The 72,089-nt window shown below is 40.9% G+C and overlaps 1 protein-coding gene across 1 annotated transcript; it reads right to left on the bottom strand.

Moving 5' to 3' along the window:
• Positions 1–17,776: 17,776 nt before the first annotated feature.
• On the bottom strand, positions 17,777–40,851 carry LOC126150304 (nucleolar protein 16-like). Its single transcript, XM_049915871.1, has 3 exons — positions 40,661–40,851; positions 18,819–19,119; positions 17,777–18,078 (listed from the first exon to the last, which is right to left on the bottom strand). The coding sequence occupies exons 1-3, from the start codon at positions 40,759–40,761 to the stop codon at positions 17,947–17,949; spliced, it is 534 nt and encodes a 177-aa protein (XP_049771828.1). The 5' UTR covers positions 40,762–40,851; the 3' UTR covers positions 17,777–17,946.
• Between the last annotated feature and the right edge of the window lie 31,238 nt (positions 40,852–72,089).

Genomic DNA, 72,089 nt, shown 5'->3' with positions numbered 1-72,089 from the left:
ACAATAACAACCCTGTAATGGACTGGCCTGCACAGAGTCCTGGCCTGAACCCTATAGAACATCTTTGGGATGTTTTGGATCCCCGACTTCGTGCCAGGCCTCACTGACGTCGATACCTCTCCCCAGTACAGCACTCTGTGAAGAATGGGCTACCATTCCACAAGAAACCTTCCAGCACCTGATTGAATGAATGCCTGTGAGAGTGGAAGCTGTCATTAAGCAAAGGGTGGGCCAACACCATATTGAATTCCAGCATTACCGATGGAGGGCGCCACGAACTCTTAAGTCATTTTCAGACTGGTGTCAGGATACTTTTGATCACGTGGTGTATCATTCCTGCAAAACACAACTGACTCTTTATTCACATGAAGTAATGAATCCTATTGATAAGGGATCTCGAGTTCATTCTGTATTTTTAGATTTCCAGAAGGCATTTGACACCATTCCTTACAAGTAGATTCTAATCTAACCAAACCAGTGAACCCCAATTCTTTAAAGAATGAATACTCATGAATAAAAATCTTCATACGACTGAATACTTCACAAATGCATTAAATATTTGCCTTTAAGCACGTAATAAAAAAAAAAAGCTTAGGAAATGTTCGAAATTATGCTTAACGGTTGGTTTTATTACGAAACACTGAATGAATATAAACTGAATAACTTGCACTCCATTTTTGGCAAAAGCTAGTTTTTCATACATTTCAAAGTTTATGGCACCGTACCTCCCAAACTACATGTTGTACAAAGGTATAATTTTGCAGGTACATTAAGTGATATATGTACATACTATATGCAGGATTCAGAAGCATGTATCACTATGGTAAAGACAGATACAGCCCACACGAAAATTAAGGAGGCCTGTACGATTTTCAAGAGCACAGAAAGGTGGAAGGAGTACATTGAGAGACTATACAAGGGAGATGTACTTGAGGGCAGTATTATAGAAATGGAAGAGGACATAGATGAAGAAGAGGTGGGAGATATGATACTGTTAGAAAATTTGACAGAGCATTGAAAGACGTAAGTCGAAACAACATTCTGTTAACTGATAGCCTTGGGAGAGCCAACCATAACAAAACTCTTCTATCTGGTGAGCAGATACATGAAACAGGCGTAATACCCTCAGACTTAAAAAATAATATAATAATTCCAATACCAAAGACAGCAGGTGCTGACTGGTGTAAATATTACCAAACTGTTAGTTAATAAGTTACGGATGCAATGTGCTAATATGAATTCTTTACAGAAGAATGCAAAAACTGGTAGAAGCCAACCTCAGGGAAGATTACATTGGATTCTGGACAAACATAGGAAGACACAGGCCAATACTTCACCCTAGACATCCCATAGAAGGTGTGTTAAGAAAAAGCAAACTTACATTTATAGCATTTGTAGACCAAGAGAAAACTTTCAACAATATTTACTAGAATATACTTTTAATTCTGAAGGCAGCAGAGGTACAGAGAGCAAACGGTTATTTACAACTTATATAGAAACCAGACTGCAATTGTCAGAGTTGAGTGAGACAGGGTCATAGCCTATCACCAATATTATTCAATCTTTACACTGAGCAAGCAGTAAAGGAATCCAAAGAAAAATTTGGAGAAAGAATGCAAGTTCTGGGAGAAGAAGTAAAAACTTTAGGTTTGCAGATGACATTATAATTCTATCTGGGACACCAAAAGAGTAGCTGAAGCAAATGGACAGTGTCTTGAAAGGATTATATAAGGTGAACTTCAGCACAAATAAAGCAAGGGTTATGGTATGTAGGCAAATGAATGGGGTGATGCTGAGGGAATTAGATTAGGAAAGAAGACACTGAAAGTAGTAGATGAATTCTGCTATTCTGGCAGCAAATTAACTCATGGTGGCCGAAGTAGAGAAATAAAATGTATTCTGGCAATTGTAAGAAAAGCATTTCTGAAGAAGGGAAATTTGTTAACATCAAGTATAGATTTAAGTGTGGAGAAGTCTTTTCTGAAACTATTTGTATGGAGTGTAACCACATACAGAAGTGAAACATGGATGATAAACAGTTCTGACAAGAAGAGAATAGAAGCTTTTGAAATGTGGTGCTACAGAAGAATGCTGAAGATTAGATGAGTGGATCATGTAACTAGTGAAGAAGTACTGAACTGAATTGGGGAGCACAGAAATTTATGTCACAGCCTGAGTAGAATAAGGGATCCATGTGAAGGACCTATTGTGAGACATCAAGGCATCACCAATCGTATAGAGAGACCAAGAGATTTATACAGTAAGGAGATTCAGAAGGATGTAGGTTGCAGTAATTACTCAGAGATGAAGCAGCTTGCCAGAATAGAGCAGCTTGGAGAGCTACATCAACCAGTCTTCAGACTAAAGAACACAACAACAACAACAACAACAACAAAAACAAATGCAAAATGTTTAGTGAATAAAGTTGGTAGTAAAGAATTAAAATGTCATGCCTAATGCTGAAGTTTAACTGTGTGAACAGCAAAAATGTAATAACCGATAAACCTTTTTCCTTTCATCATTTTGTGGTGGCTGTCAGCAAGAACAAGTTTCGTAAAGAGTGAATTTTAAAATTTTCCCGGCGAATTGACTGTTCAAACAAATTTTGGGCTTGCAGCTGGCTGTCGTTCAATACTTCGCACGATATTTCAACTGGGCACCTGCCAGTCATCTTCAGGTGAGCCGCGCACACTGAAAAGTTTCGCAAAGCTTTGAAATTATGCGTAAAGTTTGTTGAAACTTGCTAAGTGCTCTCATTCTCAAGTACATGATGAACGAAGTCCATATATTTGTCTGCTTTGAGTTACACTGTCTCAAGACAAATACAGAATTTCTAACTGTAATACCTGCCTTATAGTGTTCTAATATACCATCATACCATCAATGAGTAGATTATGAGAGCATTTTAATTTTTTAAATTCATGCAGTAATTACATGAAATATTGAATTTTTTTTTTTTTTGGTCCCTCTACTGCAACTGGTACCGGGCTCTGCATTAATGTATTAATAATGTGGATTGTATGCCTGTGTAGTATTGTCTCAGTTGTGTGTCTGGATTCATTGTCAGAAAAGTCACAGTTCATGCTAATTGATGAGAAGTTGTTGAGTGAAACTGAAGTGATATCTGGGATTCCCAAAGGGCGTGTTATTGGGCCTCCGCTATTCCTAATCTGAATAAATAATTCAGATCATCTGAGGAACCCTCTTGGACAGTTTGCAGATGATGCTGTTTATTGTCTAGTAAACTAATCAGAAGATCATAACGAACTGAAGAATAATTTATTGATTGGTGACTCCATGTTGTCCTGTGCACTACGACCAGATAACAGGTATACTTGAAAAAAGAGACAGCATTGGTCGTATATTTTTTACTATCGCAAAATCAATTTTCTGTCACTGAGTGACCATCTTCAGTGCTATATTGTATAACTTAAATTAGGATGCACTGTTGTCAATAAGCTTATGGCAATCACATAGACTCTATGTGATTGCCGTAAGCTTATTGACAACAGTGCATCCTAATTTAAGTTATACAATATAGCACTGAAGATGGTCACTCAGTGACAGAAAATCGATTTTGCGATAGTAAAAAATATACGACCAATGCTGTCTCTTTTTTCAAGAATAATTTATACTTGGGGCCATATCTTTTTGGTGTGAAAAGTACAATTAAACCTAAGGAATAAAAAATGTGATGTCCTTCATGTGAGTGCTAAAAAAAGTCCATTAAATTTTTGTTACATGATAAAGTACCCAAATTTAAATGTTCAACTCATCTAAATACCTAAGTGTCTAGGGATTACAGTTACAGACAACTTATACTGGGACCATCACACATCCAATGTTTTGGCGAAGGTTAACCGAAGACTGCATTTTCTTGGCAGAACACTGCAAGATGGAACAAAACCACTAAAGGCAGTGCATTCACAATGCTTGTCCATCCTCTTTAGAGTATTGCTGTGGAGTATGTAAACCTTACCAGACAGGATTGACAGACATCACAACAGTTCAAAGAAGTACAACTGATGTGGTATTATTACTGAAACACAGGAGACAATGTCACAGACATGATATGCGAGTTGGGACGTTTTTTTGTTGTGGTGAGATCTTTTCCGAAATTTCAGTCATCTAATTCTTCCTTTGAATGTGAAAAAATTTTCTTATTGTTGGAATCAAAAGTTGCTCAAAATTTTTTAAGGACATCATGGTCGCCTTTAACTGTAGTACACCTTACTACTTGCACATTATGTTGTCCTAATGGGCTTCTAAGAATGTACGAAGTTTGAAGAAAATGCATCATCCAAATGTTGTGACCTCTCCTTTGTCAGCTGATCTCCTGGTATCGCTGTGAGTGAGACATCAGCTGGTGATATCATGGAACAGGCTGTGGTGCCCAATGAAGTCACTCTGATGATGGGGTCAGTGATATTCGATGGCAAACGGCCTGGATAGGTCCTGTTGCACGCTAGGTTGAGGACGCGACAATTCATGCTCTAGACGTGATGGTACAGCTGTTCACCTCCATCAGAAGTATCACTGAGGCTTCCACAGGAAGACAGACGACACTGAGCCAGTGTCAATCACACATGCTGTAGGGGAGTGGGTGTCACAGATGAACAGGTGCTGGAAGGCTGAGAAGCAGCTGGGCGTGCTTAATCCTGGTGGCTATTGGCATTTGGGGCCCAAGAACAAGACTCCCTGCAGTTAGCAGCATCTGGGTCAAAGCCTTGTGGTACTAGGAGACACTGGCCACGTTGTGAGAGGCATTGGTGGGGTATCTGGAGCTGTGACAGCAGTAGTCATCATTGCGCCGCCTGTGGGCTTGATGGCAGTCCCAAGCCAGTGGGCAACGGTAGCCCACAGCATAGCCATTTCGGTGCTGAGGTGGGAGATAATGTCATACATTCCCAGATGCTGGGCAATGTGCTGCAGGCTGGGGGGATGGAAGCAGCCAGTGATGCAGCGTCATGTAAAATGGTGAGTGGAAGCTCGCTGTGGGGCAGCTGTCAGTGTAATGGCTGGCTGCCAGCACCGAGTGGACGTATCATTGACCCATGGCTGCGGCAGCCACAGGCAACCCAGCATGTCATGTACACTATCCACATGGCAGGTTGTATCAGTGACGGAGAGTTTGGTAAGCAATGCCACTGCTGACTGTATTGGGACCGGAAGGCAAAACAGCCCCATGTTGTACAGGAAGCCACTGGAGTCCATGCATGGCGCTGTACGGCTTCAGAGGTGGGGCAGGAATTGTGTGGATTTCTGATCCCCGTACTGCTCGAGGGAAAGGAGGATATAGATGCGCTGCATCTTAGAGGATGTGAATTGGGTCACAAGGTGATACCAACCTGTCTAGTAGTGATTGGTGGCTGATAAGATGGCGCTGTGGGCTTGAGCTAGCTGATCACCGTCACAAACTTGGTGGCATCTTGGGAGATGTTGCAGCCAGTGAAAGATGAGAACCACTGAGGAAAACTACGGTGTGAGTTCTGGGGACTGAACGAGCGGCAGGTGAGCCACACTACAGCCAGGTGGTGTGGCAGCGGCAGGTGGAGGGCCCTTGGGCGTCAACGTGTTGAAGCCGCGTGGGACAGCAGCAGATGCAAGGGCCAGTGTGGGTGTCAGAACAGAGGCTGGCACAGAGGCTAGGCCACTGGTTGCTGCGTCACCTGGAGTTGTGCACACAACTCAGTACTGCAGTTCTGCGAGACAAGTGGTTATGTCAGCGATGACGTCGGGGGTGCTGGAGCAGCAACGATGGGCAGCGAGGTGTCAGTCAGATAGGTGGCGTGGTCTTTGGTTGCTTGTATTCAAAACAGTGTATACATTTCATAATGGCTGTAGTTGCTACATGCATGCATGTCCGAAGGAACATTGCATCATTCTTCTGAAAAACACTGCCATGCAATATGGTATTTATCTGCTGATACTGGGCAGTGACTTTCAATTAAAATGTCCTCCCCAGTAACGGAATTACATAATGTGTGTACGAGTACAGATTGTGATGCAGGAATGATGACATATGGAAGTATGAATCTTGCTGCAAGTCATGCATGGATAACCAATGCAGTTAAGGCAATTGCTCGCATGAAGTGGGAAATCATGCATGCATGTCCAAAGGAAGATTGCATCATGTTTCTTAGCAAACAGGCCCAGCAATATCGCGTAATCCTTTCATCGTGAACATAAAAAGTAATTCCTCACGCTAAATTACTACTGAATTACAAATAATATTTTTCAGTCCATAAATTAGCAAAAAGTAATTTTTCATTCTCTTACCAAGAACAACACACAGTACCAGTATAGATACACCGTTATGAAAGGAGTCCACCATGTACTCCTATTAGGATTACAATAGGAATGCATTCGTCCATTTTAATATCACTGTAACTTTACGTTTATTTCTTATCTGTTCTTGACAGTAACATCAATAACTGTCTTACCTCTAAATATATATTGGCACATGTTATATTAATACTACTTGCTTCATGCCTACTAGTCGGTCTCTCAAATGCTGTTTCCTCAATCCATCTCTCACAGTCTCCTTGAGCAGGTCGATATCGATCATTTCTCTCAGGATACGGATTAACTGTTGTATTATTAACACATATCTTTCCACAGCAATCATCAGTGATGGTTTTAAATAATACCAGAAAACACTCTTCACAACATTTTCACAAAACCACTAGTACTGCTAAACTCAACCCTAATGTAACTCCAAATGAGGAAACTACTTATTCAAAAATCATTAGAAGCAAGTCTTTGCCAATATAAAATTTCAGTTTCTAATTCTCCAAGCTTAGGTCCTGCTGTAATTAAATCATCTAACCACCTCCCAAAATTTTCAACAGATAAACTCTGTCTTACCTACTGGTGAATCTTCTGGGCTGTTTAGTAATGTTCCATGAAAATGTTTTGTTCTTGACATTTTGTCAAGAGTTGCACTGACAGCTTCATAGGTGCTCCTGGTTTTGACAAGTCTTACCAACTGACAGACTGGATGTCGGAGGGTGATGTAAATGCCATGAAAAAGAGTGTGTGGTAGAAATTTATATTTGGTTGGCAGAGATAATCCTTGTCATAGATAAAAATTATCAACTGAGTACAAAGAGTCAAGTTTCATTGCTGCTTCCTTTCTGTTACGATTGCCCCCATGATTATGTATTTTGATGACTTTACTATCAGATTCCTTGTGACATGCAAACTTATGACTGATAGTACCTCCCCTTAATGCAACAGTATTAGCAATTCTCCACATCCTAATACCTTTGGCTGGGTCACAAATTCCAGACTTTTACAAACTTATCTTTTAAATTAAACTTATTTGGGTTCCACTATCAAAAACCATATTGCATTCCTTTTTCAATTTCCATATATTTGTCCTTATTTATGCATTTAACAGTAAATAATTTGCATGATAAGGTGCAAGGTGACTGCCTCATTACACGTCCTTTTAGTTTTCTGGCTTCTTAAATTTTCTTTTGCAAAGTACACACATTTGGTACTCTGCTATGCAGAGCAGTATCTCTGGTTGCATTTAAAACAAACTACATCTCTTGACTCTGTGCATAGGGTCCAGACAAATTACACTGCACACACTTTACTGATTTTAGCCATTCTGTTTCTCAGATGTTTCCTTTAAATCCTTTGTCTATGTTCTAGACCCTTTTGCTAGCTCTTTAACCTTTCTTTCAGGCACTGTCTCAACAACCCCCCTCCCCGCCCCTCCCTCCCCAAATGTGTGCAGCAGCCATTTAACAACATCCTGGTTTTTGACAATTATGGCATGTTAACTCCTTACATCTGTCAGTCCTCAGAAATATAATAGTTACATTCCACGTTCATCTGGCATATTACATCTTAATGAAACACAAAGTGAATGATTTTAACTTTGGTGTAATTCAATGTTAAAAGTGCTCATGGGCATTCGGCTGCCTCAGCATTTAGTGTTTCTTTTACATAAAATTCCAAAAAGTTGTGCCAGTGGTAACCTGTGTGCAATTTGAGTATTTCTAGTAAGTGTAATTACACACCTTCTGGGTGCCATCCTGCATTAAGCTGTTCTGATACTTCATCATCTGAGGTGGTGCTGGGTTAAATGTGGGCGACTTACTCAAAGTGGCTGTGTAATAAGTGACGATTCATTTGTGTTCTTATACGGTAAAAGGAAAAGGGGGCAGAACTGGTACCTTATCTTAAATCATATATATTTAAGATGCTGTGGTATATATATATGTTAACATTATTGTTGTTCTGTTTTACAGATCTAATTGTACTCTACCCATGTAAAATTAGTACGATAGTCTATTACTTTCAATGCTGAATGTAAATACCGGCTGCTGAACAATGTTTTCTGAACAACTTCTTGGCGTTCTTCGTTGGTAAATCCTGGGTTGTAATTTGAACTATTCTGGGACTGGTAACTTAAAATTAATTTTAATAAGTGGTCTACATTGATTTTGGGCACATTTACATAGGTGTTGATACTGTTTCTTGTTGGCATCTCTGAACTATCTTTCATTACTGGTGTTTTTAAAATAATTTTTGATGATTGGTCTAATCTGCTTTTGGACACATTTAAATAATTCCTTGATGTTGTTCTTCATTGGCACCTTTGTAATATTTTGTTTTTGGGCGTGCTGCAGTTTAGGTGTACTACTTTATTAAAGGTGTGCAGGTTACCAGTACCAGTATGTTATTGATGTAAACTTATTGTAGTGAAATAAAATTGTTTAATTTTTCTGCTGAGTTTGCGCTCAGAGATGTACCACTCCCTGATCCCCCTTCCCTATACCATTTTAATGGCAGCAGATTGCATGGCCATTGGGCAGGTTGGTTGAAAATGCTGCTAGTGAGCAAGAGGTCATTTCTCTATTACTTTACTTGTTTTTACAGAATGTAGGGTCATGAGAGCAAGAAATGTTCTTGGATTAACGCACTAATGAAAAACCTGTTTTCAGTATGAATTAAAGATCTGTAACGAACTGAAGGAGGTCATTGAATTATGTCAGTGGTTGCAAATGGCACTAAGTCATCCAGTAACCATCACCATGAGGGCATTTCACAAGTTAAGTGCCCCATGCTCCACTTGCCACAGGTTGTTCTCTGATGCGCAGTACAGTGTTATGATATTAGTTGATGCCTCTCCATCTCTAATGCAGATTTTTTGCTTACAAATGCTCACAGACCATGTCGCTAACAAGGTTCGTGATATGCGTCTGGTTAATACAGATCCCTAGATTTTGCCAGACATTCAGGCATTGCAATAGGAATTTCTGTTATTGCAACAACGAATTACAATTCCTAATTGGCATGCAAACAATGATGCAATTAACACCAATCATGAGCAAAACATAAACAGGATTGAGGGACCAAGTAAGAATGTAGCTGCGTGGAAAGAATTTAGTAAATTACTGGACCCTGATGGTGATTATTCACAATATTCAGTGGTTATCTATTGAAAATACTAATCAAATTTTGGAATTACTGCAGTTAACTATTAGACTGCAAAGACAGGTCAGTGTGTTATAAATTCAGCATGGCATTGAGTTCCAATTTATTTACCCATTAGCGGTTGGCTGATTAAGTGGACTAATAGCCAAAGTTGTGCAGAGCGGTGGCTTGGTAGGTGAGGTGTGGAGGAAGGTTCTTTTAGGTAAACTGAGGACCCTGAATGAAAGGAACTCACTGACCAACATTTTTTCAAGGTACAAGGAGTGAACGAATCCTTAGTAATTATATTGAGCTTGCACGTATGGCAATGATGGCACACTGTGTAGACATTTTTGGAGATGAGACTGTAATTCATGTATTAGAAGGGATGAAACCAGAAGACCGGTCAAGCTTTTGTTTACTGATAAGACACGCACATTTGCTGATTTCTGATAAGATGGTTGCAGGCATTGAGAATATCCAAATTCACTGATGAAAAGCTGGGTGTCAGATGAGGGAGACGGGGAAGGGGGGGGGGGGCAGAAACCTCAGAAATAGCTACGCATTGCAGCTGTTTCTGCTTTTCTGCTGGCCCAGAGAGCAGTGAATATGTTTCTGCTGTGGCAAGGTTGGTCATTTTGTTAAGGATTATGTGCAGCCACAGAACCAGCATCCGAGGAAATGATGCTGCTGAATGGTGGCGAGACACTTTAGTTGCACCTTGCCACCAAGCAGTTGCTTTAAGGCAAATGCTATTAATAGTGTGTATGCGTCTCCTTTCCCCTTGCACTGCATTTGGTTGAGAACTAGTTTATGCTTTACTCAGTTCCATAAGTAATGTTTCCTTAATTGATCACCGTTGGTATTGTAGAAATCTCCACGTAAGAAAATATCATAACTTGCAAGCTGTTCGTGGCAACTGCCATTCCATTTCATGTGATCATTAAACATTTTGAATTAAGAATTGGAGACATCACGTGGCCTCCTAAGTGTATGTGACCAAAGGACTCACTACCAAGGAACTGTTGACCTGTAATTTTTTTGCTTGCTACTCAGTTTGTGTTAGATTACATGGGGAAATGTTTTTATTCTTAAGTTCCTGGCTCAGAGGAGATATAGATGCACGTGTGCTGTTCTCTGTGAGATTCCTTTGCACTTTGTTACTTTCAAGGAGAGAGAACAAGATGGTGAACTGGGCAGTGAAGGCTGGTGGTGTGTGAATTGTTTCATGGCTTTTGTTGGGGAATGGGGTGTTATGTTACCATAAACACACAGTATGATAGGAATTGCGAGATCTGCCAACCTGAGATCTAAGTTCCTGCCATCTCTAGTTATTTTGATCATTCATTGTGCCGGGAGGAGGGGGTGTGTGTCACCTGCGGCTTTATAAGACCAGGGTGAAAATTAAAAAACACGTAACGTGAAACAACATGGACTCTTATATTACAGAAATTAGTGGGTCAATGTCATGAATGTGAGATTACTATGCTTAATAGTACCAGCATAAGGGGTTTCTAGTGTACACTCGGAAACATCAGCCTATGGGTAAACTTTTTATTATCTGGGACGCCTCCCGTGTACCAAAAGTGGAAATAGGTATATCCTAGAGATGACTGATGCCTTTACCACCTTTGTGTTGTTGGTGTCTAGTAAAAGACTGACAACAGATATTAGTATCCAGCACTTAAATGTTATATTTGCTAGTTTCGTGCTCCTGACAGCCTAAGTAAGTGGGAACGCTTCCAAATCTACATTGTGCAAATTCGAAAGATTATATTTTAATAATGGCATTTTTTATAAGGCAACTATCTTGTATTACCCTCAGTTGTCTTATGTGGAGCACGTAACAGGAATCTGAAACTGGCCTTAATAATTTATCCTACTCGTTCCCAGAGATGTCGAGACAGTTCTGTGAATTAGCTTAGCCATGCCTTTAATACCACCTGCCAAGAGGCACACAAGACAACACCTAACAAACTAATGTCTGCATTTTCCTTTAACTCACCACAAAATAATTTTTGGTCATTAAATGATCTGTTACCTGAACATATTGACCCTGAGGATACCCAGGCTAAGTGGGCTGTGGCTCTCTTGTGCATCAAAAAGATACTCATAGGTATAACTGGGGGAGTCACACAGCTTCAGTGACAGTGGGAGATATTTTCTATGTGAGAAATTTTGAGGGGTAAAGCAAAGGAGCATAGGGCATCAAAGGGAAAAACATTCCCCAATTTCTCAAGCTGTGTAAGTTCATTAAAAGTTTGAACCCTGTCAGTTTCTTTCTCAAGAGCCTAAAAAGAAAATCAGGGCTCATCATAGTCACCTGAAGTTACATAGTGCCAATGAACAAATCGGAATGTGGGCTTCCCACCCAAGTTTCTAATTTCAGGAGTGGGCAGTAGGGGAGAGATTAATAAGTTCATATCAGTGTACTCTGAGCAGGATACCAGCATTGTGCTGACCGAGTTCCTTTCAAATACTGCGAGAGTACTGACTTTCTGCATGTGCCGGCAGAGGGAAAAATGCAAGGACACAAGAGGAGATGAGGGCTAGAGAGGTACACTTGTGACACTCTGCTAGCAGCCATAAGTACGTGAGACGCACCCAGGACAGTGATGTGTGGCACTTTGCAAAGGCGGCTAGCTTCCCTATTTGAAGATTGTCATGAGATGGGTAGCCACATATGAACATGTGTGGAGCACTTCCAACAGGAAGACTGCTTCTAATTCCATCATGAAAGTACTTCAGTGGGGTGTACTTGCTGTGAGACCACTGTGGCATTTATCATCATAAAAGAGAAGTTTATGCTGAGCTCCCACCTGGTATATCACATCTTAGTGGGGCACAAAGTGAATGAACTTAATTTTGGAGACATTCAATGTTGACAGCAGGTGTTTTGCTGCCTCAGCATTTAAGTATTTCTTTTACTTAAAATTTTGAAATGGTGCGTCCAATGGTCACTTGTGGGTAGCCCGGTTGTGTCTAGTAACTGTAATTATGCAATGTCTGAGCACCATATAATATAAGGCTGTTCTGATATTTCGTCTGAGGTGGCACTGGGTTAAATGTGGGTGACTTGCCCAAAGGGGCCATGCAATAACTGATGATTCATTAAGTAAATTCATTTGTGTTCTTAAATGGAAAAAGGGACAGAACTGCTATCTTATCTTAAATTATTTGTATTTATTTTAAGATGCTATTGTATGCATGCCTATATCAATGTTGATTTCTGAAATGTAATCATATTCTATCCATGTAAAATTTCTGAGACAGTCTGCATTTAAATTATTCCCAGCATTGTCCCTTATTGGTGTCACTGTAACATTTTGACTCTGGGTGCATTACATTGCAGTAACTGTATTACTTTCATAGAGATGCTGTGGTTATAAGAATGTGCTTGGTGTAAATTTATTGTACAGAAATGATATTATTCAATGTTTCTGCTGAGTCTGGGTTATTGTTTACCACTCCCAGACCCGTTTCACCTAGAGTGGTGAGCACTTGCCCTTGACTTGCCTTCCACATAGATGAACTTTCACTGTTGGGCAACCTTTATGGTCTGTCAGAAGACCTTGTGCCCCTCCTTTCTGGAGTAGCGCTCTGTCGTCCCATCTCCCCACACCTGACACCAATTGATTTTTATTATGTCATATCCAGAGCATCATGCACGTGGATCAGGATTAGAGCTAACACTAATTCCCAATGTGAAATGGGCTTGTCGAACTAGTGCCTGAAATTACAACCTGGAATATTTCTAGACTGGGACGTTTACCCACCATGAACCATGGACCTTGCCGTTGGTGGGGAGGCTTGCGTGCCTCAGCGATACAGATGGCCGTACCGTAGGTGCAACCACAACGGAGGGGTATCTGTTGAGAGGCCAGACAAACATGTGGTTCCTGAAGAGGGGCAGCAGCCTTTTCAGTAGTTGCAGGGGCAACAGTCTGGATGATTGACTGATCTGGCCTTGTAACATTAACCAAAACGGCCTTGCTGTGCTGGTACTGCGAACGGCTGAAAACAAGGGGAAACTACAGACGTAATTTTTCCCGAGGACATGCAGCTCTACTGTATGATTAAATGATGATGGCGTCCTCTTGGGTAAAATATTCCGGAGGTGAAATAGTCCCCCATTCGGATCTCCGGGCGGGGACTACTCAGGAGGACGTCGTTATCAGGAGAAAGAAAACTGGCGTTCTACGGATCGGAGCGTGGAATGTCAGATCCCTTAATCGGGCAGGTAGGTTAGAAAATTTAAAAAGGGAAATGGATAGGTTAAAGTTAGATATTGTGGGAATTAGTGAAGTTTGGTGGCAGGAGGAACAAGACTTTTGGTCAGGTGATTACAGGGTTATAAATACAAAATCAAATAGGAGTAATGCAGGAGTAGGTTTAATAATGAATAAAAAAATAGGAGTGCAGGTTAGCTACTACAAACAGCATAGTGAACGCATTATTGTGGCCAAGATAGACACAAAGCCCATGCCTACTACAGTAGTACAAGTTTATATGCCAACTACCTCTGCAGATGATGAAGAAATAGATGAAATGTATGACGAGATAAAAGAAATTATTCAGGTAGTGAAGGGAGACGAAAATTTAATAGTCATGGGTGACTGGAATTCGTCAGTAGGAAAAGGGAGAGAAGGAAACATAGTAGGTGAATATGGATTGGGGGGAAGGAATGAAAGAGGAAGCCGCCTTGTAGAATTTTGCACAGAGCATAACCTTAATCATAGCCAACACTTGGTTCAAGAATCATAAAAGAAGGTTGTATACCTGGAAGAATCCTGGAGATACTAAAAGGTATCAGATAGATTATATAATGGTAAGACAGAGATTTAGGAACCAGGTTTTAAATTGTAAGACATTTCCTGGGGCAGATGTGGATTCTGACCACAATCTATTGGTTATGAACTGCAGATTGAAACTGAAGAAACAGCAAAAAGGTGGGAATTTAAGGAGATGGGACCTGGATAAACTGACTAAACCAGAGGTTGTACAGAGTTTCAGGGAGAGCATAAGGGAAAAATTGACAGGAATGGGGGAAAGAAATACAGTAGAAGAAGAATGGGTAGCTCTGAGGGATGAAGTAGTGAAGGCAGCAGAGGATCAAGTAGGTAAAAAGACGAGGGCTAATAGAAATCCTTGGGTAACAGAAGAAATATTGAATTTAATTGATCAAAGGAGAAAATATAAAAATGCAGTAAATGAAGCAGGCAAAAAAGGAAAACAAACGTCTCAAAAATGATATCGACAGGAAGTGCAAAATGGCTAAGCAGGGATGGCTAGAGGACAAATGTAAGGATGTAGAGGCTTGTCTCACTAGGGGTAAGATAGATACTGCCTACAGGAAAATTAAAGAGACCTTTGGAGAGAAGAGAACCACTTGTATGAATATCAAGAGCTCAGATGGCAACCCAGTTCTAAGCAAAGAAGGGAAGGCAGAAAGGTGGAAGGAGTATATAGAGGGTTTATACAAGGGCGATGTACTTGAGGACAATATTATGGAAATGGAAGAGGATGTAGATGAAGACGAAATGGGAGATAAGTTACTGCGTGAAGAGTTTGACAGAGCACTAAAAGACCTGAGTCGAAACAAGGCCCCGGGAGTAGACAACTTTCCATTTGAACTACTGATGGCCTCGGGAGAGCCAGTCATGACAAAACTCTACCATCTGGTGAGCACGATGTATGAGACAGGCGAAATACCCTCATACTTCAAGAAGAATATAATAATTCCAATTCCAAAGAAAGCAGGTGTCGACAGATGTGAAAATTACCGAACAATCAGTTTAATAAGTCGCAGCTGCAAAATACTAACGCGTATTCTTTACAGACGAATGGAAAAACTGGTAGAAGCCGACCTCGGGGAAGATCAGTTTGGATTCCGTAGAAATGTTGGAACACGTGAGGCAATACTGACCTTACGACTTATCTTAGAAGAAAGATTAAGAAAAAGCAAACCTACGTTTCTAGCATTTGTGGACTTAGAGAAAGCTTTTGACAATGTTAACTGGAATACTCTCTTTCAAATTCTGAAGGTGGCAGGGGTAAAATACAGGGAGCGAAAGGCTATTTACAGTTTGTACAGAAACCAGATGGCAGTTATAAGAGTTGAGGGACATGAAAGGGTAGCAGTGGTTGGGAAAGGAGTAAGACAGGGTTGTAGCCTCTCCCCGATGTTATTCAATCTGTATATTGAGCAAGCAGTAAAGGAAACAAAGGAAAAATTCGGAGTAGGTATTAAAATTCATGGAGAAGAAGTAAAAACTTTGAGGTTCGCCGATGACATTGTAATTCTGTCAGAGACAGCAAAGGACTTGGAAGAGCAGTTGAACGGAATGGACAGTGTCTTGAAAGGAGGATATAAGATGAACATCAACAAAAGCAAAACGAGGATAATGGAATGTAGTCAAATTAAGTCAGGTGATGCTGAGGGAATTAGATTAGGAAATGAGACACTTAAAGTAGTAAAGGAGTTTTGCTATTTAGGGAGTAAAATAACCGATGATGGTCGAAGTAGAGAGGATATAAAATGTAGACTGGCAATGGCAAGGAAAGCGTTTCTCAAGAAGAGGAATTTGTTAACATCGAGTATAGATTTAAGTGTCAGGAAGTCGTTTCTGAAAGTATTTGTATGGAGTGTAGCCATGTATGGAAGTGAAACATGGACGATAACTAGTTTGGACAAGAAGAGAATAGAAGCTTTCGAAATGTGGTGCTACAGAAGAATGCTGAAGATAAGGTGGGTAGATCACGTAACTAATGAGGAGGTATTGAATAGGATTGGGGAGAAGAGAAGTTTGTGGCACAACTTGACTAGAAGAAGGGATCGGTTGGTAGGACATGTTTTGAGGCATCAAGGGATCACAAATTTAGCATTGGAGGGCAGTGTGGAGGGTAAAAATCGTAGAGGGAGACCAAGAGATGAATACACTAAGCACATTCAGAAGGATGTAGGTTGCAGTAGATACTGGGAGATGAAGAAGCTTGCACAGGATAGAGTAGCATGGAGAGCTGCATCAAACCAGTCTCAGGACTGAAGACCACAACATGGGACGTTTGGTGGTGGTGGTGGTAAGGGGGGGAGGGGGGGGGGGAGGAAATGGGAAACACTGACAAATAACTGAGACAGAACACAGAGGTGTGATAAGAAACTGATATCGGACCTCACAAAACAATAACACATTAACTACAGAACATTGTGCTATCCTATATGTACACTGTGCAGCTAAGCGCCACAAGAAACAAAGTTCCATTTCAGAGGCACTGTAATGCAGGTTCAATGCCTAAAGCAAGCTACTGTCAGAATCTCCTTACAGCGTTGGTCATGATGCTTATATTAGTTAACATGAATGCCATCCAGGCATCTCGGATTTTTCCTGTTTAGTTTGTTTGATGCAACAGCTATTTGATTTTGCTGAGTTTTTACACTGTATTTGTACAGCATTGTGCCATGTATGCTACTAACTGCTTGCCACGCATAAAAGCTTTGAAGCATGGAGTAGAACCAAGTTCCTTTTTAGACAAAGGACTGTCACTTTGGTTCTGGAGACCATTTAAATGGGACACTTTTGCACCACAGCTAATGTAATGTGTGTGTCGTCTGGGGTAAATTTACCATTGAGGTATATCTTTGTCATTAAAATGTATAACTTCGAATTCTTAGGTGTTTGGAGAGTGTGTATGGCTTCTACATGTAAGTGAGTTGATAATATTCCTTTTCGACTAATCCATACTCAATTTTTCTTGTTAATACTGCATTTGTTTATGTTACATTTTTAGGCATTCCTCATTTAGTGAGGCAAAAATAATGCACCAATTATTTCAAAAACATTTCTGGCCTACGTCAATGTCATTTGGATAGTATGCTTATGGTAATGGAAGGTTCGTGGTAGAATGTAAACAACAGAAACAAGAGGGTGAGAAGAGGACTTATTGTTTAGGTGGATCAGTGTCCATAAGATGCATAAAAATTTTTCAGTGAGGAAGGGATTTGGCTAGAAAATAAAGGATGCTGTTGAAAGAGAGAAGACAGGTGCAGAAGGTGAGATGGATACACATGGCATCCCTGACTTTTTATTATATTCTCTACCACATTGCACTGTTGCTGATAATCGTTTGTTCTCACTGTAGGTGTTGTGGGACTGGCTGAATTCTCTAGTTTTGTAATGCTACGAAACACTGTCACCAGACAACACACTAAAGGCTAAGAAGTTTAAGGTAGTGATAGTAATTTCGTCGTCTCATGTATATTCAACCAAACAATGTTCTTCAGTTTCTATGATGTACAGTATTCTATTTTACACTTGCAAACTTACAATAATAACAAGAGATGATGTAAAAATACAAAACATATATTATCAATTCAATATATACAACTGAGTTATAAAACAATGTTTTCAACAATGCTTCTTGAAACAGAATTGTCTGCACATTTTCTGGCTAACACAACAAATATGAAATAAGGTTCTACACAATCCAATTAACTTCTTAGTGATGTATTAAAACTTAAGTTGTAAGCTTATCTTCAGAGCTGATGTAACTGCTGTACTGTTCTGGGATACCTTTGAAGACTTTTACTTTGGCCCTTATCTGTTTCCAAGTATACTGATTAGTGTTTTTTGCATCTCTCACCATTGCCTGCAATGAAGATAGTTCACAATGTATTTGCAGAGCTTCCATTAAGAAAAATTTGGGAGTATGAAGAACAACACACACACACACAAACACACACACACACACACACACACACACACACACACACACACACACAGCTACACTGTGTCAACTGAACAAACAATCCGGTACTGCAATTTGGCAAATAGACTGGGGTGATCTACCATTTATTAAGTTTGAGACATCAAACACCACTGACCATCTAAAAATAATAACTGTCGGGTACGTGTAAATTAAAATGTAAGAGTTACTCCAGTTACTAAATAAGTCAAACAAATCTTTCAGTCTGCTCTGGAGTGTAAACAGCTATGAAACATCATTACAAATGGATTAAATGTGTCTAGTGGGAACAGAATTGGTGATTAAATATAATCGTCTTAAGAGGGAGATACTTTCATTTTTCTTTGTTTAATAAAAACTTACCTGCAAGACAAATTTAAAGAAGATAACAGCCATCAACTTACATTTTCATTTTACATCTGAACACACACTTTCCATTTAGTAATGAATTGAAATTATTACTCAACAAAGGAAAAACTCAGTGTTACAATCACTTGGACAATATATCTTCACTTTCCGAAATGCATACAGAAACATATGTTTTCATCATGTATACTACTAAATTTCATGGCTATTAATGCAAGTAGATTGAACACAACTCGAGCAATTTCTTGGTATTTAGTGAAACAGAAAAGTTTACTCACTTTGTAATCTTCACCATACTTTTTAATCATGTACGTAAGCCATTCACACTGACTCTTGGGGAGGGCAAATTTTTTGACTCGTGGTGCTTTTGCTGCAGCTTCTAAGTTTTCTGCAACATACAGTTTTCGTGGGCCTTCTGTCTCCATGGGTTCTGGCTTTTCTTCTATTTCTTCCCTTGGTACAATTCTCTCTCTGACAGTGGGTATTGGAAGGACTTTATTAGGATCATAAGCTAAGCCCATATCCGCCATATTTTCTTGCACAGATTTTCCTGACTCCCAAGCATTCTTAATTTCCTTGCTGTGAATAAACAAACACTTTCATTTACAAAATGATGGTTCAATAAAATAAAACTTCAGAATGTGCATAATACTCGAACAATAACACAAGTTAGGATAGAATAAATATTTATGTAGGTAATACAACCATTCGCTCAACAGCGCAGCAGTAAGAAGCCGACAGAAGTGATTACTAACTGATCCTTCAGTAAAAACACACATACAACCACCCCACCGAGCAAGGTGGCACAGTAGTTGGCACACTGGACTCACATTCAGGAGAACGATGGTGCAAACCTGCATCTGGCCGTCCTGATTTAGATTTACCGGGGAGCAAAATAACTGATGATGGTCGAAGTAGAGAGGATATAAAAGGTAGACTGGCAATGGCAAGAAAAGCGTTTCTGAGGAAGAGAAATTTGTTAACATCGAGTATAGATTTAAGTGTCAGGAAGTCGTATCTGAAAGTATTTGTGTGGAGTGTAGCCATGTATGGAAGTGAAACATGGACGATAAATAGTTTAGACAAGAAGAGAATAGAAGCTTTCGAAATGTGGTGCTACAGAAGAATGCTGAAGATTAGATGAGTAGATCACATAACTAATGAGGAGGTATTGAATAGAATTGGGGAGAAGAGGAGTTTATGGCACAACTTGACAAGAAGAAGGGACCGGTTGGTAGGACATGTTCTGAGGCATCAAGGGATCACAAATTTAGCATTGGAGGGCAGTGTGGAGGGTAAAAATCATAGAGGGCGACCAAGAGATGAATACACTAAGCAAATTCAGAAGGACGTAGGTTGCAGCAAGTATTGGGAGATGAAGAAGCTTGCACAGGATAGAGTAGCTTGGAGAGCTGCATCAAACCAGTCTCAGGACTGGAGACCACAACAACAACAACCCTAAATTGGTTAAGACAAATGCTGGGACGGTTTCTTTGAAAGGGCACAGCCAACTTCCTACCCCAACCTTCCTTATCCAATGGGACCCATGACATTGCTATTTGGTCCCCTCCCTCAAATAAATCAACCACCCAACCAACAACCACCCACTCACTAGTCTGGCACTACTGACTGCACTAAATCATTGCGACTGTGTATGTGAGCTTTGTATCTGCTCATCTGTTAGGTCCACCAATGAGAATTTTGTCTAAAGGTCAGCTGGTAATTATCATTTTTAGATGCTCATCTACTTCAGAATAAACGTGCTTCACATTAATGATACATTTTATGCAATGCATTTTTACCACAAATAATAGAGTGTTACTTACTTCACTGATAAGATATTAAATACTAGAACAAGTACAGCAGTCCAAAAAGAAATCGAAGATCAAGGTATAACATCTTGCCAATGAGGAGATAAGAGAAACAGTGAACAAACCCATATTGGGGAACGAAGTTCCTAAGAACTATCCCAGCATTTACCTTATGTGATTTAGACACATTATGGGAAACCAAAATCTCAATTGCTAAATGGAGACTTGAACTACTGTTGCACTGAATGTGGAACTAGTGTCTTACAACTGGCCACCTCATTCAGCAAATAATCCAGAGACTGGATTCATATACATGCTTGGCCAATGTCATTTGAAATCTCACAGTGGATGTTGCTCTCATTACACAGACATTTGTGAAAATTTTGTGTAAGAAAGTACATAATGAATGAGGATTAAAATAATTTTTCCAGAATTTTTTGATCAATACTAAAGTTGTAACGCCATTCTGAAATGTGGGCCATTTTCACAAACTGATGCCGAAATACAGGATGGCTTGTAAATTTGTAACCTCTAAGACTTTGTTATTTATGAATCAATTTTATTTAGTTTCATGTCACTGTAAAGATAAACAAATCAACTATAATATAAAATTATTAAAATGCTGGGATTCTGTTGCTTCTAAAGATTTTATTTGCAAACTTCAAGAACTTTTTTCACCAACACCATGTTTCATCACTTAACTTTCATTTCACATTATGTCTATTACCGTGTACTTTCAATGTAAAAAAAATATCAGAAGGCTATTCTTCTGTTATAGATACATCTCATACTTCTTCCATAAAGCAGTAATAACTCACATTGAAAACACGAGGCATGTTTGTGAACGTTTTCTTCACAGATATTGTGCTTTCTACATACCTCTCAGCTTCTCTCAGTCGAAGTCGTCCCCAACAGTGCAGTTGATTTTTTGAAACTGTCTATACAGTGATGTAGGTTAAGATGCCATCCCTTTGCGAGTAATTGATGGAAAAAAAATTCTGGATTTTGTGAAACACTCAGTAGTGTTAAAAATGATTAAATGTAGTCTGATTGTGTGGTGTAATAGACAGGATAACAGCTTCACATTCAGGAGGCTGTGGGTTCGAATCTCACCAGGTTCACTGATTTTTTTTTAAATTTTTAAATCTTTAGCAAAATGACTTCCATAAGTCAATTAATTGGTTCAAATGTAATTCTTTAATTTCGTTCATTTATCACATAATTATTAATCACAATATCAACTTCTTCATTTGGTCTCATTTTTCTTCCTATCATTCTTTCTCTACTTGAAATCATTGTTCATTTGTTTTTAATTAATTTTATGTATTAATTCTGATTTAATTTCTTTTGTTTTATTACTCTGTTTTTTCATCCACATTATTGCATTCATTATAACTATTTCTCACTTTGCTTGGATTTTCATTTTACTTATAAGCCCATCTGTCATTTAAATTTTCATCTGTGTTATTTTGGCCCTAGTGCAGTAGGTATTTAAGGTTATGTTTTAAATGTCTGTATGATGATTATCATGCAAAACAAATGTGCATCTGGTAACAAAAATATATTTTTCACATCACAGCACAAATATAAATAGATTATTTTGTGTTTTTTTTTTTTTTTTTTTTAACTGGTAGATCGGAATTTTCAAATACTTGAATATTGTAACAGATAAATATACTTAAATTTGTATTCACAAAAATTCCGACTGGAAAAAGAATAATACAAAGAAAAAATGAAACAAATGAAAAACTTCATACGGTGATTAAAATTATTTGTCTAGGGAAGAGAAATAAAAAATTACATTTAAACCAATTAATTGGCTAAAAATAATGATGCAAGCTATTTCAATAAAGATTTAAAAATAAAAATAAATAAATAAATAAATTGAGTAAAGTTGCCGAGATTCGAACTTAGTACCTCCTGTATGTCAAGCTGTTGTCCTACCCATTACACCATACAACCACACTACATATTGTAACTTTTTTCGCTCCTGAGGGCAACACAAAATTCCATTTTTTTTTTTTTTTTTTTTTTTTTTTTTTTTTTTTTTTTTTTTTTTTTTGCCAATTACTCTCAAGTGAGGACTCACAAGGGTAAATGGCTGCAGTGCGTGATACCTGGGATCTTAACCTCCATTACCGTTTAAACAGTTTCAGAAAGTTGATCGCAACCCTGAGGACCTCTCCTCGTCAGTGAGGGACCGATGACCTCACAGTTTGGTCCCCCCCCCCCCCCCCCCCTTTAAACCAACCTTGTCAGTGCCTCTTCTATCAGATAAGTTACTTGAGAGTAATACATGAGTTTTAATAGTAACAGAAGCGTGACTGTTGAAAACTGGCAGCAGCCTTATTACTGTTCTTACTCTGAGCGAGGCATGTCATATTTAACTCTTACTTGTTCTGTAAAGTAAGTGTTAAAGATTGCATAAAGTAGTCACCAACTCTTTCTTGTTTGCCCACACAGATTCTTCGTCATATAACTGTGACATCTATTTCTTATTTTGCCATGGCAAGGAAATGTAAGTCTCGGACCCATCCCACACATTAAGCTGAAGATGCAGAATGTACACCAGATCTATCTATTGTCCTTGAAAGTAATGACAGTTCTGAATTACTTGAAATTTCACTACTTAACGTTACAAAAAGAACGCTTCACAGGTGCCCAGAGAAAACATGACAGGTGCTCAGAATACATTTTATCTGAGTCTTGTTGCTTTATATTAAAATTACAAAAAACAGAATTAGAAGCACTATGTGTTCTGGTGGAAAATAAGCTGTAGTGATACATCCCATACCCTAAATGAGAAGTATCATGCCCGTAAATACATATGTCAGAGAAAAGATGTTCATGACAGAGTAGTCAATAACTGGTGAGCACCTGAATGTTGGGAGGTGTTTTAAATTTTAGATGTTAATACCAGAGCTAATGATCCAGTGGCTGTATGGAAGTGGATAGCGGTCAGACAACCCTCCCTGCTGTGTTGAAGACAGGAGTTCCATGGAGCGGGTGGTATGGAGGAAAGAGCTGAATGCAAAATTTCAAAGATAGTAAATGTACTGTAAATGTTAATTATCAAGTTGAATATCAGATCTATTATGTACAGTGCAGAGAGGCAGAATACGAGTTGGTAGCTGTCCTCGTTTATCATGTACTCAGTTGTAATTTTGAAGATAATATAAGAAGGTGAGTTGCATCTCACTTCTTATTTATTTGGTGGAGTGAATGAGAATGAGAAGTTAATTTTCTACAGCCTGTAAGGAGGTAAAGTCTGAGCCTATAGGGAGGAAGAAGGCACAGAGATTCAGGGCATAGACTAGCAGGACCCTGATCAAACAGCAAATGAATATTCAGTAAGCAACATTCATTCTATATAAAAGGAGTTTTCAGGTGGCAAGCAATTTATTTTGGTATATGAGCTGAAGTGTAACAAACCACTATGCATCCCACGCCAACCTGAAACACTTCAATGCCTCAAGAACACTGCTGTGCTGAATGCACAGACAGTTTAGTGCTAAAACTTGAAGGGAAACTGAGCAGAAGTTGTGTAAAAGAAAAACTGCAAATACTTACTTAGCATCAACTTCACAAGGCAAATAAAAATCCAAACACTTTTTTGACATTACTTAAAACAGGGCAATGAAATCAAGGGTATTGCGAAACGAGGATGGTATTTTGTCAAACGGAAGCTATAGAATTGGAAACATTATATATAAGGATGCAGAAACACAAGTCCATACGTTTTTCTATGATGAAGATTTAAATTAAATAAATTTCTGCTAAAAAAAAAAAAAAAAAAAAAAAAAAAAAAAAAAAAAAAAAAAAAAGTGGATGCTTATCTGTCCCTTTAGAAAATGGCAAAAGAGTTAATCAGACAAAATGAGGAATTTTGTACAGTCTGAAAGATGTGTGCATAGCATTCAAAGAAAATATCCTTCTGATGAAAAAGTTCTGTGAATTTCGCCCAAAACAATGCATTACTGTAAACAGTTGTGGAATGCATAGCATTTGTATATGCACTTATCACCAAAAAGCAGAATTGCTGAGGCGTGCTGCACATGTAAAAGAGCCATACACTGAACTTCTACAGAAAGTTGTTTGCAATCTGGAAAATGTGGGATCTATGGTGCACTGTTCTCAGTGCGCTGATATCACGTTGTATATATACAGTCCTGGAAATTGAAATAAGAACACCGTGAATTCATTGTACCAGGAAGGGGAAACTTTATTGGCACATTCCTGGGGTCAGATACATCACATGATCACACTGACAGAACCACAGGCACATAGACACAGGCAACAGAGCATGCACAATGTCGGCACTAGTATAGTGTATATCCACCTTTCGCAGCAATGCAGGCTGCTATTCTCCCATGGAGACGATCATAGAGATGCTGGATGTAGTCCTGTGGAACGGCTTGCCATGCCATTTCCACCTGGCGCCTCAGTTGGACCAGCGTTCGTGCTGGACGTGCAGACCGCGTGAGACGACGCTTCATCCAGTCCCAAACATGCTCAATGAGGGACAGATCCGGAGATCTTGCTGGCCAGGGTAGTTGACTTACACCTTCTAGAGCACGTTGGGTGGCACGGGATACATGCGGACGTGCATTGTCCTGTTGGAACAGCAAGTTCCCTTGCCGGTCTAGGAATGGTAGAACGATGGGTTCGATGACGGTTTGGATGTACCGTGCACTATTCAGTGTCCCCTCGACGATCGCCAGTGGTGTACGGCCAGTGTAGGAGATCGCTCCCCACACCATGATGCCGGGTGTTGGCCCTGTGTGCCTCGGTCGTATGCAGTCCTGATTGTGGCGCTCACCTGTGCGGCGCCAAACACGCATACGACCATCATTGGCACCAAGGCAGAAGCGACTCTCATCGCTCAAGACGACACGTCTCCATTCGTCCCTCCATTCACGCCTGTCGCGACACCACTGGAGGCGGGCTGCACGATGTTGGGGCGTGAGCGGAAGACGGCCTAACGGTGTGCGGGACCGTAGCCCAGCTTCATGGAGACGATTGCGAATGGTCCTCGCCGATACCCCAGGAGCAACAGTGTCCCTAATTTGCTGGGAAGTGGCGGTGCGGTCCCCTACGGCACTGCGTAGGATCCTACGGTCTTGGCGTGCATCCGTGCGTCGCTGCGGTCCGGTCCCAGGTCGACAGGCACGTGCACCTTCCGCCGACCACTGGCGACAACATCGATGTACTGTGGAGACCTCACGCACCACGTGTTGAGCAATTCCGCAGTACGTCCACCCGGCCTCCTGCATGCCCACTATACGCCCTCGTTCAAAGTCCGTCAACTGCACATACGGTTCACGTCCACGCTGTCGCGGCATGCTACCAGTGTTAAAGACTGCGATGGAGCTCCGTATGCCACGGCAAACTGGCTGACACTGACGGCGGCGGTGCACAAATGCTGCGCAGCTAGCGCCATTCGACGGCCAACACCGCGGTTCCTGGTGTGTCCGCTGCTCCGTGCGTGTGATCATTGCTTGTACAGCCCTCTCGCAGTGTCCGGAGCAAGTATGGTGGGTCTGACACACCGGTGTCAATGTGTTCTTTTTTCCATTTCCAGTAGTGTATATATATATATAATAGAGGGAAACATTCCACATGGGAAAAATATATCTAAAAACAAAGATGATGAGACTTACCAAACAAAAGCGCTGGCAGGTCGATAGACACACAAACAAACGCAAACATACACACAAAATTCAAGCTTTCGCAACAAACGGTTGCTTCATCAGGAAAGAGGGAAGGAGAGGGAAAGACGAAAGGATGTGGGTTTTAAGGGAGAGGGTAAGGAGTCATTCCAATCCCGGGAGCGAAAAGACTTACCTTAGGGGGAAAAAAGGACAGGTATACACTCGCACATACACACATATCCATCCGCACATACACAGACACAAGCAGACAGTTCTGCAGACATAGCTCTTTGCCTCTGTATATGTCTGCTTGTGTCTGTATATATGCGGGTGGATGTGTGTGTGTGTGTGTGTGTGTGTGTGTGTGTGTGTGTGTGTGTGTATGTGTGTGTGTGTGTGTGTGTGTGCGCGCGCGCGCGAGTGTATACCTGTCCTTTTTTCCCCCTAAGGTAAGTCTTTCTGCTCCCGGGATTGAGATGACTCCTTACCCTCTCCCTTAAAACCCAAATCCTTTCGTCTTTCCCTCTCCTTCCCTCTTTCCTGATGAGGCAACCGTTGGTTGCGAAAGCTTGAATTTTGTGTGTATGTTTGTGTTTGTTTGTGTGTCTATCGACCTGCCAGCGCTTTTGTTTGGTAAGTCTCATCATCTTTCTTTTTAGATATATTTTTCCCACGTGGAATGTTTCCCTCTATTATATATATATATATATATAGAGGGAAACATTCCATGTGGGAAAAATATATCTAACAACAAATGCCACACATCTAAAATCTTATTTACTTCAGTGACGGCAGTTTTGCACAACATAAAAATTTTTAAGAACCCCATAAATTGGTGCCATCACAATCAGCAGATCATGGAGTAGCTGCAGAATGAAATTTTTTTGTCACTATCCATGGATAAAATGCATATGATGGAGTTGATAGGAACATTAAATGTTCAGCCACAAGAGCAAGTTGACAGTGTCCACATGACAATCACTCTGCAGCTCCAAAAGATCTGTTTACATTTGCCAAAACCCATATTTCAGGAATACAAACATTTTATGTTATGACAATGCAGATAACAAAATTTATAAATATGTTACACAAAGTTATGAAACTGGTTCTACCATTGCTGGGACAAGAGTTAATAATTTTTTCAAACCACTGAATGAAAGCAGATTGTCGTAGAGTGCATTTCATCATCTTAATTCAGACAAGTTATCTTGGGCTTCAAAACAAGACCTCTGTTACTATTAAAGATGAAACGTCAATTGCAGCTCTCTATAATAACCAATGGTGGTGAGGAATACTTCTGGAAATATGTGAAGAACATAAAAATGCAAAGATCGAATTCATGAGACCAAGAAGACCTTCCTCAGTCTATTCGTGGCCTCTTCATCTTGATGCTTGCTGGATCCCTTATGAAAATATTGTAATGACTTTGTCTGCTCCTAGTCATAGGTCACTCATATACTTTCAAATCAAGACACAGTATGTTTGGCTCAACTTGAACACATGATAGCAAACTGTTAGCTTTGACCTGTGTTCTATAACATCCATCACAATTGTGCATTGTGGTTGGTTGGTTTAAAAGAGAGGGGGGGGGGGGGGGGGGGGTGGGGGGGGGACCAAACAGCTAGGTCATTGGTCCCTCATTTCGATTAAAATAATTCCACAAGAGTGGGAGTAAAATAATGGAGACATACAAAACAGAGCTGGAAGAAAGGAGACAACCACAAGAATGACAGAAGGGCAACAAACACTAAAATGGACAAAATCGTACAAGAAAACCACAGAGAGATGCAGAAAATATGTAGAAGAGATCAAAACAAGAGAGCAGATTACCATGGCTGGCTGACCATGAGAATAAAAAGGAGAAGCCAGCCACTCTGCAATACATTAAAACCTCCACCCTAAAAGCACTAGGGTGAAGGACACAGAGGGGACAAAGGACATGCAATAAAACTTAGATCAAATGATAAAACACACCCACATGAATAAAACGTAAAACTAAAGCTGCTGTTGAAGCATTGTCGCCCAACACTGAAGTTTGGGTGCTGGAAAAATTAAAAGTCTGCCGCAGAGCTGCTAAAAGTGGGCAGTCCAGCAAGAGGTGGATGACTGTCATTTGTGAGCCACAGCGACATCGAGGTGGGTCCTTGGGGCGGAGGAGGTAACCATGCGTTAGCCACATATGGCCAATGCGGAGCCGGTAGAGGACAACTGATTCCCTGCGAGAGAACTGCATGGAAGAGTTCCACACATTTGTAGTCTCCTTAATGACATGCAGTTTGTTGCACGTACTGTTATGCCATTCCGTCTCCCAAAGCCGAAAAACCCTGCATCGTAAGAGAGAATGCAGGTCAGTTTTGGAGATGTCCGTCCCCAGAAGCGGTTTCCGTGTAGCCTGTTTGGCCACCCTGTAGGCAAGTTTGCTGCTTGGGATTCCGAAGTGTCCTGGGGTCCATACAAATACCACTGAAGGGACCATTCGAGGGCATAGATGGTCCTGAATGGACACTACCAAAGGATGGTGAGGGTAGCACTGGTCGATAGCTTGTAGGCTGCTCAAGGAGTCATTACACAGGAGAAATGACTCACCAGGGAATGAACGGAAGTGCTCAAGAGCACAAGATGTGGTCGCGAGCTCTGCAGTGAAAACACTGCTGTTCAATATGTCCTCCATGAACATACACAAAGCCTACAAGACCATCAACCATCGAGCCGTTGGTGTAAACCACTTCATGGCCCCAGTACATGTCGAGAATCAAGAGGAAATGATAGTGGAGAGCCGCGGGTTTACCGGAGCCCTTAGGGCCATGTGAAAGGTTCAGAAGAATCTGCGGCCTAGGTGTACACCATGGAGGTGTATGTGAATGGACCTCGAGGAGAGGTGGTAACGAGAAGGACTCCAGTTCAGACAGAAGGGACCGGACGTGAACAGCAATCATAAGCCCTGACCTCGGCTGCCAATGTTGGAGATGAACCGCCTTGGTCGGGAAAAGGAGACGGTAATTCGGATGCGCAGGAGAACTATGAACATGTGTAATGTAACAGGCGAGCAGTTGTACACACCTAACCTTCAATGGAGGGACTCCGGCCTCCACCAGGACACTGGTCACCAGACTTGTTCTAAAAGGCATTGCTAGGCGAATGCCACAGTGGTGCACTGGGTCGAGTAAACGAATGATGCGGGCACCGCCGAACCGTAAACCAGACTCCCATACTCAAGGTGGGATTGAACAAGAGCTCTGTAGAACTGCAGCAGAGTAGAGCGATCCATACTCCAGTTGGTGTTGCTTAGGCAGCGGAGGGCATTGAGTTGCTGCCAGCACTTCCGCTTAAGCTGATAAGGTGACGTAGCCAAGTCAATTGGGCATCGAAAACCTGTTGTAAGAATTGATATGTCACCACTACAGTGAGTGGATTGTCATTAAGGTAAAGTTCTGGTCCTGGATGAACAGTGCAACGCCGACAGAAATGCACGACACATGACATCACGGCTAAAAAGTGGAAGCCATGGGTTAGAGCCCAAGTCTGCGCCCTGTGAATAGCTCCCTGTAGGCACCACCCAGCAACACCGGTACTGGAGGAGCAGTACGAAATGCAGAAATCATCTTCAGAAGGTGAGACTGACGGCCCTACAGCTGCTGCTAGATGGAAAGATGCCATCGCACCAGATCCGGTTGAAGATGACGAGGAGATGTCGCTTGTAGTCAGTCGAGAGATGTTTAATCACCTGACTGTGGATCCAATCCGGCCCAGGAGCTGTGTTGGAGCAATGTGCAAGGGTGCTGAGGAGCTCCCACTCTGTGAATGGGGTGTTACAGGATTCACTGTGGCATGTAATGAACGAGAGGACTTTCCTTTCCATGGGCCATTTGAGGGTGCAAAAGGCTGGGGGATAGTTCTCCAATGGGGCAGAAATCCATTCCAGTACGATTATGCCATAGGTGGTAAATCATTGGAAGCGGTAACGACCGTAAAATACTTAGGAGTTACTATCCGGAGCGATCTGAAGTGGAATGATCACATAAAACAAATAGTGGGAAAAGCAGGCGCCAGGTTGAGATTCATAGGAAGAATTCTAAGAAAATGTGACTCATCGACGAAAGAAGTAGCTTACAAAACGCTTGTTCGTCCGATTCTTGAGTATTGCTCATCAGTATGGGACCCTTACCAGGTTGGATAAATAGAAGAGAGAGACATGATCCAGCGAAAAGCAGCGCGATTCGTCATGAGGACATTTAGTCAGCGCGAGAGCGTTACGGAGATGCTGAACAAGCTCCAGTGGCGGACACTTCAAGAAAGGCGTTACGCAATACGGAGAGGTTTATTATCGAAATTACGAGAGAGCACATTCCGGGAAGAGATGGGCAACATATTACTACCGCCCACATATATCTCGCGTAATGATCACAACGAAAAGATCCGAGAAATTAGAGCAAATACGGAGACTTACAAGCAGTCGTTCTTCCCACGCACAATTCGTGAATGCAACAGGGAAGGGGGGATCAGATAGTGGTACAATAAGTACCCTCCGCCACACACCGTAAGGTGGCTCGCGGAGTGTAGATGTAGATGCAGAGGCTCGAGCATTGTGCTCAGCAATCGCATTTGCGATGAGAGGTAACATGCCATTGATGTTCATGCCAGGGACACCTGTTGGGGTCTGGTACCCAAAATGACATCTGATCTTTGTCCAGACTTGGGAAGGTGATGTGTTGCACACAATAGGCAACACGTACCTCTCCCAACAGTCCTGTTTCCATAGTTTTATAATCTGGTGAACACAGGCAAGGAGCCGCTTAAAGGCTATTATGGCCGAAGCTCTATAATTGCCTCAGCGACTTCTGGCAACTGCCAAGGGACCGTCTTTCGCCGGGGGCACTCTAAAGAACAAGAGACTGTGTTCTCCGTCGCAGGAACGATCGTTGTAGTGACCTGCTCAATGACACCATCAATGGCACCACGTGGGGTGTTTAGTGGTGACAGTAGAGGTGAAGGCTTCCCAGCCTGCCTTGTTTAAAGCCCATCTGGGTAGGCGTCCGTGGGCATGACGCCGGGGGAGTGACAGGAAGATGGGGAAGTGGTCACTACCACACAGCTAGTATGTGTTCTCCAGTGGATAGATGGGAGAAGGCCATGACTGCAAACTGAGAGATCAATGGCCAAATACATGCCATTTGCCACACTGAAATGTGTGGGAGCACCTGTATTTAAGAGGCAGAGGTTGAGTTGTGACAACAAATTTTCGACCTCCCTACCTTGGCAAGTAAGCATGGCACCACCCCACATTAAAATCTCCCAAAAGTAAGAAAGATTTAGAGAGTTGATCAATCAGAGCAGCCAATATGTTCAGGGGTACTGCACCATCTGCAGGAAGATAAACACTGCAGACAGTTATTTCCTGTGTCGTCCTTATCCTGACAGCCAAAGCTTCAGGAGGGATTGAAAGGGGCACAGGTTCACTACGTACTGAATTCAGGAAATATTCACAAACTCCATCTGACACTCTATTACAGTTGTTACGGTTCCTGTAACATCGCTTATAGCTGTGGAGGACAGGGGTCCACATTGCCGGGAACAAGGTTTCCTGGAGGGCAATGCAGAAAGCAGGTGTAAAGCTTAACAGTTGCTGTAGCTCAGCCAAGTGGTGGAAAAAACCGCCGCACTTCCACTGGAGGATTATGTGCTCTTGAGATTAGGAAGGCATGAGACCCTCAATGAGACAGACTACACCTCAGCATCACCTACTGCCACCAGATGAGTACCTGTGCGATCGACATCCATTGTGTTTGAGGGTGCAGCGAGAGCTCGGTCCTTAGTGGACGCCAGAATCTCCACCTCATCCTCAGACACAGAGCTTGTAGGTAGTGGTGGTGGGGGTGCCACCACAGTGCCACGATTCTTGGGGGACTTTTTCTTTTTAGGTTTCTCTCGCTGCTCCTTAGGTTTGTCCAGCTGGGAGGGCTTCACTGATTCAGTCTCAGTGACTGAGGAGGAACATGAAGCCCTACGACCAGCTAACTGTGGTTGCTTCAGCCACTGTTAGGAACCTGGGAAGGGAGTGACCCAAGGGATCCCTTCCTGGCGAGAGGAGCCAAAGAAGACTTACAGGAGAAACAGGGAAGGAAGTGTCCCCCACCATCAAGGGGGCAGGTGCAGCCTGACAGCTTTGAGAGCCAACTGTATGTGGCAGACGGAAGATGTGGCAGACGGAAGATGGCAGAACTGGTGTCTTAGAGGTGGCACAGGTTGTAGAACGTAGCCTCTCATATTTTCTCTTAGCCTCATTGTAGGTCAGTCAGTCCAGGGACTTATATTCTATTATTTTTCTTTCTTTCTGGAGAATCCTGCAGTCTGGCGAGCAACGCGAATGGTGCTCTCCACAGTTGACAGGCGAGGCACAGGGAATATAATCCTGACAGAGGTGTTGCTGAAAGTACAGCGGGAAGACTTATGGCTGAACTTCCAGCACTTAAAGCACCACATCAGGGGAGGGATATATGGCTTTACGTCACAGCGGTAGAGCATCACATTGACCTTCTCAGGTAATGTGTCACCCTTGAATGCCAAGATGAAGGCACTGGTGGCAACCTGATTATTCCTCAGACCCTGGTGGACACGCTGGATGAAATGGACACCTTGCCACACCAAATTGGATCGCAGCTCATCATCAGACTGCAAAAGAAGGTCCCTGCAAAATATGATACCCTGGACCATATTTAAGCTCTTATGGGACGTGATGGAAACAGAAACACACCCCAGCTTGTCACAGGTGAGTAGTGTCTGTGACTGGGCAGAGGATGCTGTTTTGATCAAGACCGACCCTAACCGCATTTTGGTCAAGCCCTCCACCTCCCCAAACTTGTCCTCTAAATGCTCCACAAAAAACTGAGGTTTCATTGACAAGAAAGATTCCCCATCAACTCTCGTGCATATGAGGTACCAGGGTGAATAAGCTTCGCTGCCATCCTTAGCCTGGCATTGCTCCCATGATGTGGCCAGGGGGCAGGGGGGAACAATTTGAGGTTGTATTTCTTAGCACTGAAGTTAGGCCTTGACCGCATAGAGACTACTGGTGTTTGACCACCAGCAAGAGATGACGTACTACACTTCGTGGTGTGCCATCTGCCCTGATACCACCCACTCTGACCAGGGGCCACGGGTGCCTCCCAGCCGCAGCAAAGGCCACCTGGCAGGATGGCCATTACCGGGAGTCCCGATGCCCCAGGGTAACAGGCATCTACTCCTTGGCATACGTGGGAGTTAATGGTGCAGGCACCAGCAGATAGATCCCTGTGTGGTCTGGGGGCTACAACCAACTGGGTACATGGCAGCCCCACCACAACGGACTGACTACCGTGCGGGATATCAGGCGCAAAAGAGCTAAGAAGTCAATTATCGTCGACAGCACAGAAAGCAATACTGCACAGAGGATGGAGGAAAATGCACCCAGGAGTGTGACCTCACCCAACAGCTGGAGAATGAGCAGAAGTGCAGATCCACGTCGACGAAGGATGAGAGAGGTCTCCGTGCATGATGGACACTACGCACCATGTAAGGAGCCCTTCCCCAATTGGCTTGCTCTTTGGGAAAATTTTGAAAAATGGAGGTCAAACCCTACAGGCGATCATCACATAAAGGCCGAACTGTGAGAGACTCCTTTTACTTGCCTCTTGCAATAGGCCCTCGGGCCTATTCTAACCCCTGGACCCGCTAAATTTTTTATGAATAATATTTGTGATACTGGACTGCTTGAATGCTGTTTTTGATAATAATATGGGAAGAGTTTGTGGTGATTTGTTAGGGAGTTATTTTGATGTTGGCAACTGCAAGCAATAGATTGGTTTGTAGGTTTGGAATTATTAGTGCAGTGTGTTGTTCATGCTTCAGAGATATAATTTTATGTTTTGTTTTTTGTTAGTGATGAATATGACAACAAAGTTCATAAGTTGGTCCTTGAATGCTCCAAATGGAGACGACATTTTGAGCACGATTAAATTCCTACATTTATTTGGCTTAATTGTTGAATATGTCAAATGTTATGTATGAGATTGACCAAGTTTACTATATCTTAGACAAAGGGCAAGATATGTTGCACTGCTGTGGAACAATGTATGGCATTCTGTCTGGGCTGGATCCTGATTTGATGATTCTAAGCTTGCGATTCAAGAATTTGTGTAGAAGACTTAAGATTTTTGCTATGCCAGATTTTTGTGTTGGCTGATTTTAGTTGACAAGTTTATTTTTAAGGTTTTATTTTTTTTATTGTAGTTGTGTATGGCATGTGTGTGTACATCTGAAATTGTGTGTCTCTTGCATGTGGGGAAATGACAATGCAATTTTGGGTTGTGTTGCTAGGTTTTGGTAGCTATGTTGGATTGCAAACGGTAAGTATCAAGGAGTTTGTTTTACCTGCACTGGTGAGCTTAGGTTTCCAATATTAGTTAGTTTTGGTTTTGTGGTACTGCAGACAGGTCAGTGACGCAGTCGATACCGCTTTTTTTTTTGTTAATTTTTGCTATGTATATCGATCTTGCTTTTTGTGCTCTGTTTTAGGATTTTATTAGTGGTATCATTATTTTAAGCTGAGCTGCTATACAGTCCAACTGATTTTGTCAATACCACCTTCCGTCAGTTTTCGTAATTCTGTGCTATGTGTATCAGTCTTGCTTTCTGGCTTTTTGTAACATGTTCTGTTTTAGTATTTTTATAGTGGTATTGGTGCAAGTTGAGCTATATAGTAACAGTTAAAGATTGTTTGCCCTTATTGTGTGCTTTTGTTTTTTGTGAAAGTATGGTATTGGTTAGTTTAGTTTATGTTGTCATTCCATTTTGTATATTTTACTATTAATCTGATTTTGCAGTTAGGTTACATTTTAATCTGCACCCATCCAAAACCAAACTTCCCGGCAGTGGTCCCATTAGCTTCAATTTTTATTATTAAAATTTGTATGATTCTATACTTGATGTTTATGATTTTGGCCAATGTAAATGTTTAACGTTATTTTAAAGGATGTTTGTGTTATATCTTGGGACTTTGTATGTCGACACTGATGAAAGCCACCAGTTGGTATTGAGTGCCTTGGTTTATACATATTCTTCACTGATAACTAGTTTGAACCTAAAAACACTTACTAAAATATTGTATTTTGTACTAACTCAAGATCATTTGCTGTACACAAGCCAAGAAACACAAAAGTAAGTGAATACATTTTTATTTGTGTTCTCTCAGTTTTAAATCATTAAACACAACAAACAACACCCTCCTGGTTTCTTTTACATTGGAAAGTATGATAATAGGCATTATGTTAAACAAAAATTATGAAATGGTGAAAGTAGTGATTTTAGCAGGAAAAATTACTAAATTTTCTGAAGGGGAAAAAGAGGTCTTTAGAAACAACTTTCATTAAAGATCTGAAACATTTGTACTAAGCACAAGTCCAGCACAATTTTATATCATAGGTGAACCTTTTATCTTTTCAATGACACCAAACTGAATGAAACTAATTCATAAATAAGAACAGTTACAGTGGTTACATAATTTTAGCCCACCTTTCCTATCAACACCAATTGTAAAAAGACCTGACTATCAAAATTACACCCCACACAGAGTTTTGATGTAAAAAATCTGGAAAAAATAATTTTAACCCTCTTTCATTATGTGCTTTTGAGTGACTTTAAATGAGAACAAAGGATGCTTCTAATATAACCTATAACACAATAAGACTCCCCTTTCCTCACTATATATGAAAAATGGTGCATCATGGCAATATCTGTGCATGTTAGTCGATGTGTGAGCGATATTGTATTATTTGTTAACCTTGTTAGGCCCTACTTGCCCTGGTGAGATAAGCACCACCCTCCTACATAGGATTCAACAGTTCATAATTTACAGTGTTCTTTCCCTAGTTGTTTTGGAGACATCACAAGATCAGAATTATTCACGAATCTAAACAGAAAGACATGTTTTCATAGGTGAATTTGTACAGCTGTTAAATAATTTGAAAAAAAAAAAATAAAATAAAAATAAATGGATACTTGTACCATCCAGCTGTACAATGGTATGCTTACTTCTATCAGTTTAGATTATTCCTCCTGTGAATACGTTTGTAATGATAGAAACTGGTAGAGAATAAACATAAAATTGTCCAGCTGATGGCATACATTCCTTTTTTCAAAGAAAGACAACTGTCACTGTCAAGGGCAATGTATAAGGAATTTAGCCACAGAATGCAGATTTTCATGATCTATACTAGTGATGTTGCCGTTATTTGTATTATGGGCATTAGGTTGCGATTCAAGGCTGAGAATCATGCCATAGATCATGGTGTAATGCTCATAATATGAATACCAGCAACATCGAAATTGACCATGTATTTTCTGATGAACCATGTAGACATTTGCTTTAAGTGATATGGAAAAAGATGAGAAATCTACATCTCAATGGCTGAACAGGGAGTTGATCCTAGATTCTTTTAAACTTAAGTACCAGGATTCAAATTCTTATCTGTCCGTCCAGAGTTGGGTTTTCCCCTAAAACACTTACGACAGATAACAGGATATTTCCTTTGAAGAGTGCACCACAAACTGTCATCTGCAATCCCATGTTTTGCTTTGTCTCCACAACAACTAAGGAAAAAGCAATAATTAGAATAAAAACTAAGGAGTGTTGAATGATTTTAACCCAATTTCTCTCAAAAAATTTTGGGCACCGAATTGTGAGTGGATATGGTTAGCAGCATAAAAGTATTCGCTGAGCTAACAATATGGACATACCCAACACCTAGTTCGGGGATTATTAAATGTGAAAATATAACGGCCTGGCACTTGCATGTTACTATTGTCAGTTTCTAATTTAAGAATCGGGTTTTGAATAAATCTATAGCGGAACTCCACCACTGCCGGTCCCAAGTCCGGGGCCTCATTTTGCAAGTGATGAGGGGAAGGAGTACCACCTCATTAAAAAACCTGGGTCCATCTGGCTCCGGATGGTAGCACCCTGTAAGGGCCCCTGCCTAGGGTTACTAGGTGAAACCTGGTCAACGGTCTCAAAGGCGGAAGAGGAAGTTCAGATTCCCAACAGCAGAGAGAGCAGTAGAACTACCTCCAGGACTCACAATGTTGGTTGTATGTTTTGTGGCCTTTGGGCCACACCCAAAATAACTTTCATCAATCATGGAAGTGGGTGATGTAAACTATTTTACCCCAGGTGGATGATCCACCGTACGCCAGTACATCAGCAGACATTCGGATTCTGGGGAGTCTGCAACATTGCACAAAGACAAGTAGGAGTGTCTTGGAATCTCATCCAAATTTCAACATAGGCAATCAACGCACCTAGCAACTTTCAATGCAAACTCATTGCTGAAAACCGGAAAACTAAAACAACTAACAGATACGCTAAAGAACCACAACGTACTCATAACAGCCATTCAAGAAACACGATACATGGATACAGATACCTCCGATTCCGAAGGTTTTAGGATATACAAAGGGAAAGTGGGACCGAGAGTAATGAAAAATGTACCACATCTTGGGACAGCCTTTATAATCAACAAACAAATCTTGAACTCAATAGTTGGCTTTGATTCCCAATCAGAAAGAATCTCAAGTCTTACACTCACAAGCACAAACAAAATCTACACAATTATCAATGCACATGGCCCTATAAATGAGGATAACAGGAAAAACAAAGAAAAAGGGGAGGCCTTTTGGAATCATCTAGATGACATTATTCAGAAAATTCCAGATAAAAACATCATCATTCTTCTTCGAGATTTTAATGCACAGATTGGTAAAGAAAAAAGATATAAGAAAATAGTTGGAAACTATCCTGCACACAAGAGAACAAACAGAAATGGTGTGAAATAGAACTTTGCCAAGCACACAATTTAATTCTTAAATCCACAGCTTTCAAGAAACTACCACGAAGACAAAAGACATGGATATCCCCAAATCCTAGCCTTGGGGAATTTCAACTTGATCATGTGGCAATCAAGAAGATTTCTAGCAAAGAAATCATGAATGTTACGGTACTCAGGGATGCAAACTTGGAGTCAGACCACTACCTTTCTAAAATTAAGTTCAAAGTCATCCCAAACAGGAAACGCAGCATGAAACAAATTAAGGGTCGGAAGTATAGCATAGAAAAGATATTAAAATCAGATGAATTCACAAAAGCAACAGAAACCATTCCAACACAAAGCTGGTGGGATATCAAGGAAAACCTCATTACTACAGCTGAACGGATAGCACCTAACAAAAAAAGTAAAAACCATGCCTGGTGGTTGCTGGAATGTGATGCCCTCATTGAAACAAGAAAACAGGCATGGCAAAATTGGCAATCACAGAAAACAGAAGAAAGTAGACTGAATTTCATTACAGTTAGAAAACTGGTAGCTAAAAATATAAAAAGGATTAAGAAGACACATGAAAACAAAACTCTCCTCCAAATTGACGAAGAATTTGCTAAAAACAACACAAGAAGCTTTTACAGAACTTTCAAACAAATGTTATCAAGATACAAAGCACCCACCCTCCAATTTCGAGATGTAAATGGGACCATCGCTCACAACAATACGGAAAACTGCAAAATACTAGCAGGCTACTTTCAGAAACTCTTGAATTGTGAACCCATCCTTGAAAAATTTGAATCCATCCCAAACAAGAGTAAGAAGCCAGATTCAGAACCACCGACGACTGAAGAACTACAGAAGGTCATTTCAGAACTTAAAAACAACAAGGCGTCCGGAGAAAATCAAATAGTGGCCGAACTATGGATAGAGGCTGACAAAAATGCAGTTACATCCCTAAAGTGTGTTTTCAATCAAATCTGGAAAGAAGAAGAGATCCCCGTAGAATGGAGAACAGCTCTCATCCACCCTATCCACAAGGAAGGTTTGAAGACAGACCCCAACAATTACAGAGGAATATCACTGCTGGATATAACATACAATATTCTTTCTAAAGTCCTTTTGAACAGGGCAGAGCTGCAATTGGATCCGCAAATCGGGGAATACCAAGGAGGTTTTTGAAAGGGCAGATCATGTTCGGAACAAATACTAAACCTCAAAAACATTATGGCATACCAAAAATCAAGGGCAAAGACATACATAATCTCCTTAATTGATTTCAAAAAAGCATATGATTCGATTGATAGAGAATCTCTGTTATCAGTCCTGGAAGAAATGGGTTTGGATAAGAAAACAACTTTCACAAAAACATTTTCGAAAGTTAAATTTATGGGCGAACTATCAGAACCCTTTGAAATAAAAACGGGAGTGCGACAGGGAGATGGGCTCTCACCGTTGCTGTTCAATTGTGTGCTTGAGAAAGTAGTCAGAGAATGGAACACAAATATTAAGAGTGGTATAAGACTGGGTTGCAAAAAGAAGAACCTTAAAGTAAATTGCATTGCTTTTGCAGATGATATGGCCCTGTTTGCTGAAACAATGGAAGAAGCACGGGAGCAAATCCTTGAACTAAAGAAACAAGCAGCTAAAATTGGTCTTCACATCTCCTTTGAAAAAATTAAGATATTGACAAACATCAAGCACTCATGTAAATACCTCCAAGTTCAAGAACAGAAGATTGAAAGAGTAAAAGAACTCAAATATCTCGGAGAATGGATTAGTTGGAATGCTGGGGAAAGCAAAGTAATGGAATCCAGGAAAATAAACTTGAATTGGCCTTCCAACTAACAAAAAATACAAACAACAAAAAATCCCTTTCATGGGGTCCACAATTACACATTACAAGACAGTGATTAAGCCAGAAGCACTGTATGCAGCAGAAACACTTAACATGAATTTCAAAGACCAAACGGAGAAACTTGAGCTAAAGGAAAGAAAAATTTTAAGAAAAATCATTTGTACAAAGTTTCAAGACAATAAGATTATATACATCAAAAATGAAACTCTCTACAAGAAAATTGAAAAACTTTCTGATTCTATGCGAAAAAGGAGAATAAATTTTTATGATCATCTTCTCCGAATGAATTCCAACAGATTAACTAAACAAATCTTTGACTTCTTCCGTAACCGAAAAACGCAACCCAACTGGTTTAAAGAAACTGAGAAAGACCTAGTGGAATTAAAGATTTCAGAAAATTCACTTATTGATCGAACTGCTAAATTAATTACTAAAGATGAAAACATAAGGTTCCAAGACAAATCCACACAAAAGTCCAAACCCTTCATCTCGGAAGAAGAGAGGAGAAGAAAATCAGAAAGAATGAAGAAATACTGGGCCCTAAGAAAAGAACAACGCACAAAGAAATGATTGATCCAGCGTACCCCAGAGAGGGTGAAACGAAAGAAGAAGAAGAAGAAGAAGAAGAAGAAGAAACCTATAGCGGCTGAAACATGGGACAGTGTATCATACAACGTATGACAAATACATATATTCAAGTCGGCCTATAGTGACACAGGCACTTGGTTTCATTTTAGGCGAAAGTCAAGTTTACAGTGAATTCAGGAGAATGTTTCTCGCTATCACTCATTTTGATACAACTACGGCAACAACTTGGTATTCAGTAGAAATAATAACGGCTTATATAGGTCGCGCCCAAGATCAACAGAAACTATTGAAAACACACCTAGTTCAGTCTACATGATGTGAAAATACCTTACAGCGACAAGTGTAGGTGCTATAAGAAAAGCTTACCATGGAATAGTAACGCCCTTTTTTTGTCGTTTACTCTGTCTCTTACGGTTCACCTTATAACGATAGCGCTTCTTCCTCTTTTGTTTACGTATTTTCGTCATTTCTTACTAAATCACAACAGCTATTTACAAACACGTGCACCCTTCTACAGCCGTACAGCGCTTCATGTAAACACCATTCAAAGATGTTAGTAATGAGCAGCACCACTAGTGACCATTGAGATGCACGAGACAGAATTTTTGTCGGCAACAGACTTTACTTATATGGCGAAAGGCTTGCCCGCAAGCGCACTAGAGATTTTGAATGAATATAGTACAGATAGATCTCGTTCAAAAGTACCGCAAATTCTGTACAAGTACTTTTTACACACCTTAATAATTACTGCATTCTGTCGGCTAGCTAGAATGAACTTCGCTAAAGGATTTTGAGAGATAATGCAAGGGTATGAAATAACACTGCTAAACAAGACTGAACTTCTATTCAAGAGACTGGTGGTTCTGATCTTCATCCAGCCACCTTGATTTAGATTTTCCGTGGTTTCCGTAAATTACTTCAGCCAAATGTCGGGACGGTTGCTACTGTATAGCCATGGCGATTACGTGTCTTATCCTGTCAAACTAAACATGTTAGTACGACTGTATACAAGGTGACTTTTTTTTACTTTGAAACAGAGAAATATCTCAAAAATTGCACATGTAATTAAAAATGGAAAAATATGTATTAAATATTTTATAAAAGGTATCCTGCGATACCAGTGTTGACACTCCCCCATCCCACCGCCTGGGGAGTAACTTTGAAGTCTTAAATACGAACACCCAATTTTTGTTGTAGGTGAGAAATATATCGGAAAAATACGTAACTTTTATATGTAACACTTTTGTTGTTGCTTAATAGATTGCACTGTAATCGACAAATAACAAAACTGAGTCCCAAATCGGTATTGTCTGGAGAAAAATGCATTCGATCAAAACATACATGTTCAGTAATTGTGAAAAAAGCTTTCATCTCTCCCTTACCAAATGGGACTAGCAGGGGATACTGAACATATACAAAGAACAGCAGCATGCAAGCTCACAGATTCGTTTGACCCATGGGAGAGTCTCTCTAGGATGTTAAAAGAGGTGAGGGCAGACCCTTGAATATAGATGGGAACTATCCCAAGAGAGTGTATACTGACTAGGAGTTACAACATATCACTCCCATAGGGATAGTGAAGATAAGATTAGACTAATTACAGTACACACAGAGGCATTTAAAAAATCATTTTTCCCTTGCACCATACATGAGTCAAATGGTCAAAAGCCTTAATTACTGGTGCATGGGACATACCCTCTGATATGCACCTCACAGTGGTTCGCAGAGTATAGTTGTAGATGTAGACTTAGAAATGAGAAGTGTTCCTGATATAAACATCTGACATTGTTTGGTGAACCATATTGTGTGTTGTTAGTATTCTTTAAGTAACTCCACAAACGAAAGTCAGGTGGAGTAAAATCTGAGTTTTCGCTGGGCAAGGCACAGGAAAGTCTCATCTGATCCACAGACTATTATGCATACAATCTAATACTATCTGTGCTGCTACAGAAGAATGTCCTGGACAACCAGCAAGTCCAAGGGAATCACATCGTCTGTAGCAAGTCCAAGGGAAAGCCTGCAAGCAATACTGGAAGATTGTCCTACAGTAATGTTCGATATTTATCATCATTTAAGGTGCCATTGATAAAGAATGAACCAATGAGTATGTCATCAACTATTCCACACCGAACATGATGTTTGTTGTTCAGCTTGGGTTTTCCAGATTTTAGTAATACATGTTGTGTCTTTTAATCGAAACCATGGTTAGTGATGGCCAGCTGGACAGAGAACAATACTCAAGCAAAGAAACTGGGTCTCTCTGTATTTGATGAAGCAATCACTTGCAAATTGTTCTGGAAATTATTATTATGAAGTTCCGATGAAGAGAAATATGAAAAAGATGATATTTTCACGTTTCATTATTGGGCGAAGAGTTGTCTGACTAATTTCCGATTCATGACTTAAATGCCGATTGCTAATGGGGGTGGAGGGTGGGGGGTGGGGACATGATTCACTGCAGCTAATATCGCAGTTTCATCATTCTCTCCAGCAACAGTTCTTTGATCATTCCTTTCACATGCTTGTACTGTTCCCTTGGTGGAGAACTGTCGAATAACCAGCAAAGAGAAGCAAGTGATCACACGCTGTTTGGTAAATGTTGAGCGTAAAGGGTTACAGCATTATTAGAATTCCTGCCACTTTCTCCATTAATGTAAACCATTTCAATTTTCTGTTCTACTGTAATACCTTGCATTCTAATTAGTAACGCCATCAGGTTAAGAAGGAAAATATTTAAGAAGTGAAGGATGACACACAACAATGAAATCAAATCAATTAAGGAATTAATGTTTCAAAACAACTACATGGAGAAAACTGCAAAACACTGAGCTGTTTGACACACACATCTGTTTTTATGTTTCTTGATCCAATGCATTTCTCTTGTGACAATACCATTTTGGGACTCATTTGTCTTATTTGTCGATTACAGCACCATCTACTGTCCAACAACAAAGTTTTACATACATGCAAAAGTTACATATATTGTACCGTAGAACCTGATTCTACAATAAAAGTGGGATATTCTTATATAAGATATCAGCCACAGACCAACTCGCTGAGAGTGGGTCAGGGGAGTCAATATATATGTCAACATACAGAATTTTTAAAAATATTGAACACATATTTTTCCGGTTTTCTGATCTGATGCATAGTTTTTGAGATATTTCATTGTGTCAAGATAAAAAACTCACCATTTATGTGAATTATGTTATTTCTATTGTTCTTAAAATGTAATACCATGATATGTTCAACGTCTTTGCACAAGTGATCACTAGATGAATAAAACAACAACTATTACTGTACTTTGTAGATATCACAAATGTTTTTATCATAGAAACAGAAGTGATAACCAAACTTTGCTTTTTCTGCTTTGCACTGATATCAATCGTACTCCCAGGGCTCTGTTTTAATAAATTATGATGATTTAGTATTGATATTGTATAATTTTATCTTTTGTTAAAATGATGTCTGAAAAAAAAGAAAAATATCAAAGAATGTGTATTGTAATTAATGAATGGCCCAATATTTTTTGTACACTGTGTAGTCATAGATTCATAGCACCAATAAATAAATAATTCGAATTTGGAAGTAAAATAACACATGAGGGATGAAGCAAAGAAGATATAAGAAGGAGACTAGCATAAGGCAAGTGGTGATTCCTCGCAAAAAGAAGTCTACTGGTTTCAATAACAATTAATGTGAGGAAGAAAATTCGCCAGCCACTGTGGCTGAGCAGTTCTAGATGCTTTAGTGGATGTGTGTGGTGTCCTTAGGTTAGTTAGGTTTAAGTAGTTCTAAGTCTAGGTGACCGATGACCTCAGATGTTAAGTCCCATAGTGCTTAGAGCCATTTGAACAATTTTTGAAGACATTTTTGAGAAGATACATTTGGAGTGCAGCGAATCTTGGACTGTGAGAAACGGGGAAGGAACACAACTGAAGCGTTTCAGATGTAGTGCTGTGGAAGGAGGTTGAAAATTAGGTGAACTGATAAGAAATGAAGTGGTTCTCTACAGGATCGGTGATTAAGGAATATGAAGAAAGCGCTGAGAAGAAGGGACAGAATGGTAAGACATGTGTTAAGATATTAGCAAAAATATTCTGTGGTAGGTACCAGAGACAGCTATAAAGGTGAAAATAGTAGGGTAAGACAGATGTTGGAATATATACAACAAATAATTGAGAATGGTAGGTGCACATGTTACTCTGAGATGAAGACATATTCTTAGGAGAGGGAACTGTAGCAGACCACGTCAGACTAATCTGAAAGCTTATGACCTGCCCTTCTCCCACATCATTTGCTTAATCTTCTTTCAGCTTTAAGGGAACTAAGTTAATAATTATACATATTCATTCTCCACATCGTAGGCTCTGCACATTGAGGGGGAGCGATAGGGAAGCATGGAGGGGATGAGATTTGCTTAAGTGAGACAGCAGAGAGCAGGTAAACGAAATCCACATTGTCAAACCATGTTACTTCAGGAAACAAAAATGCCTATGGAACATCATACAGTGTTGTACATTCACATGTTTGAGCAGGACAACAAATTCTGCAACTGATTTCGATCGATCATTTGGATGAGAGAAATTATACTTAATGATTTGGCAATGCTGCATCAGCTGCTTCACAGTTTTAGTCCATATCATGTTAGATGCATGTTTGTAAAGATTTCAAGTACAATTTGTCTTAAAAGACAAGTTTCTACCGGCAAGGCCATCGAAACTGATTAAAGTATTTGTCATTTTCGTGTCATTTGAACTGTATTATAATTAAAAATGTGGTACACAATCGTCTATTGATGAGAACCTAACCTGAGATTCACATATTACAGATCTTAAGTATTCAAGTTTTGCAACTTTTCCATCATTGATAACAGCATTCTTTGTACATAAAAATGTGAAAAAATGGACTCACTTTTTCTACTTTCATTCGCTAAATTGTTACACCATGATATTGTTTGATAACTTTTCTTAGAGGAATAAAGTGTTTGTTGCACAAAAATGTATAATGAGGATAATATGTAATGTCCAGTCTAGAACCTCTTGAAGACAGCTTGTTAAAGAGTTAGGCATAATGAAAACTGCCTCACAGAACATTTACAGCTGTATGATGTTTGTTTTCAGTGATCAATGGTAATTCGATAATAATAGTAACATGCATCATTACAGTAATACAGGAACAGAAATCCTTTACACTAATTATCAATCACCCATAACTGGGTATAGAAATGAGTATATATATATATATATATATATAAATTCGATTCAGTTGTTCTGCCATGATAAGGTGATAGACTGACAGACTTACTTTCACATTTATAGTATTGATACCTTACAGGTCACTCACTTCGTTTTTCAACAAGAAATATGTTGGTTTATAATAAAAATGCCAAACAAGACACCAGGTGCTACAGTACTGGCCAACAAGAGGACTTCTGCGAAATGTCAAGGCGCACAAACAACAAATATACTGACTATAAGAAGCCTGGCAATGATGGAAACTCAAAATGTGTAGCTTCAAATAAAGCTGTTTATAGTAGTAACTTGTGGCTCTAATACTTACTACCCATTAACTAGGAAAAGAATCCAGTGATATCAAATACCAAAAATATCTGAATGCAGCCCTACAAATTCACAAATTTCTCTTAACTTGCGTTGCGACTAAAATCAACATGAAAGTAAACGACATCTGTTTTATTGTACATTTGTAGTAAATACTGCCAAAAGAAACAAGAAGGTATAACGCAACAAGACTCAGTTACATTCTGTGAATTCCAGGCTTTCTGGATTTTTTAAACTCGCAGTTACATGCTGCCGGTAAGTAAAAACTGTGATTATGCCAACATTCACTATCTTTCTTTTCGTTTCCTCTCTCGCTCTATCTCTCTCTCTCTCTCTCTCTCTTTCTCTCTCTCTCTCGCTCTCTATATATATACCCCCTCCTCTGAATCCACCACTGTGACTTTAGCTGCAGGCAAGTCAACTCTTTCTATTCAAAACTTTCTTCCATATTTAATGAATGTCTTTTTACATTCTTTGCATTCATGATGCGCTACCTTTGAAGCTAATTTTCTCATGCATAGTTGCAACAGGTTTAATGACATCGGATAGTGTCCATCTGCATATTTTTCAGAGATGGAACGCCTAAAAAATCTTTGTCAAAACCATCTATTTGTGTTAGGCCTATAGGTTTCTTCCGATTTGACGTTTTTCAGCCAGTGCAAAACAAACTTCTCATGACTTTTCTGCAGATATGACACTTTAGTTTACAATGCTCTGTGCAGTTCTCTTGATGACACAACAAACTTCTGCAGTCCATTCTCGTTTCTTCAAAATGTCAACAAATCAAGCCCCACTTTCAAATTCGGGTATTTAGACGTTGTAAAAATAGCAAATAATTCTCATCAACTACTTGTGAAGCATTTTTAGTTTACTGTTGTCACCTGACATATTTACTTGCCCTTCACACTATCAGATTTACAGATACCCATTTACACCTATACTGCTACAAGAAAATAACACTTTTATCTATAAAAGAATTGTTAGAATATAAATTTTCTTGGTGCAAATACAATCTGAACGTTTAATTCACATTTATTTTTGCTTTTCGAAACGGACTTAATGCTTCTCACATCAAATTCAAGACCTGTACTGATCAGAAAACATAATAAAGCATATTGATCGTATGTGTTTATGAAATATATATTAATAGACAACAGTAGTGTTAATTATAAAAGGTATTATCACTCTGACTGATTATAATTTTAACTCATGAAGAAATTCTCAAACACAATTGATTTGTTAGTGATAGCATCATACAGATTCAAAACCACGCTGTTGCAGTACTTGAATAGATTTGTTTTAAAGGAAAAATACTTGTGTTATCTCTTGGGAAGCCTTCACTTTCGCTGGGTATGTCTTCTTAAAGTAAGGTAGCCACCATTTATCAAAATGTATGATTTCATCATATTCTGGAACATGAACTTCCACTTTTTCTGCTGTCTGCTATTAAGTGAACATACTCTTTTAGAATATTAACTCAATCGTTTTGGAATACCCTGAAATTTCTGTCAAGTAGTAGGTATAAATGACCACATTTAAGAAAAATGTGTTTTTGGGTACTTGCCTAGTTTAATTCACAAATTTCCGGAATTATAGTATTTGAGAGTTGTAGCGTCGCGGTTTAGTACCTGAATGCTGTAAATTCGCTTTGTTGTCAGTCATCTGTTTTTGTTTTGAATGGGCAGTGTCGGTAGGTCACAGCCAGTGAGCTCCCTGCCGCCGTTGGACAAGCAGCAGCCAGCAGCAAGTCGTACTCTTAGCTCACTTATTTGTTTCATAGTTTAATTATTAATTTCCTTACGTGTTTTTGGGTACCTGCATACTTTCACAAGTTTCGGGCGTATTATAGTATTTGAGCGTCGTAGCATTGCGTTTTAAAACCCGTATAGTGGTCATTCGCTTAGTCGTCAGTCATCTGTTTGTTTTGAACGGCTTGTGGGATAAAAGACAGGAAAAATTTGTTAGGGACGGATAGGGACTGCCCATGTTGTGTGTGGATTCAGGGGGATTTGGCCACCATCCGTAAACAGCTGGAAGCTGTGTTGGCTGTGGTCGATAGGCTCCAGGCTGTTGCCCTGGGCCACAGTGACATTGGGACACCAAAGGCGAGCGCTTTGGCATATCTGGAACCTGTAGCATCGCCTAGGATCCCTGATTCCACTGCGCACTCGTATTCAAACGTCCCTGCCGGTCGACACTTGCCTGGCGGGGATTGGTGAACCGTGGCGGGGTCGCTAATCCCTGGGTGGAAGGCTAAAGTTGGTGCTGGCCGCAAGGCTGTACCCTTACACCTCCGTAACAGGTTTGAGGTACTGCCCACTGTTGAAAGTACTTCTGAGCCAGCAAGAGCGCCCTCACCTGTTGCGGCTGTGGCTGGTCTTCCTGAGAGGTCTGGACAAGCGCACAGGGTGGGATCGCTTGTCACTGGGAGCTCCAATGTTAGACAGATGATGGATATGGCAGCTAAGGACGGGAAGAAAGCTAATGCGCGCTCCATGTGCATACCAGGGGGAGTCATCCAAGATGTGGAATGGGTCCTTCCGGATGCCGTGAAGGGTACAGGGTGCAGCCAACTGCAGGTTGTCACTATGGATCGGAAGAGATTCTCTCTGGTTTGTGGCGGCTATCTGAGTTGGTAAAGACTGACAGACTTGCTAATGAGATGAAAGCAGAGCTCACCATCTGCAGCATCATCGACAGGACCGATTGCGGACCTTTGGTACAGAGCTGAGTGGAGGGTCTCAATCAGAGGCACAGACGGTTCTGCGACCGTGTAGGCTGCAGATTCCTCGACTAGCGCCATAGGGTGGTGGGGTTTCAGATTCCGCTAAATAGGTGAGGTGTCCACAACACATAGGAGGTGGCTACACGGGTAGCAGGGGCTGTGTGGCGTGGACTGGGCGGTTTTTTAGGTTAGACAGTCTGGGGAAAGATCAAAATGGCCTCCAGTCTCAAAGGGTACAGAGCAAAGAAACGACAAGAATCGACCAAGCAACAGTCGGTATTGTAGTTTAAATTGTTGTAGTTGTGTTGGAAAAGTACCAGAGCTTCAAGCGCTAATAGAAAGCACTGAAGCTGAAATATATATAGGAACAGAAAGCTGGCTAAAGTCGGAGATAAATTCTGCTGAAATTTTTACAGAGGCGCAAATCGTGTTCAGAAAGGATAGATTAAATAAAGTAGTTGGTGGTGTTTGTGTCTGTTGGTAGTAGTTTATCTTTTAGTGAAGTTGAAAAAGATAGTTCCAGCGAATTACTATGGCTCCTTCTACCGACCACCTGACTCAGATGATATAATAGGTGAACGGTTCAAAGAGAACTTGAATCTCATTACAAATAAGTACCCCACTCATACAGTTATAATTGATGGAGACTTCAATCTACTCTCGATTTGTTGGCGAAAATACATGTTCAAAGCCAGTGGTAGACAGAAAACATCTTCCGAAATTGTACTAAATGCTTTCTCTGAAAATTACTTTGAACAATTAGTTCATGAGCCCACATGAATTGTAAATGGTTATGAGAACACACTTGACATCTTAGCCACAAATAATCCTGATCTAATAGAGAGCGTCATGACAGATACAGGGATTAGTGAAAACAAGGTCATTGTAGCAAGGCTCAAAACCAATCAACCAAAACCACTAAAAATAAGCGCAAAATATGTCTGTTTGAAACAGCAGATACAAATTCGCTTGATATCTTCCTAAGAGAGAGTCTCCATTCCTTCCAAGCTAACGATGTAAGTGTAGACCAGATGTGGCTCAAATTCAAAGATACAGTATCGACAGCAATAGACAGATTCATACCGCATAAGTTAATAAGAGATGGGACTGATCCACCATGGTACACAAAATACATCAGAACACTGTTGCAGAAGCAACGAAAAATTCAGAAGAACGCAAAATCCCAAAGACAGGCTAAGTTTCATGAAAGCTCGAAGCTTGTCGTGGATGCACGGATAGTTACCACAATGAAACATTGTCTCAATATATGGTAAAAAAACCCAAAGAGATTCTGGTCTATGTAAAGTACACCTGTGGCAAAAAAACAGTGAATACCATTATTGCGCGATAGCGATGGAAATGTTACGGACGATGGTGCTACTAAAGCGGAGTTACTACATACAGTTTGCCATAATTCCTTCAGGAAAGAAGATGAAGTAAATATTACAGAATTCCTAACCAGAACAGCTGTTAGCATGAGTGACATAAAAGAAGATATCTTCGGTGTTTCGAAACAACTCAAACCACTTGAGAAAGGCAAGTTTTCCGGTCCACATGGTATACCAATCAGGTTCCTTTCAGAGTATGCAGACACAATAGCGCCCTTCTTAGCAATCATATACAACCGCTCACTTGATGAAAGGTCTGTTCAAAAAGACTAGAAACTAGTGCAGGTCACACCAATATTCAAGAAAGGAAATGGGAGTAACCCATTGAATTACAGACCCATATCACTGATCTCAATTTGCAGTAGGATTTTGGAGCATATACTGTACTCGAACATTATGAATCACCTTGATGAAAATGACTTTTTGATACATAACCAACACGAATTCACAAAATATCGTTTTTGTGAAACACAGCTAGCTCTTTATTCCCATGAAGTAATGAGTGCTGTCGACACGGGATCACAGATCGATTCCATATTCCTAGATTTCAAGAAGACTTTTGATACCATTCCTCACAAACGACTATCAATTAAATTGCATGCATATTGAGTATCGTCTCTGTTGTGTGACTGGATTTGTTATTTCCTCTCAGACAGCTCACAGTTCGTAGTGATAGACAGTAAATCATTGAGTAGAACAGAGGTGATATCTGGTATTCTGCATGGTAGTGTTATAGACCCTCTGTTGTTCCTGATTTATATAAATGATCTAGGTGATAAGCTGAGCAGCCCACTTAGACTGTTTGCAGATGATGTTGTAAGTTACTGTCTAGCAAAATCATCAGATGACCAATTACAATTACAAAATGATCTAGAGAGAATTTCTGTATGGTGCGAAAAGTGGCAATTGGCACTAAACAAAGAAAAGTGCGAGGTCATCCATATGGGTACTAAAAGAAATCCGATAAATTTTGGGTATACGATAAATTGCACAAATCAAAGGGCTATCAATTCGACTAAATACCTAGGAATTACAATTATGAGCAACTTAAATTGGAAAGACCATATACACTCCTGGAAATTGAAATAAGAACACCGTGAATTCATTGTCCCAGGAAGGGGAAACTTTATTGACACATTCCTGGGGTCAGATACATCACATGATCACACTGACAGAACCACAGGCACATAGACACAGGCAACAGAACATGCACAATGTCGGCACTAGTACAGTGTATATCCACTTTTCGCAGCAATGCAGGCTGCTATTCTCCCATGGAGACGATCGTACAGATGCTGGATGTAGTCCTGTGGAACGGCTTGCCATGCCATTTCCACCTGGCGCCTCAGTTGGACCAGCGTTCGTGCTGGACGTGCAGACCGCGTGAGACGACGCTTCATTCAGTCCCAAACATACTCAATGGGAGACAGATCCGGAGATCTTGCTGGCCAGGGTAGTTGACTTACACCTTCTAGAGCACGTTGGGTGGCACGGGATACATGCGGACGTGCATTGTCCTGTTGGAACAGCAAGTTCCCTTGCCGGTCTAGGAATGGTAGAACGATGGGTTCGATGACGGTTTGGATGTACCGTGCACTATTCAGTGTCCCCTCGACGATCACCAGTGGTGTACGGCCAGTGTAGGAGATCGCTCCCCACACCATGATGCCGGGTGTTGGCCCTGTGTGCCTCGGTCGTATGCAGTCCTGATTGTGGCGCTCACCTGCACGGCGCCAAACACGCATTCGACCATCATTGGCACCAAGGCAGAAGCGACTCTCATCGCTCAAGACGACACGTCTCCATTCGTCCCTCCATTCACGCCTGTCGCGACACCACTGAAGGCGGGCTGCACGATGTTGGGGCGTGAGCGGAAGACGGCCTAACGGTGTGCGGGACCGTAGCCCAGCTTCATGGAGACGGTTGCGAATGGTCCTCGCCGATACCCCAGGAGCAACAGTGTCCCTAATTTGCTGGGAAGTGGCGGTGCGGTCCCCTACGGCACTGCGTAGGATCCTACGGTCTTGGCGTGCATCCGTGCGTCGCTGCGGTCCGGTCCCAGGTCGACGGGCACGTGCACCTTCCGCCGACCACTGGCGACAACATCGATGTACTGTGGGGACCTCACGCCCCACGTGTTGAGCAATTCGGCGTTACGTCCACCCGGCCTCCCGCATGCCCACTATACGCCCTCGCTCAAAGTCCGTCAACTGCACATACGGTTCACGTCCACGCTGTCGCGGCATGCTACCAGTGTTAAAGACTGCGATGGAGCTCCGTATGCCACGGCAAACTGGCTGACACTGACGGCGGCGGTGCACAAATGCTGCGCAGCTAGCGCCATTCGACGGCCAACACCGCAGTTCCTGGTGTGTCCGCTGTGCCGTGCATGTGATCATTGCTTGTACAGCCCTCTCGCAGTGTCCGGAGCAAATATGGTGGGTCTGACACACCGGTGTCAATGTGTTCTTTTTTCCATTTCCAGGAGTGTAGATAATATTGTGGGGAAGGCGAAACCAAGACTGCACTTTGTTGGCAGAACACTTTGAAGATGCAACGAAGCCACTAAAGAGACAGTCTACATTACACTTGTCCATCCTCTGTTGGAATATTACTGTGCAGTGTGGGATCCTTAGCAGCTAGGATTGATGGAGGAATCGAAAAAGTGCAAAGAAGGGCAGCTGACTTTGCGTTATCGCGCAATAGGGGTGATAGTGTCAATGATATGATATGCGAGTTGGGGTGGCAGTCACTGAAACAAAGGGAGTTTTCTTTGCAGCGAGATCTATTTACGAAATTTCAATCACCAACTTCTGAATGCTTAAATATTTTGTTGACACCCACCTACGTGGGGAGAAATGATCATCATAATAAAATATCACGTATCAGAGCTCGAAAGGAAAGATTTAGGTGTTCTTTCTCTCCATGCGCCATTCGAGAGTGGAATGGTAGAGAAGTAGTATGAAAATGGTTCGATGAACCCTCTGCAAGACACTTTAGTGTGAATTGCAGAGTACCCATATAGATGTAGATGCAGTTGACTCAGATGTATCAGCTGCAGTCAGTCCCATATGCATTCTCAAAAATGTGAGACTTCGGTTTTGTGCAGTACCCCTGCCTGAGAACCAGCTGATATCCATGATGATGTATACAATGTAGTTTTTAGTATAGTGGTATAGAAAAATGCACACCACTCTCATCATACCATCATTTTTTAAACTGTGAATAAAATGAACACATTTACCCACAGTTGGTCCTTATAAAATATTTCTTGCATGGGAGTTGCTGCTAAGGGCAAATTCTGTATACAAACCGAGGCAGTGGCTGCTGTTTCTTCATTTTGAAGATACTGAGACTTCAAGCAAAAAATTAAATTGTTCAAATGTGTGTGAATTCCACAGGGACCAAACTGCTTAGTTCATCAGTCCCTAGACTTACACACTACTTAAACTAACTTACGCTAAAAACAACACAAACACCCATGCCCGAGGGAGGACTCGAACCTTCGGCGGGAGGGTGAGCGTGGTCCCAGACATGACGCTTCAAACTGCGTGGCTACTCCGCGAGGCATACTTCAAGCACTCATAAAAGCTTTCGAAGCTGCAAATCTGTATTGGCTGCAAGGTTTGAAGCTTCACCGAAATGAGAACTTTTTGATTTAGCATTAAGCTTCTCACAAAGAAAACAAACACATTTATGTGGTCTGCCGAATTTATAAACATAATTTTCATGAGCTTTTGAGTGACATAGTGAAACACTGATTTTGGCATGACAAACAAATGACAACTGAAAGGATATGGAATCGTTTAGAACGGACTGCACTGGAATCAGTACTTACCAGCATTGACAACAGATGCAATGGTATGTAGTTGAAAAGTAATAATTCGGTGACTTAGTGTTTTTATGACCATCACATATTATGTTTAACGTACATGTGGAAAGTTGACTTAATGCTTTTCAGTGCCACTTGATGCTTCTTTTCCAAGTGGTTCATGAGATTGAACAAAAAATACATGCACATTTGGAATTAATACCTTTCATCTCCAGTCGATTCAGTTAAAATCCGATCTTCATGTTACTTTTCTCTGAAAATTAACTTTTTCTTCTTGGATATATTTCGATTTGCATCCTTCTCAACAAAAGTTATTTATCATTGATGTTATTAATAAATGAATCTTTAAAAAGAGTAAATAAGTAAAATATTATAGTTTCAGTCCAAGCACAACTTGTGAAGAAATAGCGTTATAAAGACGACATCGAACTGGTATTAACTACATGCATAGTATACTATGTTCACTCTACCCTTAATATGATGTTGCGTTTGTTAATGAAACAGCATTCATAGGGATTTCCATTCACAGTCACATGGAATTATCATGTTGACATAATTTGTACCAGAGTGATGTTTGATTTATGATTAGACCAATGAGAAATGTGGAAAAATATCATTGCCCTCACGTAAATGTAACATTCTCTCTTGAAATCTGCACTAAGGTATAGGACTATTTTTTCACTGTCAGTGAAGTTATTTGAACTCCAAAAGGAAGCGGTTGAGAACAATATATTTCGGACTGCCAAGAGAAAAGGGTAAAACACTGTTTGAGAGATTGGGTGTATCACACATGTCGTTAGTAGCAGAGTTATACCAGCTGGAAGTGCCTGCAACACACGAAATGTCCGTCTCTTCATGACCTTTGTGTATAGTAAGAATAGCTTGTTTCACTCACAGCAATTTAGGCTCTTCTCTTAGGCTGCCAAACTGTACTCTCTGAAATCGCCACATATTAAGAAATACACATGGAAATATTTGTGACAACAAAGAATATAGATTTTATTGCTGCTCGTTTCTCTTGAAAACAATTTAACCTGACCTCCCAGGTTCTTGCCTAACCACATACTCGGAAATCGCCACATATTAAGGAATAAACAGCCAAATATTTATTTCATCTTTCATTTTCTAATGAAATTTGCTAATGACACCATAGTCACAAAATCGAAAAACACTTATTCCTCAGAGAATGCACATTTAGATGTAAATAACATAGAATATTGCAGCACATACTTGTGTTACATTCATAACAAAGTCCCAGAATGTGTCAAAAACGCAATGGTGAAAAGGAAAAATAGCATGTAGTAGGACATGAACCCACTTCCTTCAACTCAGTAATCTAGAACTTTATCCACTACAATAAGGAGGGCGATTTCTGTCTTTCATATTGGTTATGATGGTATGTCCTGAAGACTTATACCACTGATACAACAATAACTGACATGTAATTATAAGTGCAGCATATTTGTAACAAATGTTCAATGCATATGGCATCTTCCATATAGAATGACACATCATTTTGACATCATTTCCAAGTGAGTAAACTCTGATCCCAAACGGAATTGGTATAATTCTGTCATTAACATATACTGTATATCACCTCTACTATGCAGGTACTTGTTCAATCTGCTATAATGTACAAAGAAATATGAAAAACTAGACTGGAACTCGGATTACCATCACCATAACACAAGATGAAGAAACTCATAATATTCGTTCCCCACTCAACGAAACTGTACAGTAAAGAGGGTAAACATAGATGAAAAAATATACAATCATATCCCAATGTTGATAAAGAACATCATGGAATTAAAAGATTTTAGAATGAATCTTTTACTTTTAATAAAGTATTGCGTTTACAGCATACTAGAACATTTGGAATATGACCAGAGACAATAAGTGGCAGCATACTTGATCAACATGAGGCATATGTCCAAATCACTTTATCCACCTATGCTGTACATGGAAATACAAGTAAATGGACAGCTAAATACGATTTTTATGTTTGTAAATCTCAGAGCCTGTAACCTACTTGAATAGTGTTGATAACTATACTGTCAACAGAGTTCAAATATTTCTTAATTATGTTTTTTAAAAATATATTTTTTCTGGACTTCTTAGTATGAATTTTCTGTGAGATTATTACCAAGATATGAAACAATGCATATTTTATACATAAACATCGCAGAATTTCCCATAATATACCATCATATCACCTGCTTTGACTCATCATATATCTTGGTGTGCTTTCTGTACAATGTATTATCTAACGAACTTATAAAACTACACTACCACAGAAATATATCGCCAGTGACAGGCAGTGCCTTGCTGATTAGCTATCATTTGTGATGTCATTGACGTCACTTAGAGCCAGTCCACTAACTACAATTTGTCTACAGAGAGATAGATAGCCTCAAATTTCATGTGTCCATATTGCCATTGGCTGTGAGCCCAAGTTAGAACTATTAGTTACATGGCAGATAGCCTAAGGTAATACAATTACTACATCATTGTATCGACATACAGTCACTTCACCATAGAGAAAGTATAACTGTAACACATATTTGCAGTAAGTCTTACATAAAAATCAAGAAAACTAAATGTTTAGGACAGGAGACACAACATAGATCCCCAAAACAGAGATATCTTACAGCGTAATATCAAGTAAGTTACTTTATATCTTCTTACCCTATATTTTCTTGCTTCTGAAAACTCATTGCGGTACACTGTCGTTAAGAGTTCATTACTGCCTCCCTGGTTGCCTCAGGATTAATAACTTTTATTTCTTTTAGCTTTTCTCTTAATTTATTCTCACAAAGTATTCTGTACACGTTGTCAAGAAGATTAGTCCGCAAGGATGTTAAACATTAACAGACAGAAGCAGCTGATACCTATTTTTCAGAGTTACTAATAACCATTTTGACTAGTGTTAATATACCCACACTGATAATTATAGGAATAACTGCTAGCTTACTAAACACTGGATAAAGACTGCTCTTTCTTTTAGACTACTCAGCTGTTGTTTTGACCTACTACTTCATAGTAAGCACTAATGTAAATTAACAGTTTTCAGAAAATTTTATCAGCTGTCTAAATATAAGTGTTAAAAATTTGCTTCCCCAACTAAAAATAGCATGTTAAATTATAGGTGTTGGATATAAGGTAAGCATTTATTTAGTTTTTTAATCTAAAGTGTTTTCTATTTCCTGACTGAAGTTTGCTGACAACTTGTTTCATTTTATACTATAGCCTTTTTCCACAATCACAATGCTTTATACTCTCCACCTTCAGCTATGGCACGTTTCATGCACACATTTGGTCAAATCTGTGGAGATATCTGGACCATATGTACCAATATGTCTGCACAGTTTCGAGAGCTGCAGACTTTAGTGCAGGAAACCGCAGTTATAAGCTGTCTCTCTGATTAACTCATGAAATTTCGGGAATTAGAAACACTCTGTCAGTCTCTGGCGAGACACATTTGCCACCAGGCAACTCTGTTCTAGTAGTATAGAATATACACAGTTTCGCCAGAGACTAAAAAGCACAACATACATTTTAAAATAGCTGCCTATGCATTTCACTATAGTGATAACTGTTAAATATTTAGATTGTTGAAATTTATGGAGGAAATAACTTATTTAGACTTTGTCATTTTTTGAAGAAAGAACTTTTTAAATTTCAGACAACATTGCATTATTGGTTTACTTCATTCTGCAATGAGTACGTGGTCCATTTAATTGATTATGAATCTGAATGATGCATTTCACTTCCAGTTTGAAAATTTGATTTGACTGCTATTAGTCATAGTGTGGGCTTCATTGTAACTTAACATTAACATTATTATGTCTTTAATAAATCCATGCATTAATTCTTATTTGTTTCACTGATTGACGTACTATTGTATATAAAAAAAATCATCATGTTCATACTGCAATTTTATGCAATAGGTTTATATGAGAGCTTTAAATCTTCATGCATTCTTTAACTACTGCTATGAATGTAACATCTGTGTTATATTTTATTTTTTGTTCTAGGAGAATTGAATATATGAAGAAAATACTCATATCTTCATACACAGAATATGTCAGTATACAGTAGACTACACAGCCATATATAGAAGTACCATCATTGTCCTTTCTATAGATAACCTGTGTAATTAATAATGCATCCTCAGAAAAAGATTTAATGTCACAGGGCAACAATCTTGGACAACGATGCCCTAGATGCCTAGATGCAAATTGTTGCTCATGTCGGCACCAATGACTCCTGCCGTCTGGGTTCAGAGGTCCTCCTCACTTCGTATAGGCGGTTGGCGGAATTGGTGAAGGCGGAAAGCCTCGCTCGCGGGGTGGAATCAGAGCTAACTATTTGTAGTATCGTTCCCAGAACCGATCGCGGTCCTCTGCTTTGGAGCCGAGTGGAAGGCTTAAACCAGAGGCTCAGACGATTCTGCAGAGATGTGGGGTGCAAATTTCTCGACCTCCGCTATCGGGTGGGGAAATGTAGGGCCCCCCTGAATAGGTCAGGCGTGCACTACACGCCGGAAGCGGCTACAAGGGTAGCGGAGTACGTGTGGAGTGCACATGGGGGTTTTTTAGATTAGAGAATTCCCTCCCTAGGCCCGACAAGACGCCTCCTGAGACGCGGCAAGGTAGGAGTAGGCAAAATGCAACAGGGAATAACAGTATTAATGTGCTGATAGTAAACTGCAGGAGCGTCTATAGAAAGGTCCCAGAACTGCTCTCATTAATAAACGGTCACAATGCCCATATAATACTAGGGACAGAAAGTTGGCTGAAACCAGACGTAAACAGTAAGGAAATCCTAAACTCAGATTGGAATGTATACCGCAGAGACAGGCTGGACAGTGAAGGGGGAGGCGTGTTTATAGCGATAAGAAGTGCAATAGTATCGAAGGAAATTGACGGAGATCCGAAATGTGAAATCATTTGGGTGAAGGTCACGGTTAAAGCAGACTCAGACATGGTAATTGGATGTCTCTATAGGCCCCCTGGCTCAGCAGCTGTTGTGGCTGAGCACCTGAAAGATAATTTGGAAAATATTTCGAGTAGATTTCCCCACCATGTTATAGTTCTGGGTGGAGATTTTAATTTGCCGGATATAGACTGGGAAACTCAAACGTTCATAACGGGTGGCAGGGACAAAGAATCCAGTGAAATTTTTTTAAGTGCTTTATCTGAAAACTACCTTGAGCAGTTAAACAGAGAACCGACTCGTGGCGATAACATATTAGACCTTCTGGTGACAAACAGACCCGAACTATTTGAAAAAGTTAACGCAGAACAGGGAATCAGTGATCATAAAACGGTTACAGCATCGATGATTTCAGACGTAAACAGAAATATTAAAAAGGGTAGGAAGAATTTTCTGTTTAGAAAAAGTGACAAAAAGCAGATTTCAGAGTACCTGTTGGCTCAACACAAAAGTTTTGTCTCAAGTACAGATAGTGTTGAGGATCAGTGGGCAAAGTTCAAAACCATCGTACATTATGCGTTAGATGAGTATGTGCCAAGCAAGATCATAAGAGATGGAAAAGAGCCACCGTGGTACAACAACCGAGTTAGAAAACTGCTGCGGAAGCAAAGGGAACTTCACAGCAAACATAAACATAGCCAAAGCCTTGCAGACAAACAAAAATTACGCGAAGCGAAATGTAGTGTGAGGAGGGCTATGCGAGAGGCGTTCAGTGAATTCGAAAGTAAAGTTCTATGTACTGACTTGGCAGAAAATCCTAAGAAATTTTGGTCTTATGTCAAAGCGGTAGGTGGATCAAAACAAAATGTCCAGACACTCTGTGACCAAAATGGTACTGAAACAGAGGATGACAGACTAAAGGCCGAAATACTAAATGTCTTTTTCCAAAGTTGTTTCACAGAGGAAGACTGCACTGTAGTTCCTTCTCTAGATTGTCGCACAGATGACAAAATGGTACATGTCGAAATAGGCGACAGAGGGATAGGGAAACAATTAAAATCGCTCAAAAGAGGAAAGGCCTCTGGACCTGTTGGGATACCAGTTCGATTTTACACAGAGTACGCGAAGGAACTTGCCCCCCTTCTTGCAGCGGTGTACCGTAGGTCTGTAGAAGAGCGTAGCGTTCCAAAGGATTGGAAAAGGGCACAGGTCATCCCCGTTTTTAAGAAGGGACGTCGAACAGATGTGCAGAACTATAGACCTATATCTCTAATGTCGATCAGTTGCAGAATTTTGGAACACGTATTGTGTTCGAGTATAATGACTTTTCTGGAGACTAGAAATCTACTCTGTAGGAATCAGCATGGGTTTCGAAAAAGACGGTCATGTGAAACCCAACTCGCGCTATTCGTCCACGAGACTCAGAGGGCCATAGACACGGGTTCACAGGTAGATGCCGTGTTTCTTGACTTCCGCAAGGCGTTCGATACAGTTCCCCACAGTCGTTTAATGAACAAAGTAAGAGCATATGGACTATCAGACCAATTGTGTGATTGGATTGAGGAGTTCCTAGATAACAGGACGCAGCATGTCATTCTCAATGGAGAGAAGTCTTCCGAAGTAAGAGTGATTTCAGGTGTGCCGCAGGGGAGTGTCATAGGACCGTTGCTATTCACAATATACATAAATGACCTGGTGGATGACATTGGAAGTTCACTGAGGCTTTTTGCAGATGATGCTGTGGTGTATCGAGAGGTTGTAACAATGGAAAATTGTACTGAAATGCAGGAGGATCTGCAGCGAATTGACGCATGGTGCAGGGAATGGCAATCGAATCTCAATATAGACAAGTGTAATGTGCTGCGAATACACAGAAAGATAGATCCTTTATCATTTAGCTACAAAATAGCAGGTCAGCAACTGGAAGCAGTTAATACCATAAATTATCTGGGAGTACGCATTAGGAGAGATTTAAAATGGAATGATCATATAATGTTGATCGTCGGTAAAGCAGATGCCAGACTGAGATTCATTGGAAGAATCCTAAGGAAATGCAATCCGAAAACAAAGGAAGTAGGTTACAGTACGCTTGTTCGCCCACTGCTTGAATACTGCTCAGCAGTGTGGGATCCGTACCAGATAGGGTTGATAGAAGAGATAGAGAAGATCCAACGGAGAGCAGCGTGCTTCGTTACAAGATCATTTAGTAATCGCGAAAGCGTTACGGAGATGATAGATAAACTCCAGTGGAAGACTCTGCAGGAGAGACGCTCAGTAGCTCGGTACGGGCTTTTGTCAAAGTTTCGGGAACATACCTTCACCGAAGAGTCAAGCAGTATATTGCTCCCTCCTACGTATATCACGCGAAGAGACCATGAGGATAAAATCAGAGAGATTAGAGCCCACACACAGGCATACCGACAATCCTTCTTTCCACGAACAATACGAGACTGGAATAGAAGGGAGAACCGATAGAGGTACTCAAGGTACCCTCCGCCACACACCGTCAGGTGGCTTGCGGAGTATGGATGTAGATGTAGATGTAGATATAGATTTTCAATACCTCCAAAATAGTGTTAAAGTGAAACTAGCATTTGAATCGACAAATACATTTTGGCATCCAGTGAAGCATGCATGTGAATAATGCTATATGTCATATTTTGTCAGATTTTGGATTTCTTGTGGAATGGTGCTACTTACTACTTTGTGTTATGCTACTCACTTTATGGTATTGTGGCATGCCAATAGAGAACAGAAAACAAAATGACTCAGGGCCTGAACAAAGTTGAGTACTGTGTTGTAATTAGTTTTCTGTATTTGAAGGGGAACAACACTGCAGCAAACCAGGTGAGTTAGTGGAAATTCATGGCAACAATGCACAATTGTATGACATACTGGCTGGATTGTGCAAACTGTTGCAGTTGGGCCATGTAAGTCTACATGATAAAGAACAAAGTGGCAGTCTCTGCGAAGAACTGGAAACCACAAGAGAGTGAAGAATCTGTAGCATGAAGACTGGCACGTCACAATGGAGGCGATAGTCGGGAAAAGTAAAAATCAGTCATGGACTAGTTTTCAAAATCTTGCATGACAGTTTGAACGTGGCAGAGGTCTCAGCCCACTGAGTTCCACGACTGCTCATGGAGCCCCCCTGAACCGAGACAGCAACAGAAATGTTGCAGCTGTGTCAGACCAATCCAGATGACTTCTTTAGCCCGTTAACCACCACGGAGAAGTGCTGGTTGTATGACTGCGAGCCACAGACAAAGGAGTACAGTAAGCAGCGGACAAATGTGGATTCAGCATTGCTGGAAATGGTGAAGACCAAGCCATTATTGGGCAATGCGGTGGGGGCTTTTTGGGACTGCCAGGGGTTGGTGCTTACAGATTATGCTCGCATGGAGCAAGTTGTCACAGTAGCACACCACTGAAATATCCCGACAGGGTTACAGGAGGCTGTCAAGACGAAGTATTGTAGAAAGCTGTCCAAGGTACTAGTTATGAATATATATTTATGGAAGAATTATAATACTTTCCTGTTATACCACATAAGTACTATCTTTAACTTGGTATGGCAGACACTATTTTCATTATGGCATATTTACCTGTTTTGTATTATACCAATAACTTGCAGTATGCTGTTTCAAGGCAGTGGTTTATTGAAGATTTATCACCAACATGTTATGCTTATCATTAAAAGTCAGTTGATGATGGATCAATAATATAAGCCTTCACGAGATAATATGATAACCGAGATGCAAGACGAAAATCGTATGACTTCAGTGTAGTGTCTTGGCTCTCAAAGAGAATGTCATAGATTGCAGAGTCAAAGCATCTCAGTGTTGTTAACACTATCTGGGACTTTTTTTATGAATGTAATTCAAATATGTTCTGCAATATTCGATGTTATTTACATGTTCATCTGATTATAAAATAAAGGATTAAATTAATATTCTGTTGTTTAATTGCAAATATGTGGCGACTTCGTAGGGTATGGTCAGGCAGGAACCGAAGAGGACAGTTTAAACTGTTGCAAGTAAGATGAGCAGCAATAAAATTCATATTGTTCCTTGTTATATTTGGCTGTTTATTACCGAACACGTGGCGATTTCCTAGTTTGTGGCTAAGCAGGAACCTAAGGGGATAGCTTAAATTGGTACGAGTGAAACAATAAAATTCATATTATTGCTTGTTACCAATGTTTGGCTGTTGATTTCCGAATATATGGCGATTTCCGAGTGTGTGGCTCGACAAGAAACTAAGAGGATAGCTTAAATTGTTGCAAGTGAAACGAGCAGCAATATCGTTCATAAACTTCCTTGTGGCAAATATTTGGCTATTTATTTTCTAGCATACGCAAAGTTCATGAAGAGACATATACTTCATGTGTTACAACCAATGGCACTTCCGAATGTCATATTTTTGCCACTGACAACATGTCTGTTTTTGTTATATGAAAATGATCCAGGACATTGTATGCAATACACTGTCACATACGCTATCTAATGTTTTCTTACCTCTCACATTCATCTGACATGGTAACCATCAACTTCTTCCTTTTCTTCAGATCATAAAATTGTTGCATGGGAGAATGATATCGAACTGATTTTCGAGATTGAACGTTTACTGAGAAGCCAAAATGCGTACTTCTAAAACCAAGTCAACCATAATTATGAAAATGTGTCACATTGTAAGGTGGATAGTTAAAAAATGGTTAAAATGGTTCAAATGGTTCTGAGCATTATCGGATACTGAGGTCATCAGTCCCCTAGACTTAGAACTACTTAAACCTAACTAAACTAAGGACATCACACACATCCATGCCTGAGGCAGGATTCGAACCTGCCACTGTAGCAGCCACCTGGTTCTAGACTGAAGCGCCTGAAACTGATCGGTCACAGCGGCCGACTTGGGTAATTAGAGAATTAACGCCATGACTGACTTTGAGGACCACAGCATGTCTTTTTCTATTTCCCGATGTGATAATTTAAACTCTAAGACTACTCCTCATTTATCACAAACATGTATTAAAGGAGCAACGTAAGTCTCACGCTTAGCACTGCCCAAATAAAGTATGAAGAAGAAAACTAATGGTAAGATATTTAAAGGAGAAGACTTCGGGATGGAGCAGACAGTTAAGTAAAAGAAAGTTAGCTCTGGTGCGAACAGCCTTCAACAACGATGAGTGAAATAACACTGGATACAAGTATTGAAGTGCTGCTCTTCGTAAGAATGATCTCTGTAATGTAATGGATAGCTGCTATTAGTCTTGTAGAGAATGCACCATATCCCAACAGATAGACACGTGAGCTACTAATTAAAACCATAGCAGAGAAACAGTGTAGTGAAAAGATGTTAAGGTGGAAATCATGGTCATAAAAGGGAGGAAGAGGTTCTGAAAATAGATACAAAAAAAGTGCAAAAAACGTGCTAATGAAATTATTTTATTCGGGGTTAAAGCAGCTACGTTAAACTTTCTTCGTTCCACGTACAGGGCTCTGTTATACTGGATTACGCATGTCATTTCTGTGTTTTTGACACTAAGTTGTTGGCACTTTGAATGTGATGGCTCCTTATACATGGAGAAACTCTACTCGACATCTACATAAATCAATGGAGCATATCTTGTCAGCGCCCCTAAAGGAAGTTCAGTCAAAGTTGCAAAGGTTTCAACATCTGAACTGTTCTTCAAATTTAAATCGCACTGTTTTTAGCAAATCCCTCAACGATGTCCCTAACACTCATCAACTTCTTGTATTGTTTGTCATTCTCTTTTCTTTAGGGCCATTTTGTTAGCTTAGTATTCATATGGGAATTGAATTTGTTTGCCACAAAAATTAAAACTTGGTGGCAGTTCGTAGGAAGAGGTGGCGGTCGAGTGACTTAGGTTAGTGGAGGTAGGCCAAGTGAGCTATTTTTCTGCGAATTTCTTTGCTTAGTAGAGATAAGAGTGGTGAGGGCATTATCCTGTTGGAATTTGAACTTGCCGCCATTTTCTAGGGAGTGGGGGGGTTAGGTTAGTGGACATAGCCCAATTGGTCTATTTTCCCGCCATTTTTTGGTGTGACACATTATCCTGCTGGAATTTGAATTTTCCACCAATTTTTTTTCTGGAAGGTTAGATTAGTGGACGTAGCCTAATTGACCTATCTACCCCCAAAATCCAAACTTCTCGCCAAAAATCGGCCATCTTGGATGACGTCATGCACTGTTGCCAAGTCTACATGACGTCACCTTGGATGACGTCTATGCCTCCATCTTGAATAAGTTTGGCAACAATGGAATATGGGGTGACACAAACTTTGTCCCACTACTTCCATGACCACCGGTGGTGTACGTCGGCCACACATAATGCCACCCCAAAACAGCAGGGAACCTCCACCTTGCTGCACTCGCTGGACAGTGTGTCTAAGGCGTTCAGCCTGACTGGGTTGCATCCAAACACGTCTCCGACGGTTGTCTGGTTGAAGGCATTTGAGGCACTCATCGGTGAAGAGAACGTGATGCCAATCCTGAGCAGTCCATTTGACATGTTGTTGGGCCGATTTGTACCGCGCTGCATGGTGTCGTGGTTGCAAAGATGGACCACGCCATGGGCGTCGGGAGTGAAGTTGCGCATAATGCAGCCTATTGCGCACAGTTTGAGTCGTAACACGACATCCTGTGGCTGCACGAAAAGCGTTATTCAACATGGTGGTGTTGTCAGGGTTCCTCCGAGCCAAAATCCGTTGGTAGCGGTCATCCACTGCAGTAGTAGCCCTTGGAAGGCCTGAGCGAGGCAAGTCATCCACAGTTCCTGTCTCGCTGTTTCTCCTCCATGTCCGAACAAAATCGCTTTGGCTCACTCCGAAACGCCTGGACACTTCACTTGTAGAGATTCCTTCCTGGCACAAAGTAAAAATGCGCACGCGATCGAACCGCGGTATTGACCGTCTAAGCATGGTTGAACTACAGAAAACACGAGCCGTGTACCTCCTTCCTGGTGAAATGACTGGTAACAGATCGGTTGTCGGACCTCCTCCGTCTAATAGGCGCTGCTCATGCATGGTTGTTTACGTCTTTGGACGGGTTTAGTTCAAAATTGTTTAAATGGCTCTGAGCACTATGGGCCTTAACATCGGGGGTCATCAGCCCCCTAGAACTTAGAACTACTTAAACCTAACTAACCTAAGGATATCACACATATCCATGCCCGAGGTAGGATTCGAACCTGCGACCGTAGCGGTCGTGCGGTTCCAGACTGAAGCGCCTAGAACTGCTCGGCCACAACGGCTGGCGCGGGTTTAGTGATATTTCTGAATAGTCAAAGGGACTGTGTCTGTGATACAATATCCACAGTGAACGTCCACCTTCAGGAGTTTTGGGAACTGGGGTGATACAAGACTTATTTTTTGGTGTGTGTACTTCAGTCCTCTTTGAAGCTGTTATAAATCTCGATCTCGTTCTAAGCGCCCGACAATATACCCTTCTCCACTCTACACAGTTCCCTCACAGATTCCTTAATACTGCGGATGTTATCATTGTATCAGTTAGGTCGAAGGTGGAGCTCGTTTGAGAGAACTTCTTGCGAAGATCTCGCGGAATATGATTTCTCTTAGTGCTCATAGAGCTCGTAATACAAGTTGTTTGAATTGAAATGCGAAATTCTTCAAGCACACAAAACTATAATAATTTTTGTTTGAAGTTTAGGCAGCGAAATTTAAAAACAAATAAACAGAGAATTTATGAAATTTGGGTTTCATTTTACCTCACTATAAAGAGAACCTGATTTCTGCAGCTTTGTAATTTTGACATTTATTTCGGGGACTGCAAAGAAGAAACTTCAAAATTAACTTGAAGACTGCTGCTAATATTCAAGATAAATTTGTAAACAACTGCAGAAGGAAAATAATGTCTTGCTATATTGCTGATGATTAAAATGGTAACACCACGAAGGAAGGCAAATATGGATTTCTGCTCATTTGATGTATATATTATAGTAGAAGGAGACATTATTTAATTTGTGGGTGATTTGAGGGTACACAGTGCGCGAAATTTTGTACACGTAACTGTAATTTTTGACGACAGCTGCTCTAACGTAGATGGGCGTCGAATCTAATTGAGCTGGGATGAAATATCTCTCCATCACCAGCTGTTTTTAGTGGGTGAGAGACTGGGATAATGTGCTGGCCAGGACAGTCAAACACCCTCTGTACTGAAGTAGGTCAGGATAGCATGGTTAACGTGCGATCTTGCGTTGTCTTGTTGAAAGGTGACGTCACAGAGACCTCAAGGACACTGAACATGGGATAGCCACCCTCCTTAACATGTCTGAGACGTAACGGTTAGGTTCCAAATTACTGACTGTGCATACCACAGATGATAGTATTGCGTACCCAAAGTGCTACACATCACAACAGATGCTGGTTCCAGGACTTGGACAGGACTCGCTTAATGGTTATAGTTCTTATTCATTGACTAATCTATCAAAGTTAAACAGAGAAAGATGCTACTAAATATTCAGTTCCACTACCAACCCTGTTTTATGACGAATTTTAGAGACAGTAAATTGTGGCGTCTTCTTGCAAAGAAAATTAACTATTACCACGTACTGAGAACAGAAAGAAACCAATATTAACAAGGACTAACCAGTACCAACTAGTCAAGAAATATCAAGATTACGAGAGTCGCTAATCCACCTTTCTAAGTGAAAACTCTGTGCCAACACACAGAAGCACAGCCCGCATCTCGTGGTCGTGCGGTAGCGTTCTCGCTTCCCACGCCCGGGTTCCCGGGTTCGATACCCGGCGGGGTCGGGGATTTTCTCTGCCTCGTGATGGCTGGGTGTTGTGTGCTGTCCTTAGGTTAGTTAGGTTTAAGTAGTTCTAAGTTCTAGGGGACTGATGACCATAGATGTTAAGTCCCATAGTGCTCAGAGCCATTTGAACCATTTGAACAGAAGAACATTAGTAAAACTTTTCATGAGCCTCCACTGCGGAACCTCCACAAATGGATACTTCCATTCTGATGCTATACACGGAACCCGGACTCGTCTCAAAAGACGACTCGGTATCACTCCTTTATCCACTGTTGTCGTTGTTGTTGTTGGGTGTGTCACTGTCGGCCATCTCTCTGTTGCACGTCACGGAAAGCCGCAACAACATCTGGCCTCTTGGGTGCTAGTTGCATGAGGAAGTTAAGATACTGTATGTTGTTGAATATGAGTCTCCTGAACATATGAGTTCCCTATTTAGATCCAGCAGACCATAATCCTCTCGCCGTCCGTCGAATTCCGATAACACTGACAGACGTTTCTCAGTGTTGCACAAGGCGTAACACGAACTTCCTAGAAAGAAGAAAAAAAAAACCACATTCAAAAGCTATTTCTGAGTGAAATGCTCACTGCGTAACCTTTCCGTATACAGGGTGGTCCATTGATAGTGATCGGGCCAAATATCTCACGAAATAAGCGTCAGACGAAAAAACTACAAACAACGAAACTCGTCTAACTTGAAGGGGGAAACCAGATGGCGCTATTGTTGGCCCGCTAGATGGCGCCGCCATAGGTCAAACGGATATCAACTGCGTTTTTTTTTAAAAAAATAGGAACCTGCAATTTTTATTACACATTCGTGTAGCACTTAAAGAAATATGACTGTTTTAGTTGGACCACTTTTTTCGCTTTGTGATAGATGGCGCTGTATTAGTCACAAACGTATAAGTACGTGGTATCAAGCAACATCCCGCCAGTGTGGACGGTATTTGCTTCGTGATACATTACCCGTGTTAAAATGGACCGTTTACCAATTGCGGAGAAGGTCGATATCATGTTGATGTTGTGATCAAAATGGTTCAAATGGCTCTGAGCACTATGGGACTCAACTGATGAGGTCATAAGTCCCCTAGAACTTAGAACTACTTAAACCTAACTAACCTAAGGACATCACACACATCCATGCCCGAGGCAGGATTCGAACCTGCGACCGTAGCGGTCGCGCGGTTCCAGACTGTAGCGCCTAGAACCGCTCGGCCACTCCGGCCGGTGTGATCAAAATGCCCAACAGGCGTGTGCTATGTATCCTGGTATGTGCTCGGTATCCTGGACGACATCATCCAAGTATCCGGACCGTTCGCCGGATAGTTACGTTATTTAAGGAAACAGGAAGTGTTCAGCCAGATGTGAAACGTTAACAACGACCTGCAACAAATGATGATGCCCAAGTAGGTGTTTTAGCTGCTGTCGTGGCTAATCCGCACATCAGTAGCAGACAAATTGCGCAAGAATCGGGTATCTCAAAAGAGTCGGTGTTGAGAATGCTATATCAACATCGATTGCACCCGTGCCATATTTCTATGCACCAGGAATTGCATGGCAACGACTTTGAACGTAGTGTACAAGAGAAATCACAGGACGATGACAGATTTTTTGCACGCGTTCTATTTAGCGACGAAGCGTCATTCACCAACAGCGGTAACGTAAACCGACATAATATGCACTACTGGGCAACGGAACATCCACTATGGCTGCGACGAGTGGAACGTCAGCGACCTTGGCGGGTTAATGTATGGAGCGGCATTATGGGAGGAAGGATGATTGGCCCCCATTTTATCGATGGCAATCTAAATGGTGCAATGTATGCTGGTTTCCTACGTAATGTTGTACCGATGCTACTACAAGATGTTTCACTGCATGACAGAATGGCGATGTACTTCCAACATGATGGCTGTCCGGCACACAGCTCGCGTGCGGTTGAAGCGGTATTGAATAGCATATTTCACCGGATCTGACGTCACCGGATTTCTTTCTGTGGGGAAAGTTGAAGGATATTTGCTATCGTGATCCACCGACAACGCCTGACAACATGCGTCAGCGCATTTTCAGTGCATGTGCGAACATTACGGAAGGCGAACTACTCGCTGTTGAGAGGCATGTCGTTACACGTATTGCCAAATGCATTGAGGTTGACGGGCATAATTTTGAGCATTTATTACATTAATGTGGTATTTACAGGTAATCACGCTGTAACAGCATGCGTTCTCAGAAATGGTAAGTTCACATTGGAACAACCGAAATGAGATGTTCAAACGTACCTACGTTCTGTATTTTAATTTAAAAAACCTACCTGTTACCAACTGTTCGTCTAAGATTGTGAGCCATATGTTTGTGACTATTACAGCGTCATATATCACAAAGCGAAAAAAGTGGTCCAACTAAAACATTCATATTTCCTTACGTACTACACGAATATGTAATAAAAAATGGGGGTTCCTATTTAAAAAAAAACGCAGTTTATCTCCGTTTGACGTATGGTAGCGGCATCTAGCGAGCCAACCATAGCGCCGTCTGGTTTCCCCCTTCAAGCTATACAAGTTTCGTTGTTTGTAGTTTTTTCGTGTGGCGCTTATTTCGTGAGATATTTGGCCCGGTCACGATCAATGGACCGACCTGTATACAGAATGCAGATGGCGTTAATCTTACCTACTCCGTGTGGTTGTGATGACGTTTTAACCATTTGTGTATACAACAATGTAGTACATTTTGTGACAAATCGACCTTTGTTGCATTCAATGTTCATGGTACCGCGATTATAATGTCCATCAATATACAATATGTACTGAGCGAAAGTTCTGAATGAGCTAGTCCCATTGACGGGGAGGCTGTTTCAGGAGCAGCGAGAGTGTGCCAGAGGTTCCAGAAGCCACGGAGCCGGCTGCGTCCTCCATTCAGCCATGGCGTGACCTCTGGGCCACCTGCATTATTGAGCCTACCTGCCGATACGCGGGACAGCGCCCCTGTTGGCGCGCTGACAACCACCGATTTACGCCCGCTGACCCCTTTATCAATTCACGACGTTTCTGGGGCCAGACTGACGGGGAATATCTTTGGGCGAATGAAGGCGACGTGCGACAGTGGAAGCTCATTTGTTCATTAGGTCCACCGAGGGTAGAGGAGTTCAAACTGCAGTTAATAGATGTGGCCTCCTCTCCTTAGTTATGGAAGACGCCTACTGAACTCCAGATTGACCGCGTACCATCAATATTTTAGGAATCCTGCGGAGTAACGACGTTCGGTAGAGAGGTCAGAAACTTGAAACGTAGTAGTACTTCGGACTATGCTGTCACTGTAAACTTGCAGAATTTTGTCAGAATCATTTAATGTAAATCATTTTATTCAGTTTAAGAAAAATTAAATCCTCAGTCTCTCGTCTCGTCTGATGTTATCGTCCATGTCTTCCTGTGTTACATTACACCTTGCATCTACACGATTCTGCTCCATGCAACAACACCTGGTATCACTTTAGAATATTATACTCTATGTCTTCCGCTAAGTAAAATTTGAATTATGGTCGGTTTTAAAAGAAGCGACTGCTATCTAGATGTAATAAACGAGTTCATCATCGTGATCATCACCATCATCTACGCCATAATTTACATCACCACCATCATTACTATCACATCGTCATTATTACTACTAAGAAAAGATTTAGACATGTTCCACTGTTTTTTAGTCAAGACAAATTTTCCTCAAGTTTGGTGTGGAGTATTCCTTTTGTCTTATAGTCCTGCACTATCTTTTAAACGCTGTTATTGTCAATTCATTCAATACCTCCTTCATATTTCAGTTTTTTGTTCTGTATTCTGTCAAATGGCTCTGAGCGCTTTGGGACTTAACATCTGAGGTCATCAGCCCCTAGAACTTAGAACTACTTAAACCTAACTAACCTAAGGACATCACACACATCCATGCCCGAGGCAGGATTCCAACCTGCGACTGTAGCGGTCTCGCGGTTCCAGACTGAAGGGCCTAGAGCCGCACGGCCACACCGGACGGCTGTATTCTGTCATTCATATTTTTAAAAAATTTCAATCCAATGTATATATAACATCATTTATTATTGCATTCAATAGTTTATCCCTGCCACATACACTCCTGGAAATTGAAATAAGAACACCGTGAATTCATTGTCCCAGGAAGGGGAAACTTTATTGACACATTCCTGGGGTCAGATACATCACATGATCACACTGACAGAACCACAGGCACATCGACACAGGCAACAGAGCATGCACAATGTCGGCACTAGTACAGTGTATATCCACCTTTCGCAGCAATTCAGGCTGCTATTCTCCCATGGAGACGATCGTAGAGATGCTGGATGTAGTCCTGTGGCACGGCTTGCCATGCCATTTCCACCTGGCGCCTCAGTTGGACCAGCGTTCGTGCTGGACGTGCAGACCGCGTGAGACGACGCTTCATCCAGTCCCAAACATGCTCAATGGGGGACAGATCCGGAGATCTTGCTGGCCAGGGTAGTTGACTTACACCTTCTAGAGCACGTTGGGTGGCACGGGATACATGCGGACGTGCATTGTC

The sequence above is a fragment of the Schistocerca cancellata genome, chromosome 1, assembly GCF_023864275.1.
Source record: "Schistocerca cancellata isolate TAMUIC-IGC-003103 chromosome 1, iqSchCanc2.1, whole genome shotgun sequence".
NCBI lineage: Eukaryota > Metazoa > Arthropoda > Insecta > Orthoptera > Acrididae > Schistocerca > Schistocerca cancellata.
This window is presented reverse-complemented; position numbering and strand designations above follow the sequence as displayed.

Coding starts and splice junctions, on each gene's coding strand:
- LOC126150304 (XM_049915871.1), bottom strand. CDS start 40,761: ATGACGAAAATACGTAAACAAAAGAGGAAGAAGCGCTATCGTTATAAG. Junction 19,120..40,660: donor AAGGGCGTTACTATTCCATG/GTAAGCTTTTCT, acceptor GTTTATTCACAG/CAAGGAAATTAAGAATGCTT. Junction 18,079..18,818: donor AGTATGGTGAAGATTACAAA/GTGAGTAAACTT, acceptor TCTTCATTGCAG/GCAATGGTGAGAGATGCAAA.